General features: G+C 41.9%; 1 pseudogene; it reads left to right on the top strand.

The window, feature by feature from the left end:
* Window positions 1-20,910: 20,910 nt before the first annotated feature.
* LOC127658655 (epithelial-stromal interaction protein 1-like) lies at window positions 20,911-51,371 on the top strand (annotated as a pseudogene).
* Window positions 51,372-69,330: the final 17,959 nt, after the last annotated feature.

Raw genomic sequence — 69,330 nt, 5'->3', positions numbered from 1 at the left:
CCTCGTCGGAGGGTTCTCATAATCAAATTATGTATCTTTCAACGAAGGGACTGCACGCAACGTCGCCATTATCGTATGGCTTTACACACGTTGTCCACCTTCGGCAATGATACCTCAAGCATCTATTCCCTGGTCGGAGGGTTTTCATATCAAATGTCATCTTTCAACGAAGGGACTGCACGCAACGTCGCCATTATCGTATGGCTTACACACATTGCCCACCTTCGGCAAAGATATCTCAAACTACTCTTCTCTCGTCGGAGGGTTTCCATATTAAATGTCTTTCAGCAAAGGGATTGCACGCAACGTCGCCTTTATCGTATGGCTTTACGCACGTCGCCCACATTTCAGCAAAGATACCCAAACAATTCTTCCCTCGTCGGAGGGTTCTCATAATCAAATTATGTATCTTTCAACGAAGGGACTGCACGCAACGTCGCCATTATCGTATGGCTTTACACACGTTGTCCACCTTCGGCAATGATACCTCAAGCATCTATTCCCTGGTCGGAGGGTTTTCATATCAAATGTCTTTCAAAGAAGGGACTGCACGCAACTTTGCCATTAACGTATGGCTTTACACACATTGTCCACCTTCGGCAAAGATACCTCAAAACAACTCTTCCCTCGTCGGAGGGTTTTCATATCAAATGTCTTTCAACTAAAGGAACTGCACGCAACGTCGCCATTATCGTATGGCTTTACACACGTTGTCCACCTTCGGCAATGATACCTCAAGCATCTCTTCCCACATCGGAGGGTTTTCATATCAAATGTCATCTTTCAACGAAGGGACTGCACGCAACGTCGCCATTATCATATGGCTTACACACATTGCCCACCTTCGGCAAAGATATCTCAAACTACTCTTCTCTCGTCGGAGGGTTTCCATATTAAATGTCTTTCAGCAAAGGGATTGCACGCAACGTCACCTTTATCGTATGGCTTTACGCACGTCGCCCACATTTCAGCAAAGATACCCAAACAATTCTTCCCTCGTCGGATGGTTTTCATATCAAATGTCTTTGAACGAAGGGACTGCACGCAACGTTGCCATTATCGTATGGCTTTACGCACGTTGCCCACCTTCGGCAAAGATACCTCAAACAACTCTTCCCTCGTCGGAGGGTTTTCATATCAAATGTCTTTCAACGAAGGGACTGCACGCAACTTTGCCATTAACGTATGGCTTTACACACGTTGTCCACCTTCGGCAAAGATACCTCAAAACAACTCTTCCCTCGTCGGAGGGTTTTCATATCAAATGTCTTTCAACGAAGGGACTGCACGCAACTTTGCCATTAACGTATGGCTTTACACACGTTGTCCACCTTCGGCAAAGATACCTCAAAACAACTCTTCCCTCGTCGGAGGGTTTTCATATCAAATGTCTTTCAACGAAGGGACTGCACGCAACGTCGCCATTATCGTACGGCTTTACGCACGTTGCCCACCTTCGGCAAAGATATCTCAAACAACTCTTCCCTCGGCGGAGGGTTTTCATATCAAATGTCTTTCAACGAAGGGACTGCATGCAACGTTGCCATTATCGTATGGCTTTACACACATTGTCCACCTTCGGCAAAGATACCTCAAACAACTCTTGCCTCGTCGGAGGGTTTTCATATCAAATGATGTCTTTCAACAAAGATACTGCACAGCAACGTATCTGGGCCACGTAGTTCAAAACTTTTATTACAAACTCAAGGTCCAAATCTATATACTACTTTCTCTCTTTTTGGGGGTAGTCTCCTCGCCCCTGCCTCCTATCTCCGGCAGGACATGACGGTTCCGGGTACAACTCCCTCGGACCGCCGGACGGGGCCTACGCCAAAGAGAGAGACATTACTCTGTTTTACATTTATCAAATAAATGGCATCTTAAACTTCACTCAAGCCTGCGTGTCTTCCCGATAGAAATGTATTTACAGCTGTACTGTTTTAGGGAGTGGCATGAATTCAATGTATTCAATTCAATACCACTACAATTCAATGTATATATATATATATATATATATATATATATATATATATATATATATATATATATATATGTTGTATTTTTTCTTTGTAATATGTCTGTGAATCAATAAAAAATTTTAATTGCAAAAAATATAAAAAATGTGTGAAAGCGGGGTATATATGCAGTCCTTGATTAGCCACTAATGATATGCAGGTGCGTGTAATCAGAACTCAGGGGATAGTGAGCGCTGTGACGGCAGTGAGGGATAAAGAGAGAGAGAGACCGGTGGATTGAGACGATTGAGATATATTACTATTTTAATATATATTATTATTTTTATCATCATTTGTTTACAAATTACAATAATATTTAAGTTGTATGGGTTCCAAAAAATCACTGTGTGAATGAAAAGTGAGCTGAAATGTGAGAACTAAATTGAACAAATAAGAGATCTGAATCCTCTAAAGTCCAAATACAAGTAAAAAACAAAATTGAAAACAAAATTGCAAAAAAAAAAAAAAAGGGTTCTTTTCTACTGATACTGGAATTCATGTTAATTTTGCTGCTACATTATACAGTACACTACTTAACAATAAAGTTTTTCCTAATAAGATACATTTACATTAAAATAATTTGTAGTTAGAGGTTTGTGTTTCTTTACATATTAAAGAGCACACCCAATTAGTTCCACAAAATAATGTAAAGATATTCGAAACTGATTATGCAAAAAAACAATAGTTATCGGATCAGGATCCGTATCGGCCTATACTGAGATTTCCAATACCGGTATAGGAAGAGAAAAAGTGTATCGGTGTATCTCTAGTTAGTACCTACCAAAAGTGGTCCAAGGAAAGATAGCCAGTGAACCGGCGACAGGATGATGGGCGCCCAATGCTCACTGAGGTGCGTGGGGAGCGAACTGTACCATGGAGCAATGAAAGAAGGTGGCCCAGTCTGATGAATCACGTTTTGTTTTAGATTATGTGGCTGGCCAGGTGCGTGTGCGCTGTTTACCTGGGGACGAGATGGCAGCAGGATGCACCATGGGAAGAAGGCAGGCCAGCGGAGGCAGTGTGATACTCCTGGCAATGTTTTGTTGGGAAACCATGGGTCCTGGCATTTATGGGGATGTTACTTTGACACGTGCCATCTACCTAAAAATTGCAGACCATGTACACCCATTCATGGCAACAGTATTCCCTGATGGCAGTGGGCTCTTTCAGCAGGATAATGTGCCCTGCCACACTGCAAAAATTGTTCAGGAATGGTTTGAGGAACATGGCCTCCAATGAGTTTAATATGTTGACATGGCCTCCAAATTTCCCAGATCTCAATCCATGGACCAACAAGTCCAATCCATGGAGGCTCCACCTTGCAACTTACAGGACTGCTAACGTCTTGGTGCCAGATACCACAGGACACCTTTAGAGGTCTTGTGGAGTCCATACCTTAATGAGTCAGAGCTGTTTTGGCAGCACAAGTGGGACCAACACGATATTAGGCAGTTGGTTTTAATGTTGTGGGTGATGAAGCATTGCACTCTTTTCTGAGGTTGTTTTAGACTTGCCTTCTCACTGTATTCTTATAGAAAGATGAATCCTTTTTTCCAGTCAACAGTTTTCTTTTAAGCAGGGCTTGAGTCTGAGTCACAGCTGAACACCCAGAAGTGATGATTAAAAGATACACATTAGAGCTGCTTACACACACAACCCTTTAGCCCTAAAAATCCTTTAAAGTCTTAACTCATCTGCAAGAGTGAGCATCTGAGTGGGGCCAGAGCGACTAATTAAAACTGTGCGGTGTGGATGATCCCAGAATGTGATGATGAAGCTATCTTTGTCTGAAAGGTCATTATCTACATCAGATGTGTGCTGGCTGAGAGTCTTAACTTCATTAAATGTTGTGTGAAGACCCCTTTTACAGAAAATTACAGAAATAGTTCACACAAAAATAAAAAAGGTTGTCATTAATTGCTGAACCTCCTTTAGAAAGTAGTTATAAATTGTGTTGTCACGGTACCAAAATTTCAGTATTCCAATACAATTGAAATTTCACGGTACTCGATACCATTTTCGGTACCAAAGCAAAACACAAATACAGGTTACTGAACAACACTCTTTTATTAACAAAGTTAACAAAACATTAGCAGCAGAACTAAGAACAGAAATTTGCCATTGAGCAACACTTTAATTTAAATATATTATTTTTGAATTATAACAAAATTGTGCAATGTATGCTTAAAGTATTTTTGAACACTTATATAAGATTTGCTTCAACTTTTGCAACTTTTACTTTAAGTTTTTACCAAGTACTAAAAAAAACTAAATAAACAAGCATACAATAGAATTAATAAAAAACAATTTCCAAACTAATGTGCAAATTGCTCTCATATTAATAAAGCTGCATATTGGCATTTTTCTTCACCATAAGAAATGCACAGTGACAAATATTATGATTAAATAAGTTGCAAGCCTAGTCTAGCTGCAAATTAAGTGTCCGCGCTCGAGGGATGAGCGTCCCCGAGGCAGAGTCTCTCTCAGCCGGGTGCAGTTTCAATCTCTCCCCCTTAGATTGGGACATTCGCGCAACTCATAGAAGAGGCACCGACCACACAGAGAAATGCCAGTTTCTGAGTTTATAGTTATTAACATGATCTGCTTCTGTATTATTTGAACTTTAATAAATCTATAACACATTAAATATAACTGCATTTGTAACACCGGGATGTTTCCTTTAAAGAGCTCTGGCTCTGCTTATTCCACAACGAGACTGCTTCTGAATTCACTTTTTTTTATAATTCCCTAATACTTTGGGATCTACATAAAATGAAGCTGTGAATTGAAGCTGAGTGCATCTGGACTGTGATCTGTGTAATTCTTTCTCTTCTCAGTCAGGCGTGAACTGCAGTGCTGCTCTTGCGCATCATCATTACAGTTTAATATGATTTCATTTAATGTTAAATGAGATCAAACGACTATTCGACAACGAAGGTTTTTCTCGTAAATTTTTTATTTTCGACGTTGTTGATAATGTCGACTAATCATTTCAGCCCTAATGCAAATGATAGTATGCTTTATTTGCTTGAATAAATCCGGGTGTTTGTCTTTCAGGTGCTTTATTAAATTTTTTCGTCAAATATTTGCAGTTTACGGTTATTGCTGATCTATGATGTTTCCCTTTTCATCAGCCTCAAATACAAAGAATTTCCAAACCTGGCTTTTTCCACTTTTCTTTTCGACAAGATTCAGTTGAGACTCCGCAGCAGCTTTGCTTGTCACCATCTTTTGCTTGTTGTGAGCGTTCGAACCAGTTTTATAAAAGCTTGTCAAGCTTCAAAAAAGACACAAATATACGGAGACAAACATACCAGTTCGAAAATGTTGAATGGAGAACTACATTTGAGAGCTGGATCGTTGACTAAAATGAGTAAGTAATAATTCAAATTTCAGTCAGTTTATACAGAGCTATCGTATGGCCTCAGAAGACTGAAATTGTAGCACAGGAGTTGTTTAGATTACTACAATGGGATTTTTTTAATATATCATTGTAAAGAAAGAGCTGTGTAAAGATTCTTCAAAAATTGTGTTCCACACAAATGTTAGGAAAAATGACAGTTTATTTTAGGGTGAACTATTCCTTTAAAAGAGTTACGAATGAGCCTACGAATTACTTGCAAATGTAACATAGGTGTTAAAAGATCAAACTTCATAAAGTCAAACAATTACACTGCTGAGACCAGTTATTTCAGCTGTGAGTGAAAGACACCAAAGTTAAGCTTAAGACATAGGAGAAGAGGATAATAAAAACGGTACATTTTAAAGCATTTTATGAGCATGCATGTGGTTGACCAAGTTCATGCTGGTCACATCCGAGGAAAATTGGTTAGTTTGGATCAGTTCTATGAAAACATTAGTCCAGTTTGATTGACAATAGAAAGTAATGAGCCATATGGGTATGACGTGAGCTCTACCACACAGGATGTGATGATTGCACGGCTTGAGTCACACCTGGTGTTGGACCATGTGAACTTGTGTCGCAGTAAGGGAAATTTTTAGAGCAATATGCCATCCCCGGTAGGGTGGTCATCCAGATTACAATGTATGAGATGTGGCTTTTTATCATTAGATGGTACAGATCAAAGCTGTGACGACGGGAGATGATGACTGACTTCAAATCAAAAGCATTGCCCTCAGACTTAACCGCATGCTCTTCTGGGAAGTTTAGTGATGCAGTGTGTATATACTGTAAAACACCTTTGTTTTCTTGCCTAACAACTCATACTGAGAGAATTCACACAGAGACAGATTGCTGTGATTTATGGCATTTTTTAAGCCCACGGCCTACAATTACCTGATCCCAAGGCTTCCCAAGGCTAAGACTAGCTTCCCGTTTGGTCATCTTCTGCTCAAATCCACCTTTGTAGTATGCAGAGAATGACTGGAAAAGAAAACACACACATTACTCAACTACTTGAAGAAATTTCATTCAGTAAAAGGAATGTTCTGGGTTCAATACAAGTTAAGCTCTATCAAAAGCATAATGTGATTTCTACAGAAATCTATTTTAATTTGTCCCTCAGTTTTAAAAATTTAAGTAATAATAATTGATCCAGTAATGCACTGGCCATACACATTAAAATATATTTAATGTAAAAGTAGATCCACAGGACTTAAAGACAAGTTCAACATTTCCTCACCCTCTTGTTTTTTCCAAACACATATTACTTTCTTCTGAGGAACACAAAAGGAGTTTTACCCAAGTTAACTCTAACTATAAAAGTCAAACTATAAACCAGGTTTTACTAAGTAGTTCATGCAAATGATTCAACCAAAATTCAAGCTTTACAGTTCTGCTTTTAAACCCTACAGAAAGCTTTTGGGAATTTTCCATTTTCAGTTCAACCAGTTCCACCTTAAAACATATTTAATATTTTCAGCGCATAGATGTAAAAGAATAGATCACTCAACAATGAAAATTTTTTCATTACTTACTCACCCTCATGTTGTTCCAACCTCAGTGATTTTTTTTTATTTTAGACTTGCACTGACACCTAGTGGTTTGGATGCAGCATGATTCAAATGCAATAGCTTTCAGTAACAGAGCTAATGTAGAAATGTACTATTCACTGTCAATCATGACTACTTTAATCCATGAGAGAAGGTGTCCAATAACAGGGTGGTTACTGAGATTAAGCAAGTAGTATTAAGCTGGTCATGTGATCCTATCATGGCTGCTCCCATGAGGGGACCCTCTCCTTGTAGAATTTTTTACCTTGTATGGTGCCTTCATCTCATGCGATCAAACTTTACTCAAGGAAAAAAAACTGAGTGCACCTTTAAGTAGTACACAAAGGAGATATGTTGAAGAACGTATAGCCTGCTCTTCCGTATAATGAACGTTAACAGACTGATCTCACTATGAAATCAGCAACTCTTCTTCAGCTAAACTGCTGACCGTAATTCAAACTACTAAAGTGGAAAGTGTCGTTGGGTTTATGGCCACGTATGATCGACGTGGGATGCGAGGTCTGTGATGCTGCTGACGCAACGAGCAACCAATCACACCACATGAGAAGGAAAACAAACTGTTGCACTTATATTGCAAGGAAAAGAGTGGTCATTAAATTTTTGTGCTTCGTAGAAGAAAGAAAGTCTTATGAGTTTAGAATGACACAAGGGTAAATAAAGGATGATAGAATTTCCATTTTTGGGTGAACTATCCCTTTAATTAAACTGCCATAAAGGGATAATATCGTTCTATAGCTCCCTCAAAAATCATAAATAAGATTAAGTTTGGATGGAATTGCCAGTAGAATGTTCATGGTTAAACTTCAGAATTAAAACATTCATTCTCAGCCCACATCGTGTCACTTGCTCACACTCATCCGTTAGGGGATTCACAGAATGACAAAATAATTCAGATTAATAACTCATGACACTGTATATCACACTAGTGCTCAGTCATGAACCCTGGTTTAGGTGAAGGCTGCTGAAATTATGGAAGTTTCACAATGTGCACAGGTAGACCTGATGGGTCAAAGCTCTGACCTGCTCTCACAACTCATAGCTTTGGATGAACCTGAACAAGACATGTTTACAAACTTCAAAAACAACCAGGAACTGAGCGTGAACTACAGCTAGGGCCAGTAAGATGGCGATGAATCAGTCTTTCATCCCCACAGTGGAAGCTTTAACATGCCAACACCACATGCAACCAAGCATCACAAGATGTGGAAATGAACATGGAAAAATACAAACTTCATTCCCATAAAACATAGTGTTCCAAAGCAGAACCTGCATATGATAAATGGTCACGATGATAAAAAGGAACTTTCCAGAATCACAACGTTCACAAAATCCTTCAGATATGCATCCTTAAAAATGTGTTTATGGGGGGTTGTTTTGATGTTTCAGTGACACTTACCGCAGAGGACATTTTCTTAGCAGCTTATACCGTAATAACCTGACCCTAAGGTCTCCAAAAATGGAAAGCGTACCGACCTAGAAATTAATGTAATAAGGGGAAAAAGAGGGATGATTGGTTGAAAAGTGTGCCACTGGACAGCTGACAATTTACAGATTTAAATTCCAGGGTTAACAAAGTTGGTTTAAGGGTGAAACCGAGGACAAAACCACATTTAGTCTCATGCGATATGTGTTAAAGGTAAGGACTTCTTTCAACTTCCCTTGGTATTTTTCTGGTCAGGGTGTTGGAATACTGCCAGAGGTTGTGGTTCAACTCACTGCAACACACTGAAAGTCAGCAACTCAGCACTCAATGAAATGAACATGCAGTGGACCTGCACTTTCAAATATGTGAATGTCCATGCTTCATAACAAAATATCAAACCCAGTGGATTTTCAATAAAACATAGCACATGTTAAGCAAAATGCTTAAAAAAAAGAAGATAAAAATTAAGTAAACAGATATGTTTTTCTTCAACTTTGGCAATTTCATGTCACAGGTTGACAACAAACCAATTTCACACAATCACAGTTGACGTCATTTCCACAACATTAAGGATTTTTGTACCTATAAAGTTATTTTTTGTTTTTTTTGCAATTTTGATGCAATTTTGTCACATTACACAAAAAGTGTACAAATATTATATAATTGTGTGTGTTTAGGACAGATAAAATCTCTGCAATGAACTTATCCTTAACTGGACAAACTAGTCAGCCATTTTATTTAAAAAAAACTTTAAAATGCTATTTCCATCACTGTCGTTTCTACCAATAAATTCTATTAAACACAATACAGAATTTGAGATGCGCTGGAAATTATGTTGTGGTGGGAGTTTTCACGACTTTCCGAAAGAAAAAAAAAATCCTGTTATGCATGAACATACACTGCTGGACATTGTTAATAGATAAATTGTAAAAAAAAAAATATTGTGTGATAGTGTGAAACTAATTTTAACAAGAATTTATTCTTTCTAGAGGTCCACAGAGCTTAAAAATAAGTTAAAAAACACCCATATATTATTCAAATTAAATAAAAAATAAAAAACTTTGTGGCAGGGCGGAGGGCGGTGTCGGGTCATGATCATACACACCCGGTCCTTATCAGGCTAATTAAGCCTCCGAGAGGGATAAAGGCCGATGACAGATGGTGGTGCGATGAGAGAGAGATAGTTTACGGACATGTCCGTCATGTGTGTGTATGATCACGACCCGGCCCCGCCCTCCGCCCTGCCACAAACTTAGACACTCTAGTGTCAAAAATCATGACATTAGCTATTTGTGTAAACCTGAGATTTTATTAAATCCTCTAAAAATAACCTTGGGACAACAACACCAAAAAAAAGAGTCTTAGAAATATGAAGTTAAAGTTATAACATCATTTGTTTGCAGATGCCACTTGGTATTATATTTCATGTCTAATTCAATCAGATATTTTTTTAAGTATGGCTTGAGTGTCCAAATACTTCTTGTGGTCTCCAATATATAGCATTCAATAAAAAGCTGTAAAGCGACTCATTAAAAGTAACCAAATTGTAGGTGAAGAATTTATAGAAATCGTTAGAGTAATACGTTATGGGAACTTTTTTTTTTTTTTTTTTTTCAATTGTGAAAGGCATTCTGTTGAGAGGTAAACTTTATTTTGCTTTTCAGCTAAAAAAAAGTTGGAGGCCCTCACATCTGTAATCTAAAGCCCTGCCTCAGAGCAGCGCAGACCACACACTGCCTCAGTTTTTGGCAGGAGAGCTGCCCCCTCTGTGTACTGAAATGGGAATTAGCTGCCTTCCTCAAAGCGACCACAAGTGCTATTCCATCTTGACCTGACACAGCTATGGGTGGAAGACTTGGAGATTAACAATGATGAACTACAACACAGCTGTGGGGAGGAGGGCAGAGACACCTGCCAGAAAAGAATCAAACGTAACCAGCCTGATGAAAAAGTCGGCCTGAATTATTAAGCCGCATGCAGCCCCTTAAATGTCTCTTTGATTTTTCTGATGCTAGAGGCCACGTTGACCTCATTAACCAGGCAGAGGATCATCTGGGGGCTTGAACAAGCACTCACAGTAAGAGGGTTTAAACCATCTCTCTCATAAACACCGCCATCATCTCAAGTGCTTCCGGCCGTTTAGAGTCACATCACAAATAGTTGTGGCCAGCATTAACATACGCAAGGAAAGTTGAGCTAAATGTTTTCAGAGGACAAATGAGGAAAAAAATTGAAAGCTGTTTCTTTTTAGCTCTTTTTGACCTAATATTGACCTTAAGACATGCCAGTGTATTGCATACTGTGGCAACTCAAAAACAAACACAAAGACGATGTTAAGAATTATTTATCTAACCAAATAGCTTTCAGCAGTGTTTGATATAATGGCCAGTGATTTTCTAGTACCAAATTAGCAATTTAACATGATTATTCAAGGATAGGTTGTTGGAGGTGCCCCTGGGTGCTTCGACAGTGCAGAAACTCAAACTCTCAGAGAGTTGTTTAAAAGAGTGATTTTCTCTAAAAGAGCAATACACAGCGGCGTTGAACGTCCTTTTCAGGACACGTCTTTTTAAAGACGTGTTTCCACCTCTGTGTAGTTTATGGATGCGATTGATTTCTCCCCACCTCCGACGGTCATAAAAGCTGCCTGGCGTACCTGGGCTGCGATTACACGCAGGCAGCGTTTTTATGAATGGTCTATGTTTTCAGGGCGAGAACACAGCCATGACAGCATTGCGGTCGCAGGCTTTCTTTTGTCGTGAGAGAAAGCCACTTCAGCCGCCCCCCAAGCCTCGCCTCTTTCCCACGGGATTGGGGCAGGTGCCGCGGGCGATGAAGGCGATTTGGGGACAATGACGGGCTGTGCTCGCCGGGTAAATACCCGCAAACCACCCGCCTGCCCGGCACGCTTGCTGGCTTCCGTCCGAGCTCGGGATGAGCGATTTCTCTCCAATGGGTTATGTTCTCAGTGCGAGAACATAGCTGAGGCAGCATTGCGGTTGCGGCTTCTTTTGTCATGAGAGAAAGCCACTTCAGCTGCCCCCCGTGCCTCGCCTCTTTCCTACGGGATTGAGGCAGGCTCCGTAGGCGATGGAGGCGATTTGGGGAAAATTACGGGCTTTGTTCGCCGGGTAAATCCCCGCGAACCACCTGGCTCCACGGCAAGCTTGCTTGCTCCCATCTGAGCTCGGGATGAGTGCGGCCCACTTCACGGCCGGCCTGCCGGTCCCTTGAGCTCCCGGAATTGGATGACGATAATCACCGCTGCATCAGAGAGCGTTACAGCAGCGTCTGATGTTGATGGCTTGTCTGTGCCGCCACCTTTGGGTCTGCGTGCCCAGTCTGAGCCTGATGCACAGAGGTCCACTATGCTTCCCCGGGTACTGCGAGCGTGAAGTTGGACCGGAAAATCCCGTCCCCCTCCCCCTCACGGCTACTTGGCACCACGGGCATGTGCGCCGCTCACAGCCTATGCAAAGACGTGATAGGGCCTGTCCCCCCAACCGAAATGGAGAAGGGTCTCTACAGCCCTTACTTCGTTGTACCCAAGAAAGGCGACGGATTACGACCAATCTTGGACTTGCGAGTTTTCAACCGACATTTTTTAACATGCGTCCGGCACCTAGATTGGTTCGCAGCGGTAGACCTGAAGGACGCGTACTTCCACGTCTCAATTCTGCCACGACACCGACTCTTCCTACGGTTCACGTTCAACGGCCAGGCGTTTCAGTACTAAGTCCTCCCCTTTGGCATGTCTCTGTCCCCTCGCGTCTTCACGAAAGTCGCAGAGGCAGACCTTGTCCCGCTCCGAGAAGCCGGCATCCGCATACTCAACTACCTCGACAACTGGCTCAGACTGGCCCACTCCCGAGAGTTACTATGCACTCACAGAGACCAGATGCTCATACACCTCAGCCGCTTGGGGCTTCAGGAGCATCTCAGGAGCATCTCCTTTCTTGGCATGGAGTTAGACTCAGTCTCTATGTCTGCACATCTCACCAACGAGAGTGCACAGTCGGTGCTGAAATGCCTCGCAAAGTTCCAGCCAGGCACAACGGTCCCTCTAAAACTCTTCGGAAGGCTCCTGTGGCATATAGCATCCTCCGCCGCAGTCACGCCGCTGGGGTTGATGCATATGAGACCGCTTCAGCACTGGCTTCAGACTCGAGTCCCGAGACGAGCATGGCGCCACAGCATGCACTGTGTGACAATCATCCCCACATGCCACCAAACACTCAAACCCTGGACAGACCTCTGCTTTTTACGGGCAGGAGTGCCCCTGCAGCAGGTGTCCCGACGCGTCCTGGTCACTACAATTGGGTTGGGGCGCCGTTTGCAAAGGGCACGCAGCTGCGGACCTTTGGAGAGGGGCCCCGCTGCGCTGGCATATCAATTGCCTAGAGTTGTTGACTGTTTTCTTTGCCCTGCGGAATTTACTCCCATTAATTCGAGACAAACATGTCCTAATCAGGTCAGACAGCACCACTGCGTTAGCGTACATAAAATGCCAAGGCAGCGTACGCTCGATCCTCACGTAAAAATGTTGCTGGTATTTTTTTTTATAGTGATTTTATCATTTATTTAGCCTGAAACTAATGTGTATCATATGGCCTACTGCATGATTTCTCGAACAACATTATTTGCACTATTGTATATTTCTCTTTTTATTTATCTGTTACATCTTATTTTTAAGTCACTATATTTATATATGTTTAAATGTATATGTTTGTATATGTGTATTTGGTTGCATTTTCTTTGCACTGAAAGCTTCTGTAACCATGACAAATTCCTTGTGTGTGTGTGTGAGCATAATAGGCAATAAAGCCCATTCTGATTCAATGTTAGTCAATGGTATTTTCAAGTTTGAACTTGGAATTTCTTAAAAAGTGTAAGGTTTACATAAAACCCCTGAAAATACATATGCAATAGAATGAAATGTCTACAAAGTTTGAATGGAGTCTGTAAGTTAAGCATTTCGAGTATAATTAAATTAATAATAATTACGTTAGATGACCATTAATTCGGTGTATGCCACTGTAATAATAGTAATGCATAATACTAAATTTTATAATAATAATGACAATAATAATTGTAACACGTCTTCAGATAAATGCTTGATAGTAAGATCTGAACATAATGACAGACATTCTCGTGCAACACTTATGAAACAAACTCAGCTCATTAAATAATCAAACAGTTCTTTTTAAATCATTGAAATGGACCAAACTGTCCAGGGCGAGCTTTAATCACAAAGCGTTTGTCAATATCTGTCTCACTCAGCATGTTTGATTTCGGTGGCATTTCGCACAGAGGATGCATCATCATTAACTGACTGGAGCTCGCCATGCCAGTACAAGAGTAGAAACTACGTTTGGATATTGATTATTCCTGTGATTTTTGCTCAACAGAAAAATAATCTATTGTCCATCTTTGTAATTGTGTATAGGCCTACTCTAAACAATTTTGGGTGGATATGAAAAATTGAATCAGAAGGAAAACCAAAACAATATTCAAGCTAAATAATTTTGATATATGTATATATTATTCCAATGAAAATAATAATAATTGTATTTTTCTTGTTCCACATACATGAGAAGAAATTGTCAGGGTCCAAGCCAAATTTCATTAATTTTCTCTAGAAGATCAAGAACTACAGCACCTGTTTGGAGAATATTGTCAACAAAAAGAGCAAAAAAAACTTGTAGTATTTTTCATGGTAACCTTTTTGATTAAGGAGTTAATGTTCTGTACACTCTGGTATATTTCTGTACATCTCATACTGTTGTATATTATGTCCTGTTAATAAAAATAAATAAATAAATAAATAAATAAAAATAAACTACGAGTCGAAACTACGGCCAGTCAAAAGGGACAAACTGAACGCTGCTGCAAAAGGTCTCGCGATTTCAAAACAGAGCAGCGTGAATTCTGAGACGCTGGGCTTTAATGTAATAAATTGTTAAACATTGCCATAATCCTTTCACACAAAATATCCTTTTTACCATTATGAGCTTAAAGATATCGAATGTGTAATCATACATATATGTGTAATCATGTATTTAGTATGCGCATGAAAATGTGATATTCAGATATCACTGTTTTATTAAGCCACGTTAAGCGTTTGTCACGCAAAGCGTTTTAGAATGTCCCATCATATAGCCTACCGTGTTGCACACGCATACAGGATTTTACTCATACACACACAGATATGGAGGACGAGGACTGCCATTATTAAAAATAAAAATAGATGTATTTACAAATAAAGGTAAAAAATGAAAAACTTGTACATATAAATAAATTCTGACAAACATAAGTATTTACACTTTTATGTCCGTATGTATAATTTTATTCATTTTTTTCAATTCCCTTATTTATTCCCTTATTTATTTCTAAATGTATTTATTTTTACATGTATTTATTTGTTCATTTATATATTTCCATATATTTTTTTTTCCATATTTATATATTTCCAAATGTATTTATAGAAAAAAATATATATTTCCACATTTATTTATTTCTACATTTCCTTGTCCATATGGTAATGAGGGGGGCGTGCTTTATCCCTGAGGCATAGCAGTCGAACTCAGAGTGGTGCTTGGAGGCCACAGTGACATCTTGTAGTTGATCAAATTAAATACAATTGAAACAGATTGTTAAATGTACCTGGCTGTGAATTCAGTGAGTTTAATGGAAAATGAATATCTGTATTGAATGAATGACTTAATGGTCAAAATCTTTTATCACTATTGTTTATAAAAAATTATATTTCTTGCCCTGCAGGAATATCTAAAATGTCCAGGACTCCAGGATTTGTGGCCAACAATCTAAACAAAAACTGTGACTCCAACAGATCTGATAACAGACACTTTTTACATTGTCAAAAGCAGGGTGTGCACGTGAAATGATCCAGTATCTTATTTAATGCAAGTGTGCGGATGTTGGCGATTGGAGCTTGCTGAATATGTATAGCCGAACTAGGCAGCTCGGCTCAGTGAGGTGTGGGAAGGTGGGGTGTGTGTGTGTGTGTGTGTGGGGGGGTGGGGGGTGATGATGCACATCTTTTCATTTGGAACTATCACAGCCAGATCAACATATTACTAACCTGTTGCAATGAAAATACTCTCCTTCCACTCTACAGTAGGTGTCCACTGGTGAGAGAACATCCACTCAATGCCCATGCACAACGCTACACAGCTGCTGCTTTGGGGTGCGTCTGTAACATGTACAGCAAGTGTGTATTAGTATTGTCTACCACATTGCTTTCTGTATATACTACACGGTCAATAAAATGATCATGTATATGCACAATTATGGGAAAGAATATAAATATATTTACAGGGGAATTAAATGAATTAACGGATCACTCGCTGTAATATTGCGCACAACTGATATTCAACAAGATGCGCAATGAACCCGCCAAGGACACACAACGTTAAGGGAATTTTACATGGCACACAGTAATTTAGAGTCCCAATTCTTGATTGGAGAGAGGCTATAGGAGGCAAAACAACTTACAAGCTTAAAATTCAATGCTTATTTGTATTTGCCAATATTCTTTTTGTATATACTGGATTCTGGGATACTGATTACTAGAGTGTCTTTCAATCAAACATATCTCAAGCATTCATCTGTATTATCCATACAGTAGGCTGGTGAAACACTAGTATGAGAGGTTGTGTTTGTGTTTCACTGGATACTGTAGGTCTACATGTTACAGACGCACCCCAAAGCAGCAGTGGTGTAGTGTTGTGCATGGGCATTGAGAGGATTTTCTCTTCCACGCCAGTGGACACCTACTGTAGAGTGGAGGGAGAGGGCAGGTAGACCGAAGGAGAGTAGTTTGGTTACAAAAGGTCAATAATATGTTGATCCAAATGAAAAGCCGTGCATCACTCTCTCCCCCTCCCCCGCCCTTTTGCGACCCTCGCTGCCTAGTTCCATAACTATTCAGCAAGCGCCTATCGCCAACATTCGCGCGTTTGCATTAAATTAGATACTGTATCATTTCACGTGCACACCCTACTTTTGACAATGTAAAAAGTGTCTGTTATCAGATCTGTTAGAGTTGCAGTTTTTGTTTAGATTGTCAGCCAATATTTTCAGTAGTGTCCCGGGCATTTTAATCCTTGCAGAGACTTTCAAAAGAGTCTGTAAAGAAATACACATTTAGTTAAACAGTAGTGATAAAGATTTTGACCTCATTCATTCAATACAGATATTCATTTTCAGTTAAACTCACTGAATTCACAGCCAGGTCACCCTGAAGGACTGTTTATTGTCGCCGGAGATTTCAACCATGCAAATCTCAAGACAGTGCTCCCTAAATTCCATCAGTATGTGGACTTAGCAACGAGAGGGGCGAACGTGCTTGATCTTGTTTACACAAACATCCCAGGCGCATCTTCAAGACTGTTTTGAGTGCACTGACTGGCACATGTTCAGGGAGGCTGCAACATATGGGTACTCTACCAACTTGGAGGAATACACAGCTTCAGTGACCAGCTACATCAGCAAGTGCATTGATGATGTCACTTTTTCCAAGACCATCACCACACGCTCCAACCAGAAGCTGTGGATGATTGCGGAGGTGCGTGCACTGCTGAGGACCCGAGACTTCGCCATCAGAGCAGGCGACAAGGCAGCCCTAAGAACAGTGAGGGCCAAACTATCCTGGGTCATCAGAGAGGCAAAGCGCGCACATGCCCAGAGAATCCACAGTCACTTCCAGGACAGCTGTGACACACGGCGCATGTGGCAGGGCATCCAGGCATCACCAACTACAGGACAACATCAGTTGCCTGTGACAAAGATGCCTCCCTTCCAGATGCGCTGACTTCTATGCTCGGTTTGAAGTGCAGAACGACGTGGTGGCGAGGAAGACCACCCCTCCTCCCAACAACCAGGTGCTCTGTCTTACCACGGCTGATGTGAGGAAAACTCTACATAGAGTCAACCCACGGAAGGCTGCTGGACCAGACAACATTCCTGGCAGAGTGCTCAGAGGATGTGCAAACCAGCTGGCAGATGTTCTTACCGACATCTTCAACATCTCTCTGAGCAGCGCCATCATTCCAACGTGCTTCAAGGCCACCACCATCGTCCCCATGCCAAATAAATCTGCAGTGTCCTGCCTCAACGACTACCGTTCCGTCGCACTGACACCCATCATCATGAAGTGCTTCAAGAGGCTCGTCATGAGGCACATTAAGACCCAGCTGCCCCCCTCACTAGACCCACTGCAGTTTGCGTATCGTCCAAACCGTTCAACAGACGATGCCATCACCACCACCCTCCATCTGGCACTCACCCACCTAGATAAAAAGGACTCATACGTTTGAATGCTGTTCATAGACTTCAGCTCAGTTTTCAACACAATTGTGTGCACTTTATATAGGTATGTTATTTAGTCTGTGTAGTCTCATGTGGTTCTGGGTTTGTCCTATGTTGTTATATGTAGTACCATGGTCCTGGAGGAACGTTGTCTCGTTTCGCTGTGTACTGTACTAACTGTATATGGTTGAAACGACAATAAAAGCCACTTGACTTGAGGTACATTTAACAATCTCTTAATACACACCCACACCCATCTGCGTAAATCCATACATTTGGAAATATATAAATATGGAAATAAAAATATATGGAAATATATATATGAATAAATAAATACATGTAGAAATAAATATATGTCAAAATAAATACATTTAGAAATAAATAATGAAGGGAATAAATAAATAAATGTGGAGTTAAATTAATGTGGATATAAATAAATACAATTATACTTAAATAAGGAAATAAAATTAGAAATATTTTTGTATGTGAGATTGTAACATTTATTTATGTATTTATATGTAAATTGTATTTATTTATTTGCAATTACATTTACATATTTATTTTTAATAACGGCAGTCCTCGTTCTCCATACACAGACTGCCACAGATCATGATCCAGCAGCAGATCAGCAGAGCAGACACACGAAAGCACTAATGAATTACAATGAATCGATCTCCAAATATCGATTCTGTTGGGGCATACGGAGGAAATTAAATAAACCAAAGTAGTAATATAACTGACATTGAGCAAACCAGTATGAACAGAAGACAAACTCATCATTCACGTCAAACATTCAAGCTCAAAATCAGCACACACAGAGTAGAACTGAATCATTTTCCAGAAGAAAACATTTTTATTGTACAAATGTAACGATCTGATAGTATTTGGATAAGATCGACGTAAAAAAGGAAATTGTTTACATAAAAAAACTAATTGACATTTTAAACGTTTCAAAAACGATAAATAATTGTCAACTTTCTTGTTATATTGGTGTGTTTTGTTCTATCAGTCAGTAATTTCCGTTTGAGGACTACATTATATTTTCTACAGTGTCCCTGTTTATAAACAACCATATTGTAGTTTCACTTTCGTTTCTCTTAAAGCGAAATCGTTGCGATTTCACATAGATATCATAGAATAGAATAGAAGATTGTTATTGAAATTGAAACACCTTATTGTATAATAATAACGCTAATGAAAAATATATCAGAGTAAAAAATAAAAATCATAAAAACAACAACTCAGTTAAGCACTCTGTAAAACAAAATACAGTAGAAAATCTTCATCTGAACTGTATTATTTTGCATTTTACAGGAATAGATTTCTTAAAGGGATATTTCGCCCCAAAAATGACAAATGATCTCATCATTTACTCACCCTTGTGCCATCTCATATTTGTATGGCTTTTATTATTCTGCAGTACACAAATTAATATTTTTAGAAGAATATTTTAGCTCTGTAGGTCCATACAATGCAAATGAATGGTGACCAGAACTTTGAAGACCTAAAAAGCACATAAAGTAATCTATATGACTCCAGTGGTTAAATCCATGACTTCAGAAGCGATATGATAGGTGTGAGTGAGAAATAGATCAATATTTAAGTCATTTTTTACTATAAATCTCCTCTTTCACTTTCATAATGTGAGGAGGATGACAACTCATATATTATGAATGTAGAGTATGAGATGCATCTGATAATATAATTTGTGCTTCCCTGATATCAGACTTCTTATACAAATACCCATCTAATTCTAGTGCAAGTAACCTTTCCAATCACCTTTACACAGTGTGAGAAGCTTTTTGTTATTTTGTTAATTTCTTCCTTGATGACAGTTGTGACTAATATCGAGTTACCAAAGTTTTATTGTTGGAACTTTGCCTGTACTATTTATGTTATTTTGGCTGAAAATATTTGGCAGTTACTATGGTAAATATTTGTGAGTTTCACAAAAAAAATCTAATTATTCACATTAATTGCATTGGTTTGTTTATTCATTTATGATCAGCATATTCACTGTAATGATCCAGAACTATTGCAGAACCCTAAGGACACTTTCTTGTCTATTGGTGTCCTGATTATTTAAAGATCATCAAGCCTTTGGTTGGAGAACAAAAGCCCTTTAAGGTTTTTCATATGTTAGGGCCTAGGGGTAATGTGTTAACCTATGTCAGGGGATCAGATGTCATACAGATGTGTTTGTAGTGTGCATTATGACAGCTGTGTTATTGGGGGTGGCGTATTTTCATCATCAAATATGGAGGAAATAGAGGGGGAGTTCCCAAGGGATGTTTTTGAAAATACCGTATATTTTGAGTTTACGAAAGAAAGGATTACTCCTGCCCCACCTTGGTTTTGAGACATTGTTGGCACATGAGACATGCAAGTTTATAAGTTCACAACATGGATGAGTTTGAAACCAAATGTACCTAATGTGTCAATTTGTGCCATTGCCCACACAGTACTGATGGATACAGCAGGATACCACCAAAATGAATCAAGATGGACCAAACTGCAGAGGAGTAAGCGATGACATGACTGTTGTTGTGTTTTCCATCTCCATGTGATCCAGATGTTTCTCCTCCATAATTGTTTCCATCAGGCATAATTTCAACATGCTTATTAACGACTGTAGAATACTTTTTTGTTTTTGTTGTTGTTTTGTCAAAGTAGTTCAATATTATCTGAGTCTATATACATGTCTGTATCTCGCAGGGTTTGAACCAGCTACCTTCCAGTTACCACCCCTAAACTTCGGTCACTGTCACCCCATTTTGTATATATGAATGAAAAGTATTTATGTTTCTCCTGTCTCTGCAGTTGCTCAGAATGATGAGGAATATCTGAGGAGATGGAAGGAGGAGAATTGTCCTGGCCCCATTCAACTGGCTCCAGAAAGACTAGGTAATATGGAGACACACAAAAATGAAGAAAACAGACACACAATCAAAAGAAAGGAAGTTCATAACCTGCAAATGTATTCTTTCTCACAGGTGGTGCAGTATCTTTAGCTGAAGTTAGACTGAGGCAGCAGGAGGAAGCATGCCAGTCAAAACTAAGAAAAAAAGGTTTAGAAGTACCTGTTTGCAGTTTCTGGTTCACTTCCTGAATACCTGTGGTGTGTTGCATACTGAAATATGAATAACTTTACAGCTCTGAAAAGTGGAAATGGACAGAATGGAGAGACAGGCAGAAGAAGAGGAGAATGAGAGGATGAAGGCCAATCAGCGAGAGAAAGTATATTAACAGAAAAAATCAAGGAATTTTACATTTATGATTTCCAGGCCTGGAAAAGTCATGGAAATTAATCAAATGTTCAAAAGTCCAAGAAATTCGTATAGTCAACATATTGTATATTTTTCTAGGTCAGCTCTAAAATATTTCATTGGCCACCCCCCCTCTTTGAAACTAAATAGATTTGACAATAAGAGAATTTTAAAATGTAAAAATAGTTTAATTCTAGTTTTAAGCATAAATAATAATAATAATAATAATAATAATAATAAAAAGGTTTATGCTTAAAAAATTTGCCAGTGGAATAAAATGAATAAACTGAATTCAGAATATGATGAAGTCTTCTAATTTTCCATCTCAGATAAATTTATCTACAACACAATAAGGATGTATTTGTTAACATAAGGTAATGCAATAGTTAACATGATCTAACGATGAACAAAACTTTTACTGCTTTATTAATCCTCTTTAATGCTAACCTATGTATATAATTCTATATTAGAATTAGTTTATTATATTGTAAAGTATTCAATGGAAAGGAGGAGGCGAGAACCAGCTTGACAATATAAATAATAGTTTATTTATATTGGTTTCCCTGGGGGAGGGCGTGATTTAAGCCTAGTCTGCCGGCAGGTCATCCCCATCTACCTGGACGAGGGAAGGGACAAGGGGATGGAAACAGAAATAATTAAAATGGGGGGGTATTTCCTGTAACAGTGTAGTACCCCCAAAAAACACTACAATTTAAACGAGAGGGAAAAGGCCAACACAGAGCGGCAGTGAGAGAGAGAGAGGAGAGAGAGATGAAAAAGAAAGAAAGAAAAAAGACAAACACACACGACGAACTATCTCTCTCTCGTCGCACCACTGTCTGTCATCGGCCTTTATCCCTCTCTGAGGCTTAATTTGCCTGATAAGGGACCGGGTGTGTATGATCACGACCCGGCCCCGCCCTCTGCCCTGCCACATATATATAAACTAAAATGAACAAATGATCAACAGTAGTATTTTGATAAATTAACAATAACGCAAATTAATAAATGCTTTAAAAATCAATGTTGAAACTTATTTCATGATACCTCATGCATTAAAGGGTTAGTTCACCTAAAAATTTAAATTATCCCATATCCCCTCAAGCCATCCTAGGTGTATATGACTTTCTTCTTTCAACCAAACACAATCTGAGTTATAAAAAAAAAAATATATCTTCTAATCTTTATAATCAGAATGAATGGTACCTTAGATTTTGATGCCCAAAAAAGCGCATCTATCCATCAAAAAAGTAATCCATAAGGCTCCAGGGGGTTAATAAAGGCCTTCTGAAGCGAAGGGATGCATTTTGTAAGACAAATATCCACATTTTGTAAGACAAATATCCATATTTATAACTTTTTAAACTATAATCACTTGCTTCCAGTAACGGCCATCCACATGTTCACAAGAGAGTCAAGTTCCAGAGTATGACGTAAGCTCTGGTGAGAAGAAGACGAGCACAATTTCAGTTTTCAGCGTTGTAAGAATTTAGATCATTAGTTCTGTACAGCAGTACCGCCACTCTCTAAATGCAGAGAACGCAGCCTACGTAGGGCACCAACCCAGATCGTGGAACACTCGCTGTGCCTGAAACCACCCCCTATCCAGTATTTAGTGCACTATTTAGAGTTTTCACTATTTTGTAGGAGTGTCTGAATTCTGAGTGAGCCACTTGTTCCCTACTTTTGTTCTCTCATTCTTACCCACAATGCACTGTAATTTCAAGTGTAAATTTCAAGTACACTCGATGACGGTTAATTTCACACAGTCCACCACGGGGAAGACATACAAAGCTAGGAGATTACTGCTTGCTTCACTTCTGCAATGTTTTATTTGACAAATCATTACTGGATTCAAATAACATAACACATAGAGAGACAAAACATACAGATACATTTTAAAATGTACTCTTTATTTGTTAAAATGTGTGTACTCTTTATATTAACACACAGTATATATTAAAAATGTCAAAAAGAATGAATATTTATTGTATTAATACTTTATAAGAATAACACGTAAGGCCCAAGTATTTATAATTTTCACATCTGACGTTTCTGCACCAGCCCCAGAGCTCCGACACTCTCGTCCGAATTCCCTCATTTCGTTCACTTACTGCTGAGATATAGTGCACTAACTGCCATTCACTGTATAGGAATTAGTGAATGAGTGAACGATTGCGGACATAGCCACTCTCGTCACCACGATCGCCTCGCACCCGCACATCTCAATGCTGTCTGTTCGCACTCCAGTTGTCGATCACGCGAATGGCAGTGATTTATACTAAACTTGGATGTTTACATGGATTTATACAGTTAATCTTCCTTAAGAAGCTGCTATCGTTTCCAGTACCCCCGTGAGGGCGTGGAGTAAATGCATAAATACTGCTTATGTCATGCGGGACAAAGCGCAGATATATTGCCGCACTGATTTAAAAATGTACACTTAAAAACTGATGTCATAAGAACCCAGTTACAGAATCGCCCTGAAAATGACAATCTCATTACACAGAAAAGCCCGCGTTAGAATTAGAGCCAAAACTTACCTCAGCGTGCTGCCATAAATTGGACCTGTGACTTTAATCTTGAAATATCCGCTTGTCTTGGTGTTATATTAAGGTATAGCATGACGAAACTATTATTTTTTCACTGTGTGGAGCGAAGAAAGTGTTTCACTTTGAAGAGCTTTACGCTGCAGCTCTGATTGAGTGACAATTTGTGAAAGTATCTCATCACACGTAGCTGTGAACTTCCACTCTCGTAAAAGTCCCATTCAATAATCTCTCAATAAATTACACATTAATTCAAATTAAACCCAGTAATGTAATGACAGTAACGCCGCACATTGTAAAGAAGTGAAAGTAAAAATATTTAATTAGAAATTTACTTGAGTGAGAGTAAAGAGTCTGCGATGGACTGGCGACCTGTCCAGGGTGTCCCCCGCCTTTCGCCCAATGTTAGCTGGGATAGGCTCCAGCCCCCCGCGACCCTGTACACAGGATAAGCGGTTGACGATGGATGGATGGATGGAGAGTAAAGAGTACCCACTTTTAAACCTACTCTAAATGTAAATTTTCCCCCAAAAAGTTACTCAAGTAAATGTAACGGAGTAAATGTAACGTGTCACTACACACCTCTGTTTTTTAATATAACTCCGATTGTGTTTGGCTGAAAATAGAAAGTCATATACACCTAGGATGGCTTGAGGGTGAGTAAATTATGGGATAACTTTCATTTTTGGGTTAATGAACCCTTTAACTACAGTCAACAATTAGAAACCTCGTTGAAAACCATTTAATCTTGTTTAAAGGATGTTTTGATATTTTTACTGAAAAGCAAGACTAACATACTGATTAAGAAAATTATTTTCCTCTTTCTGTAATTACGGATGACAGAAAAGTCATTGAAAAGTCATGGAAATTAATTGCTCAAAAGATGTGGGAATCCTCAGTTAAGACGTTTGTAACCCAAGAGTTTGTTTGCATTTTTGACGTTTTACTGCATGTCTGAAGGATAATACCTTACTCTCCTTCAAAAGCAAAACATGGTCATCTGGGTTGTGTTTTCATTCACTGCTTTCCTTTTTTATGAAGCCTTTGTAATTCAAACTTTATAACTCCAGATGTCACTGCAGGCAACTGGCACATACAAGTCATCAACTGTTACGCAATTCAATGAGAAATCAGAGCTCAAACTTCAATGCTGCTGCACTTAGGTTTGCTTGATTGATGAGACTAATTATTCCAGCAGCCACAGGGAGCAAAGTTCATTTGCTAAAACATGCTCCGGTCATTGCTTTGCTGTTCTCGTAGTAATAATGGTTAACAATAGGGATCTCAGGATTGTAGATTAGCTTGAAATACTGGAAATGAAAAATATTAAAAGGGCGTTTTGTTAGGCTACTTTAAGAGAATCAGGGAAATGGACACAGCAATAGGACAAGAACATGAACACTATGAATTTGCATTGCAGGCCAATAAACTCGAGATGAAGAGAAGGCAATAAGAGGAGAAGAGACAAGAGCTGTACCTACATGATCAGCAAAATGTACGTCCACATTCTTTACCCTACACCATGCCAAATGTGTGCTTCATTTTGAGGAAGTATAGTATATGAGGAAGTTGGTTGTTAGGTGTCGCTGGCATTTATCCAAAAAAAGCAACAGACCTGGAGGCACAGGTTTGCCTTTTGGCCTAAGTTTAGTAGAAATCATGGGAACTAAAGAGAGTGGCATATGTCTGTAGTTCTTATCAAGAGATGATTTAAAACAAATGCAAGGAATCCTCTTTTCTGTTCTGTCCTAATTTCACCCCTGGTATTAGGGGGAGGGACATTTTCATTCTAGAGGGCATTTGATTGGACAGAAATCTCTGTAGTGCAAGATTAGTCATCAATATTTTGGTCAGTGTTCCCAGATGCATTTATTTAGGAGTACATTTACATACAGATGGCTTTAAAGCTCATAGACATGGATTAAAAGTCATAAAAGTTTCTTTAAGGTGAGATTTCCCCCAAAAAAAAGAAATCATCATTTATTCACTCATGTCATTTCAAACCTGCATTTATTCCATGGAGCACAAGAAGATACATTCTGAAGAATGTTGATGTTGTTCTTTTTTACATACAATTAAAGTGAATTGTGACTGTGACGTTCTGGCTAACATCTCTTTTTGTGTTCCATGGTAGAAAATATATATAGGTTAGTCATATAGGTTTGGAACAATGCCTTGGTGAGTTAATGATGAAAGAATTTTCAGTTTTGGTTAAATTATCCGTTTATAATTACAATTCCTCTTGCAGGATGACTGTGGAGTTTCTTTAAATAATTGAGAGGTCCAGCAGGACAGTTTCCATGGCAGCAAGCAAATCCACACAAGCATCATCCTGGGTAAGACAGCGGCCAAAGAATCCACTGAGTGCTCTATGAGCCTGAGTTCAAGTCTTTTCTGCATAGCTGTGGCACTGAGGTTAGAGCCCAAGGAACTGGAATAATTCACACCAATTGATCTGTCTTTGACACATGTTTTCAAAGCAAACAGGCCTCACTCTGGAGCTGTCATCAACATGGCACATTTGACTGCAGCACAGAGTCGGCCTACTGCCAGGCTCGGTCCTCCCCCAATTATCTCCTCATTACCCTCACACCAGAGAGGGCTATCTGACTCCATGATGGAGCTTTCTCAGTCGTAAACCTACTGCACAGCCTTTGTCTTCACGGGCAGCCAGTGCGAAGACATGAGCGTTGCTTCTGAATGGCGAGGCAAGCAGAGTTTAGGGGACTTCCCAGGGTTCACAGCAACTACGCCTCTCAGAGAGCACAGAGGGGTCTTTGAGAATGCTGGTGTGGAATAACCTGTATTGTTTGAGTGAAAGTACCTGGAAAGAAGCCAGAGTCTCAGTCTATGACACAAGCGATCTAACAGGATGTGTTTATAGGTTTTAATTAACATTTTGCCTGCAGGATTTCACTTGAATTTTAAGCAACTTTGGTATGCATCAGTATGCTGTTGTGGTTGCCAAAACAGATATTTATCATGCTGTGCTTTTAGGTTTTGCCATTATTGCTTTTCATCTTTTCAGGAAAGTCTGATTGAAAAATCACTAATCGTACAGTATATATTTTGGTTGCTTTTCTTTCCTTGTTTATGCCTTAGTTGGCTGGTGGAAGTTTTGGAAATTAATTTGGTACTTTTGGGGTAATATGTGCCCCCAAGAATTGATTTTCTAAACCACATTAAAAACACAGCATGTCACCCATTTGTGGCATGAATAATTCAATTAACTGAACCAAATTCTCAATTGGAGTAATTATTCCTGGTCAAAGATCAAATAAAATAAAAGTAGATGTAAAAATATGCAAGCTATAATAGCACAGAAAACTCTCGGCTAGAATAGATTAAAAGATTTTGAAGTGGTGGGGAGTTGTTGGAGATGATTTAGATTTTATAATTAAAAAAAAACAGTACATAGCTACACATTCAACAACACTCATACAGTAAATAAATTACTGATACATTTCAGCTATTGTTCTATACAGTCAGACACTGTATAGGAAGGGATATTTATAAATAGGAGAAATCTTAATGCTGAATATGGCGGCTGTAAGAATGGAAGAAAACAGTTCACATTATTGATTTTTATTGTTACATTATTGATTGTTATTGTGACATGGCCTGGTCAGTTTTAATCGAGAACGCATGTGTGCTTTAGCTGGACCAGCCTGATCATTTGCATTTACAGTATAGCATGATCAGAGCTAAATAAAATATATAAAAATAATAATAAAAAAAAATTTGCACATAAAATGAAGCGTTGTTGTCAGATTGTATTACTGATTTGTTATTTGGTCATGATCTTGGCCATCTGTTTTGGAGATTTCAGCCTTTCCCCATTCAAGTAGACAAGTAAGAGACTTCCTGATTAAGGGACTGTGCTGAAGTGTCTGCAGAGGCACTTAGGCTTAGACTATTCAGAAAAATAGCTTATGTTAGATTTTTTTTTCTTTTGGCAATTTGCCCTTAGCCCTGGTTACTTTCATCCCCTGACTTGTGGTAATGCTGCAGACTGGAGACTAGGCTGACCGTGAGAAGTTTGAGGGCTGCCTCACTCACTAATAGTGACAATTGAGTGTTAAAACTGCATTGTCCACTGTCAATCATTGAATTTTTTTTTGTCTGGCTTTCTAAGTTGGTTCACCAATTGTTCCCTGTTCGAGACTTTCAGTCATGCAGAACCCAAGGACTTCCTTCTGGATGACTTACTGGGAAAATCCCTCTAATAGACAGATCATTCATTAAGACTGCAGGGCTGTGCTGGAGTACAGCTTAAGCAACTGCATTATTGTTTAGAGCACCAGTTCTTCCAGCTTACTGGGAGAGGAGGCTGTTTGATTGTGCTTTTCCTTGGGTGTATTGACTTAAGTGGCTGGAGGGCCTCCAGGCCAAGTAACGAAACGCTCCAACCTAAATGTCATAGGCCCACCGATCAAAGTGTTTGTGGAAAGATGGGTTCTTGATGTGGTTTTGTGGCCACCGAGAATTGTTATCCTTTCAGTGATGCTTCCACAAGACAAATTAATCTCCTGTATATCCTCTGTTTGTCCAAAGGATCCTTTGTATTGGCTTCCCAGGATGCCAGGCCCAGGTCGTCCCACCTATTCCGCTTACTCTCTGGCCATTCCAAACAGAGCAGCCCCTGCATGCTGTCCCCGGGCCTTCTGACCAAACACACAAAGGATCTCATCTCGCCCCTCCTTACATTGTGTTTCTATACAGTACCAAGAGAATCTCAGAGTAACACCACTAAAGTACATCTAACACCCATTTCAGAGGTAATTTTATTTTTTTATATTTTTTTTGCTGAAGTGTGTGGTGGGCTCACCCTCAGTGAGGCTAGAACTGTAACGACAATGGCTGGGTTCCAAAACAGAATTGGTTCTCCACTGGTGGGTTTGTCTTGACCCAAAAATGGGTTGTAGGTCTGTTATTATACTGTAGGTTTTATGTAAAACAGGGGTAAATACAATACTAAATGCAAATAATAAAGTGCAACTAACCATATAATCATGCACAGTTAGGACAGAAAAGGAAATAAACTTATTAACTGTTAAAAAGGGAGGGGAAATTTCTTACCATATCTTTTAATGTTGACATCAATATCTCTGCTGCCAATCAAACTCTACAGTATTTTGGCACAAATTCATCTGTCACTTGGTAGAAGCTTTCAGCCAAATTTGGCAGATGCCAGTATAAACAGAAACCAAGATGGAATGTTGCAATGCTGCTTGTTATACAAAAGTTAGTTCCAGTCCACGAATGTGATTGGACAAGAGATGTTCTAAGACTGCTGATGCCTCTGAACAGCAGATCTCTGACTCTTTACTGTTTGCATCACTTCAGTTTTGTTTGTGGCATTCTAAACTAAAGTGTAAGACCAGTGCATATGTGTAAATTAGTGGTGGTGGCGTAGTGGCTAAAGCACAGGGCTGTTAATCAGAAGGTCACTGGTTTGAACCCCATGGCCACCACCATTGTGCCCTTGAGCAAGGCACTTAACTCCAGGTTGCTCTGGGGGGATTGTCCCTGTAATAATTGCACTGTATGTTGCTTTGGATAAAAGTGTCTGCCAAATGCATAAATGTAAATTAGTTTTTTTATTCTTACCTGTCACATTAAAGATTTTAGCCAGCAGATGGAGACAAAAGAAAAATTGTATTTGTTATGAAAGAGTTTGGTTGATGTTTGTTGAGTCAGCAAGTGGGATTCTTTCAAGTCATTGGCATTATCTCTCACTCCATGATTGCTTAAATTACTACTACACTATAGCTGGGAACGTCTAGGTTACGTATGTAACCTCCGTTCCCCGATGGAGGGAACGAGACGTTGTGTCAGAGAAGCGACACTAGGGGTCTCTCTTGAGCACCGATATTCAGCTCTGAACTATGAAAAAAGGCCAATGAGAGTTGGCAACCAGTATTTGCATGTCCCGCCCCCGGACATACGGGTATTTAAGCGGCGCAAATACGGGAGTTCATTCAGGATATTTCTGAGGAGCTGGAAATGGTCCGGCTACAACAGTGGCTCAGCTCAGCGACGTGGCAGGGGAGACACAACGTCTCCTTCCCTCCATCGGGGAACGGAGGTTACATACGTAACCTAGACGTTCCCCTTCTGTCGCTCTCTCCACGTTGTGTCAGAGAAGCGACACTAGGGGTCCACTTATAAAGTGCCATGCGCTGAGCCGTGTACGTGAACTGCTGATGCAGGAGCGAGCAGGTATACCTACGTGCAAAACGACCAACTGCATCAGGCTGCACGTACCCTTCCCCAATGCCCCATTTAAGCCATCAGACTCCTTATCGTTACCCTGGAGGGGGGAACAAGGTGATGGCCGCCAACATGGGAACGGGCCAGCCTGGCTGGGCCTCTTTTCTCTCTATGTTTCTCGCATAGAGCAACTACGGCCGGGGCCCTTACACGCATTGAGGGAAGGGGGTCTTAGCCCTTATTCAGGGTGGAGAAGACCCTGCAGAGGCCACGCCTACCCGGGAGGGGAGGCAAATTTTAGTGGCAAACACATCAGAGGCCTGCTTAGGGCCTAAGTGGAAAAGTTGGTGCGGTGGTAGATCCAGCCTCGTAGAGGGGGAAGCATACAACACGGCGACCGAGGCAGCTGTGACTGCCTAAGGGAAAGGGGGGTCCGCTCGAGAGGGGACAGTACCGTGGCATTACACACAGGGGGAGTCTGAACAGGAGGCCTTACCTGTGGAGCACCTATACCAGTACAGGGTAGCTTGCGGTACCCGCAGTGGCTTGGGTCGGCGAGTTCCTCCGCTGAACTGTGACCCACGAGGGCTAGGGAGGAATCAACCAGTGTCCCAAACATGGGATCTCCTGGGAACGAAGGCGCACTGTTTTCCCTTGGTTAGGGAAGCGGTTCACCCGGTCAGACCGTCAGCGTGCTACCGAGTTCTACGGGCTCGGACCTGAGAAAACACGGGACTTCTATAAACTCGGAGATTATAGAATCTCGCAAAAGTGTTAGGTGTTGCCCAGCCCGCTGCTCTACAGATGTCTGCTAGGGCAGTGCCCCTAGCCAGTGCCCATGAGGACGCAACACTCCTGGTGGAGTGAGCTCGGACCCGCAAGGGGGGGGGCACGGCCTGGGTGTGATAAGCCAGGGAAATGGCGTCGACAACCCAGTGGGCGAGTCTCTGCTTGGAGACAGCGTTCCCTTTCTGCTGTCCCCCAAAGCATACGAAGAGCTGCTCAGAGCGTCTAGTGCTCTGTGTGCGATCCAGATAAATACGTAAAGCACGTACTGGACACAGCAGTGAAAGGACTGGGTCTGCCTCCTGGGTCTGACATACACCTTGAGGGTCGAGGGGGTCAGCCTCCTCTCCAGCCTCTCCTGTAGGAACACGAGCACTGACCTAACTGCGCACTTCTGTGGGTCTTCGGCTCGGGAAGAACACCAGTCTGCGAACAGACGCCATTTTAAGGCGTAAAGTTGCCTGGTCGAAGGGGCTCTGGCTTGGTTAATAGTGTCTATGATGGCCGAAGGTAGGCCGGCTAGATCTTCCGCGTCCCGTCCAGGGGCCAGACGTGGAGATTCCAGAGGTCTGGGTGTGGATGCCAGAGCATGCCCTGTCCCTGAGAAAGAAGGTCCTTCCTCAGGGGAATTCGACAGGGAGGGGCTGTCATGAGGAGCGTGAGATCGGAGAACCACGTCCGGTTGGGCCAGTAGGGGGCCACCAGAGTGACTTGCTCCTCGTCCTCCCTGACCTTGCATAGCACCTGTGCAAGAAGGCTCACTGGGGGAAAAGCGTACTTGTGCAGCCACGTGGGCCAGCTGAACCTGGGGACAGAGCATCTGTCCCAAGGGGGGCCTCTGTGAGGGCATACCAGAGTGGGCAGTGGGAGGTTTCCTGGGAGGCAAACAGGTCTACCTGGGCCTTGCCGAACCTGTCCCAAATCAGCTGAACCGACTGGGGGTGGAGCCTCTACTCTCCGCCGGGCAAGTTTTGTCTTGACAGCGCATCCGCTATCATATTGAGGTTGCCAGGGATGTGAGTGGCGCGCAGCGACTTGAGTCGCTGCTGTCTCCAAAGGAGGAGACGACGGGCGAGCTGTGACATGTGGAGGGAGCGTACTCCGCCTTGGCGGTTTATGTAAACGTGGCAAGCATGTCCTGACTAGGACATGCTTGCCACGAATTAACGGAAGAAACTTCTTCAGGGCAAGAGAAACAGCCAGCAGCTCTAGGCAGTTGATGTGCCAGCGCAGCGGGCCTCGGTTCCACTGGCCTGCGGCTGCACGCCCGTTGCACACGGCACCCCAACCCAGTTTGGAGGCGTCGGTCGTAACCAGAACACGTCAGGACACCTGCTGCAAGGGTACTCCTGCCCTTAGAAAGTGGAGGTCTGTCCAGGGTCTGAAGGCTTGGCGGCAGGCAGTGGTAACTTTCACCTCGTGCATGCCGCAGCACCATGCTCGTCTCGGGACTCGAGTCTTGAGCCAGTGCTGAAGTGGTCTCATATGCATCAACCCCAGCTGCGCGACCGCCGCAGAGGATGCCATATGCCCCAGGAGCTGTTGGAAACGTTTTAAAGGGACCACGGCGCCTGGCTTGAAAGAAGCGAGGCATTCCAGCACTGACTGAGCACGCTCGTTGGAGTGCCGTGCTGTCATTGAGACTGAGTCTAACTCCAAACTGAGAAAAGAGATGCTCTGGACCGGGGTGAGCTTGCTCTTTTCCCAGCTGACCTGAAACCCTAAACGGCCAAGGTGTTTGAGCACCTGGTCTCTGTGTGTGCATAGTAATTCCTTCGAGGGGGCCAGAATGAACCAATCGTCGAGGTAATTGAGTATGCGTATGCCCGCTCCTCGGAGCGTGGCCAAAGCCGCCTCTGCGACCTTCGTGAAGACGCGAGGGGACAGAGACAGGCCGAAGGGGAGGACTTTGTACTGATACGCCTGGCCGTCGAACGCGGACCGCAGAAAGGGTCAGTGTCGAGGGACAATCAAGACGTGAAAGTACGCGTCCTTCAGGTCTACCGCTGCGAACCAATCTAGATGCCGGACGCCAGATAGGATTTGCTTCTGGGTGAGCATTTTGAACGGGAGTTTGGACAAGGTCCGATTGAAAACTCGCAGGTCCAAGATCGGTCGTAAGCCGCCGCCTTTCTTGGGTACAACGAAGGGCTGTAGAAACCCTTCTTCGTTTCGGTTGGAGGGACAGGCTCTATCGCGTCCTTGATCAAAAGGGAGGCGATTTCTTCGCGCATGGACTGAACGTGTCTGTTGTGTAATGCGGAGAAACAAACGCCCACGAAGGGGGGTGGAGGCCTGGCAAACTGAATTGCGTAACCGAGTCGAATGGTCCGGTGCAGCCATCGCAATGGGTTGGGCAGTGAAAGCCACGCCTCTAAGCACCGTGCAAGGGGCACCATGGAGACGGGTTTTTTGGACGTACCCAGCGGGGCTTCGCAGCGGTGCGGAACAGGTAACGCGGCGTTGGGGAGCAATGTGGCACCCTGACGCTCTGGTGCTGAGAACAAACTCAAAGCACTTACCTTGCTCCACGCACCTGGCAGAGGGCGGGTTCGTGACTGAGGAGGAGGTACGACGTTGGCTTCCTCTGGACTCGTCTGAACCAGCCCGACGGGGAACAGTCGTGGGGCTGAGGGCGGGTGCACCGCATCCAGGGAGCCGTGACTGTTGAGGCCTGAAAGCAGATTGCCGTGAGAACGGCATTTGCGGGCCATGTGACCCAGAGGTAAAGGAAATAGCTCTTTTATTGAGAATTTGGGTACCGCAGCCCCTGTTGAGGGGTGCGGCAAATGAAAAAACAAAAGATTCTCCTCCTGGCCCTCCACCGGGGGACGGAGCGGTCTTACCACCTCCGGAGCTAACTTCTCGCACTCTGGGTCCAGTGTCTCAGGAGCGCCTGGGAGCCTTCCGGCGTACGGAGACAGGGGGCGTACGCTTCCCGCGGTTTGCTCAACGCCGGGGCTGAGAGCTGGGCCCGGGTTGAGGCGGAGCAGAAGGTCTTGTGGCCGTGGCAGGATGCCCTCGGCAAGCAGATGGAGCCTGGGCCGTGGCGGCAGGCTTGCGGCGAGGCATGATGTGCGAGATGGCCTCCGTCTGCTTCTTCACCAGGGAGAACTGCTGGGAAAAGTCCTCAACGGTGTCGCCGAAGAGGCCGAACTGGGAGACAGGGGCGTTGAGAAAGCGAGTCTTGTCGGTTTCACGCATCTCAACCAAATTCAGCCATTGCTGACGTTCCTGGACCACCAGTGTGGCCATCGCCTGCCCGAGCGCCTGCGCTGTGACCTTCATTGCTCTTAGGGCGAGGTCGGTCGCTGAGCACAGTTCCTGCGCTGTAGGCCTTTGTGGTGAGCGAGGATGTTGCTCTACAGGACCGGGAAGGGAGTACAGGGCGACCCCGCCAGGTGGTAGTGCTTCCGGGGCATAGATGGAGCGCAACAGCTCTATCCACCTGGGGGATCGGCGTGTATCCGTGGCGCGTTCCGCCGTCGAGGGTGGCGAGGGCGGATGAGCAGGTGGCGGTGCGACGAGTGGAGAGGGGTGCTCTCCACGAAGCTGTGAGCGGCGCCCAGCACCCAAGAACCAGTCGTCTAGCCGTGATGGCTGTGGGGAGGATGGAGGGTTCCAATCCAAGCCCACACTGTTGGCTGCCCAGGAAAGCATATCGGACATCTGCACGTCGGCCTCTTCCTGGACATGCAAGCCCGAAGGAGGCAGCCCAGAGGAGTCCTCGGCGTCAGATCCCACGCCCTCCGATGTCGCGGCGAACTCGTCTGCTTCCATCGCAAGAGGGTAGGCAGACTGGCTGTGAGGTGAGTCGCCGTCACCTTGAGCGGGGACGGGAGTCAATGAGCGTGTCGGGGCGCGGGTGGTCCGAGGGGGCGTACCCGGCGGAGCTGCACCCGCTGCCATCCCCGAATCGCCTCCATCGCCAGCCGCATCGTCCTCAATCCCGTGGGAAGAAGGAGCAACACGGGGGGGCGGCTGGAGTGGCTTGCTTACGGTTGTAAGCAAGCCGCGACTGCAACGTTGTCATGGTCATGTTCTCGCAATGAGAACATGAACCATCCACAAACGCAGCCTCGGTGTGATCGCTGCCCAGACACACGAGACAACGCCTGTGGCCGTCGGAAGCGGAGAGTACTGTACCGCATCCAGGAACAACACAGGGGCAGAAGGGCATCTTGAAAAAGACACGTCCTTAAAAGGACGTTCAATGCCACTGTGTTTTGCTCTTTTAGAGGAAATTACTCTTTTAAAATAAAATCACTCTTTTAAGAAAAAATAACTCGAAAGAGATCTTTAATATTCTGCACTGTCGAAGCGCTCAGGGGCAGGAAATGCACAGCCGTGCAAACAGGAGAAAGCCGCTGTTGTGCGCCATAAGATCCAACAGCATGCAGCAGAGGATAGCAGGAACTCGGTGTGTACACGCAGCAGTTGCAGACACGACCATCGGCTCTGAAGAAATTTTCTGAATGAACTCCCGTATTTGCGCCGCTTAAATACCCGTATGTCTGGGGGCGGGACATGCAAATACTGGTTGCCAACTCTCATTGGCCTTTTTTCATAGTTCAGAGGTGAATATCGGCGCTCAAGAGAGACCCGTAGTGTCGCTTCTCTGACACAACGTGGAGAGAGCGACAGAAGGGGAAATACAGTTAAACTTAACAGCTTCAGCATTAAAGGCTTGCAATAGCTTAGACACAACAGACATAGTAATCAAACATACTAAAGGTGCTTACCTTTTAACAGAGTTACCTCATTGGGAGGAGATGTAAACTTTCAATAAGGTGGAGGAGAGAACGAACCAGCTTCCGCAAAATACTTAGGGTGGACCCCGCTCAGACGGCTATTTTTAGAAATAGTATGTATTTGACCAATATTACATTACCTTCAGCAAGCTGACTAACAATATAGCTGAGGAATAGAGATAAAGAGATAGTTCACCCAAAAATTTGAATTCTCTCATCATTTACTCGCAGTCATGCCATCCAAGATGTGTATGACTTTCTTTCTTCTGAAGAACACAAACAAAGATTTTTCGAAGAAAATCTCAGCTCTGCAGGTCCATACAATGCAAGTGAATGGTGATCAGACCTTTGTAGCTCCAAAAATCACATAAAGGGAACATAGAAGTAATCCATAAGACCCCATTGGACTCCATAAGTCTCCACATCTCCACTTTCCCTTTTACATCTGAAAGTCACATGTGGTGCCTGTTTAGTTTCACTTACACATCTGAAAGTGAAAGTGGAGATTTTGAGTAAAAAAAAAGACTTACATTTTTATCTGTTTCTCACCCGCACCTAGGGATGGGCATCGTTAAGAAATTATCGATATCGATGCCATTGTCGAGTCTGCTTATCGATGCGATTCCTTATCGATTCCCATATCGATTCCTGTACCATTTTCTGAACACTTACAGGGTGGCTTTGAGAGTTGTTGGCTTTGAATGTCTAATTTAAAGTGGTTTTAGAGAATGAAAACCAAGTGTGCAATATCAATACAGAAGTTGAATGCATTGAAATTTCTAAAAAAAAAAGTAAACATTTCTAAAACAAAGTTTTGTATCGTAATCACACTTAGTCGACTCGTGTGTGCTAAACCGATTTTTTTCAGGACGTACTGGTCACCCGTACAGACTACTTGATAACAATATTGTAAGCATTTCTCCCACCTACTGAAATTCGACCTGCTCTACTGTCATGAAAGGGTGCAAACCTTTCACAACGAACCTCACAACCTTGCGATGACATTCGTTCACCCTTTCCTCTGTCATCTTGGCTCCCTGAGCAGCTAGCGTGAAAGGGGTCTCTCTCTCGCTACTCTCACCAGGCTGTCTGTCACTGTCACCATCTACAATGAATTAAACGAGTGAATATTTGCACATAATTTGACTATTTAGTTAGAAAAGATCATTGGTTACTTATCTAGAATTAATGTTTTGATATAACTTATAAGCCTACCTACCATTGTTTGTGGAGCGCAGGCTGTCAAATATAGTGCACTCCTGGTATTTAATGCCATGTATGTTATTTAAGTGTTTGAGCATATTTGTTGTGCTCCCCCCCTTACAAGCGAGAACCGCTTTGCAAAGATTACACTCTGAATATTGCTGATCGTCTTTTTTTGTAAAATTAAGCCACACTCTCGATCGTTTACGTCTCGTAGCCATCGCGCTTTTGGGGGATTTAAAAATCCAGTCGCATACTGTAACGTCATGCCGCGACGCGGGAATGGATCCAGTCGCATACTGTGACCGACGTCATGCCGCGACGCGGGAATGGATGGAACGGAACATTAGGAATCGTTAGTGGAATCGTTCACGTGTGGACGTGTACGATTCCGATGGATCGGAAAGTTTGGAACCGGTTCCAAACCGGAACCTGGAACCGATTCTCAAGCCTACCCGCACCTATAATATTGCTTCTGAATATATGGATTTAAACACCAGAGTCACATGTATTACTGTTTTTCTAAACATCTTTGTTTGTTTTCTTCAGAAGAAAGAAAGTCATACACATCTGGGATGGCATGTGGTTAGTAAATGATAAGAGAATTTTCATTTTTGGGTGAACCACCCCTTTAAACAGCTATAGTTTTATTGTTCATTAGTGCTCGGGAGTTGTGCCAGACCCAGGTAATCGCACATGGTCAATCGCTCTCTCTCTCTCTCTCTCTCACACACTCTCTCTGAAACACACACACACATCCTTGTTTCTCTAATAACTTGTTAGAAACAGCCCAAGACATCGTTACTAGTTCTAAAGTGATGTTTTTGTATTCCTAACGGAAGCTTTGGCGCATCTTTTGAACTAGCAATTGCAGATCCTGATCGATAGAAAGTAGCTCCAAGCTCAAGTGCATTTTAAGAGAGTGTTTAGATTTATTTACTTGTTCATTGAACTGTTGTTTAAAAGCAATATCACTCTCGCAATATTGCTGTATGTTTCTATATCAGTACAGCTGCTGATATAGGGCCATACAGTACTCTTGCTCATGTGATATTGCTTTAACAATCCTTCCTCTTCAAAACCAAAAGTACACAACAATAAAACCCTGAACACATTAAATATAGGTTCTCTTGCAAGATAAATATGGTTTCTGCTGACCACAATGTGTTTTGTGTGGTAAATTATTGAATAAATAAATCAATAAATTCCAATGATTTACTTTAACGTAAGGATAACTGTAATGATAATTATATATGCATCCACACCAAGGGACGATAACGTCCTGCTTATTCTAAGAGCGCGCTGCAGTTATGTACACAGTCAAGAAAATGGATTTGGATGAACAGACGTATGCAACTTCAAAAGAGACAAGACAATGTTGTCGACATTAGCTCTGGATACCTGAGGTAAATTTATGCCTTAATTCCTTTCATTCATTTATGTTACTACTGAAGAAAATGCAGAAAAAACATTGCCAGTTCTTGGGCAGAAGTTTCCATTTCATTCGTGTGTGTAATTTTGAGTACACATTGCAGTTCGAGCCCTTAAGTTGGATTCATTTTGATTGGCTGTCAATGTTTTTATCTTTCATCAGCTGGAAAAAAGTCCCTCTGAAAGTGATCCCAATGATATCGTTCCTCAGTATCATTATAGTTATACTGTAGTTGTGGTGTGGACTCTGCTATTCGCTTACAGTTAGAACGATTTTTATCGGTTAACGTTAAAGTTATCATTCTTGGTTTGAACGGGTCTTTACAGTAAGCCACTTACAATACAATAAAAGTGAATAGGACCAGTTCAAAAATGTTAAAATGCACACTATTTCAAAAGGTATAACCACAACAAGTAAAAATGATATATGTTTACATGATTTTAGTTTAATTGTACCCAGAACAATTTTGTATGATCACCACAATTTTGGTACTGCGTTGGGTCAGCACTTGATGTTGAAAGTAAAATTTTAATCACAACCAGTTGAGAACCACTGCAATACAGTTTCATCACAGTGTGGCCACTGTCTCTTCTCAGGCTCAATGTCATGAGGACAGAGAATCCAGATGAGAGGAGGAGAACGCAGCTCTGCTGAAGAACAAAGAGGACCAGAGGAGAAAGGTAGATAATAAAGGAAGTAAAACACATGGCCTGAACTTATGAACATTACCTCCACTTTCGGTTCACAACAACAGCAGAGCTAAATGTCTGGGCTTTACCAAGAAAAATAACTAACTCAGCCTAGCATATGCTCTTCGTTAAAATGTTCTATGTCATAGGATGTTGTGACGAGGAGGAGGGCGTGGCAGGGCAGTGATGGAGCACAGCCTGCGCTGAATCAGCTGATCAGCGGGAGAGTGAGACAAGGGGCAGCCGAGAGAGAGACGCATGCGGCCGCACTGCATGTTTGTTTATGTTTATTTTAAAGGGGACCTATTGTGCAAAATTCACTTTTACATGGTGTTTGTACATAAATGTGAGTCAGCGGTCTGTGTACACAAACAACCACCCTACAAAGTTAAAAGTCCAATCACTCCTCTTTCTTTTATTTCTATTAATCAAAAACAGTGTGTCAAAATTAATGGTTTTCGTTTCTGCTCTAAAGTGACATCACGTTAGAGCTGGCCTCGCCCGTGACTGGTGACAGACTCCACCCTATTATCATAGATCCTCCCCTGAGTGATCTACACACAGTCTGCCATTTAAAATCAAATCAAAACTTTATTTGTCACACGACCATATGCACAAGTGCAGCAGTGGGTGAAAGTCTTGTGTGCAGTTCCAAGCAACATAGCAGTCATGACAGTGACGAGACATATACCAATTTACAATAAACATCAGATTTACACAACACAATTTACATATCAGATGTACACATACTTACACAACACAATAATAATATACAATGTACAGTAAACAATATACACAATATAGAATACACATACACATAATATAGAATACACATAAAATAAAAAAAGTATATAATGTGTATAAAAAAATATAAAGTAGGTTGTATTGTAAAGAGAATATAATTTATGACAGTCCAGTGTAAGAATAATAAAGTGCAGTGCTGATGTATACTGATCATGAGAGTTCAAGTGTTCAAAAGTCTGATTGCTTGGGGGAAGAAGCTGTCATGTAGTCGGCTGGTGCGGGTCCTGATGCTGTGATATCGCCTGCCTGATGGTAGCAGTGAGAGCAACAGACAGGAAGTCCAGGATCCAGCTGCACAGCGAGCTGTTTAGGCCCAGAGCCCGGAGTTTCACATTAAGCTTGGAGGGCACTATGGTGTTGAATGCTGAGCTGTAGTCTACAAACAGCATTCTCACATATGTGTTCTTTTTTTCCAGGTGGGAGAGAGCAGTGTGTTGTGTAGATGCAATATCATCATCAGTGGAGCATTTGTTGCGGTATGCAAACTGCAATGGGTCCAGTGAGGTGGGCAGCACAGAGCAGATGTAATCTCTGATTAGCCTCTCAAAGCATTTGCTGATGATGGGGGTCAGAGCAACAGGACGCCAGTCATTTAAGCAAGTGATTGTAGCTTGCTTCGGTACAGGCACAATGGTGGACATTTTGAAGCATGTGGGGACTACAGACAGGGAGAGGGACAGGTTGAAAATGTCCATAAAAACACCAACCAGTTTGTTCACGCACGCTCTGATGACGCAGCCCGGAATGCCGTCTGAACCCGCGGCTTTACGGATGTTCACCTACCGGAATAATCAGGTTACATCCACAACAGAGACGGAGAGTGAACCAACCTCTTTAGCTTCAGCCGCGAGTGCTCTCTCCGCGAGGGTGGTGTTACTTCCCTCGAAACGAGTATAAAAGGTATTTAGCTCATCCGGGAGAGAGGCAGTGGTGTTCACGGCAGAGTTTTTATTCCCTTTGTAGCCTGTGATGATGTTAATTCCCTGCCACATGCTTCTAGCGTTGCTGGTGTTGAACTGTCCTTCAATCTTGTGCCTGTACTGGCGTTTTGGTGCTCTGATAGAGTTACGGAGGGCATAACGGACTTGTTTATGCTCCTTCGCGTTCCCGTAATTAAAAGCGGAGGTCCGCGCATTAAGTGCCACGCGAACATCGCTATTAACCCATGGTTTCCGTAAACCTCGATGTCGTCATCAGAGACGGACCAGAACATCTCCCAGTCCACGTGATCAAAACAGCTTTGTAGTATAGAGTCTGATTGGTCTGACCAGCACTGGATCATTCTGAGGTTGGGGGCTTCCTGTTTCAGTTTCTGCCTGTAAGAAGCAGAACAGAAGAGTAGTCTGATTTGCCAAATGGTGGGCGGGGGAGGGATTTGTAGCCATCCCGGAAAGGAGAATAGCAATGGTCCAAAACCTCTTGTGTTGAAGCTGATATGTTGGTGGTATTTTGGTGCGATTGATTTCAAATTGGCTTAGTTAAAGTCCCCGTTCACAATGAATGCGGCCTCAGGATGCGCGGTTTCCTGCTCACTTATACTCCCATACAGTTCCTTGAGTGTCCGGTCTGTGTCGGCTTGTGGGGGGATGTACACGGCAGTGATAATGACCGCTGTGAATTCCCTCAGTAGCCAGAATGTCAACACAGAAGCATGAGAAATTCCAGATCAGGAGAGCAGAAAGACCTGATAAAATATATGTTCCTCTAATCACACCAGGATTTGTTGATCATAAAACATACACCACCACCTCTGCTTTTACCTGAGAGGTCTTTCACTCTGTCCACTCGGTGCTCGGAGAACCCCGCGGGTTCGATGTCTGAGTCTGGAATCTCTGCAGACATCCAGGTTTCTGTAAGGCAGATAATGCAGCAGTCACTCATCTCTCGTTGGAAAGAGATCCGCACTCTCAGCTTGCAGAGCTTGTTGTCCAGAGACTGAATATTTGCCAATAGAGTACTAGGTAGCGCGGGTCGATTTGCACAACGTCTTACTATGATGAGAACGCCGGCTATTCATTCTGCGTTTCCGTGGCTGGGCAGCCCAGACAAAGGGCTCCGCTGGCGTGTTTGTAAACAGCGGGTCGGCATTGAGAAAATTGAAGTTTTCGGTGTGCAATTGCAGAACCAATGTCCAAAAGCATTTGTCTGTCATACACAATAAGGCAGACAACATCCAAGACAAAAAACAAACAAAAAAAAATAAAAAATCTGCAATGTTGTGTCGGAGCGCACAACGCAGCAGCCATACTCAGCGCCATCTTGACTTTATTTTTTTCCACACTGGAGCAGATACAGTGAGAAGAATAATGTCTCAGCTTCGTAAGCATCATAAGTGTTTGGTTGTTGGCTATAAAAGCAAACATAAAAGTCTTCATGTACTCTTGGCATCAGAGCCATTGAAAACGCAGTGGACAAGTTGCCCCAATGCACCCCAAAACATAAAAAGGATTTAAAAAAATTATTCTCAAGCATGGATCAGTACCAACTGTTCATGTTCCAGCTTTATATCCTGAAGATGCAAGTTGCACTTTATATTTTGTGAAAGGCAAATGGCCTTTCTGAATGTGCTTGTTAGTTGATTCCACAGCTAATGCAGCTAAAGTTACCATTGTCTCTGACTGTATTCACGGAGACCAGAGCTATGTCGGGGCGGGGAGCAGCAGCTCATTTGCATTTAAATAGACACACGAAAACAGCATGTTTTTGATTCAACACAAAAAGAGGCATTTATAATAAATTGCCTCCTCCTGCCCAAACATTACCTCTTACAGACGTAGTCATGGATGGGATAGTGTTAGTGTTTTCTAGCTGGCTGTATAATGGTATTTTTGTCGCTTTGAATGCTTTTCTGTCTGTCAAAAATGAACTTAACTTTGCTGATAATTATCAAGAACAGAGAGGTCAATGTGTCCTATCATCTTGATGTTGTTGTTTATTTTAATATGCAATTAAACTGTTAAAGCAACAGACCTCGAATCACATTGCATGCAGTAGGGTTCAAAAGTCTCCCTGTGTCCACTTTTTGTTTTACATGATCAAAATATATGATCAGCATGACAATTTTATTGAATAGTTTGGTACGTCCCTCTTTTGATTTAATGACAGCATGAACTCGAACTGACATGGTCTTCCCAAGTTTGTGCAAAACCCGATGAGCCGTGTTATCTCAGCATGCTCTGAGAATTGGTACATGGAAGAGAACTGGACTGGTATTTTACAAAACCGCAAAGGCTTTGCATATGAACATTAATTAGGTTTTTCCACAAAAATTTCAAAGAATCTTTACTATTTTAATAAATAAGCTGTGATTAGTGTGATATATTGATCCTGAGATCAGGTGTGTACTAACAGTATTTCATTTGATCAAAATATTCCTACATCTGACACTGTCATTCAAAGGATTTTGTAGGTAATTTTTCGTAGGTGGATAATATTTAGATCAGCTCGATAATATGACTTAATGGTCAAGTGGAAAAGCATTCACTTTGTGATTGCGATAGGTTCATGGAATTAATCAGCCCTATTACAATTAATTACAGCTGTACTTTGTCAGTGGACAGTGTTGGGTAAATTAATTTAAAAGTAATCCAATACAAATTCCTAATTACTTCTCTTTTCTGCACCGCGATATGCAGAAAAGGACAGCGAACATGCCCCCCTCCCCCCCGCTTAACAGTTGGGCCAGTTGCCATGTAAAATCCTGGGCCGATTTCTCTTTCCAGTCCATTCCTGTGTGTAACCCCATGAACTTAAAAGTAATTAATTTAGGCCTCTCATCCACACTAGAATGGTTTTTGTCCTTTTTGGAAATGCTCTCCACATTGTAAATTTCACAAATGTGCTTATTTGATTATTGATCTAGTAAAAGTGCAGAATCTTAAATATTTCTTCATTTTAAGTAATAACATTTCTTTCTTTTACATTTTTAAAAGTCCTCTAAACTTCAGGTTTAAATTCGATTTATAATTCCAGATTTTCTATGTGGACATTAGAACCACTCTGAAAGTAGAAGAATGATTTATTTATTTTAGAGGATAATTCTTTATTAACTTGTTATTTCCAGAGCTAAATTTTGGAGGCAAAACAACAGGAGGAGGACAGGAAGAAGAGCTGACCGCTGGTGGTATGGACACCTAATCCTAAAAGACCGCATAGAAATCCATGACTGTCAGAGTTAATCAGCTGCCCAGAGAAATATGTACTAAGCAAGAAGTATTCCATTGCTTTGCATGAGAACAAGTCATGAAATGTTCTGATAATGTAAAGCTCTCTTCAGGGTGAACTTGGCCTTCCTAGACCATCTGCAGGCGAGTGGCTCAGGTGGGGTTTCTGAACCCGTGTCACAAACACTAGAGAGAAATAACTTCTGGCTGGATTATCAAGAAACTCAGAGTCCAGACTTATCACCAGTACCCAACCCATCGCAGCTCCATACAGACAGTGCAGAGGAGGAGGATGGTGAGTCTTAACCAAGATTTATATGCACCAGCCACGACACTCTGTGTGTTTAGGTCTGTTATATTTCACAACACCTCCCAAAATTTCTCCATTGCGTAGACTTCTTGAGTTACAAAACCTCCACGTGCATATAATATTGCACAGATCTCTCACCCATGCTTCTTTTCATAGTCGGACAGCATAGCACATTGTGTAAATAAAACTGTCCCAGCATGCCAGACATGTGATGCACTTAGATACCTTTGTATATACAAACTGCCTGCTCTATGAGAAGTTAATGTTGATTATGTGCCAGTAAGAGGCAAATTCACTCGCAGCGAAATGCACGCTTGACATGTTTTCAGCTTTAGATTGTTTTGAGGTCCAAATTGCCTGCTGCAGAGTGGGTATGTGGTAACCCATGTGGTCTTGGATATGTTTGAATTATTGGCATTCCTCTCTGTCAACGGTCAGATTAATCTCATGTCTGAATGTTTCTAGGAGTAACTGCTACAAAAACACTGGTTTGCTCGTTGAGATCCAGCCTGGATCATTACTTGGATACACACCATGCTGTCTTCAAAATTGCACTGCTTCAGTGTGGATTAATGATCGACACACTAATTAGACTACAATAAAAAAAAAAAAATAAACATAAAAATAATGCCGTCCTAAGCTAAATTAATGTAGTATTTAAGAATAACAGTGGCCAGAATAGCACGCTACTATACTACTATTTCTGAAGAATTCAGTATGTGTCCTGTGCAAGTTTCTCCTGATACATTTCCCAAATTGGACAGAATACAACAGAGCACATTGTGTGTAATACTGCATCCAGTAATGCAATGTACTAAACTTGATTTTCCATGGCTGGGTTCCGAATGGCATACTACCATACTATATGGCAGTACACTATGCTACGGTATACTTCTATGGTAGAATGCCATTCTAAACTCTATCCTAAATTTCTTGTGTAACAAATGAACCTCGATTATCAGCATTGTCTTATATCGTCATGTCATGAGGTCATGTCAACAATGAACAACATGACAACAATGAATTAAATACTTTTTATTGTGTAAAGCCAAATTTCGCATTCTATTACTAATAGTAGGCAGTAGTATACAGTAGATAATACACAGTATGCTGTAAGTAGTAGACTAGTGTTCCATTCCAAATATTGCCAGTGTATCAGGAACCATTTTTTATTCTGACAAACAGGCATGAAACTAGCATGATTCATACATATTGTTTTAGACTCCTTAATGGGATTTGTAAATGATGTGTAGTGTGATTCAGACTGAATGCTCCATATGTGGAGTTCTTCACATTTTTTTTTCGCCAAGAGGTGTTGCTGTATCATCCATTTTTTCCATCTGTGTGCAGAGCCCGTGGACTGATGTGTGATGGTGTGGGACTAATGTGACACACCTCGAAAGCGTCTGCATATCTTCTCAGATGCCTAATGACACATTTTGTTTGTGTGTTCAGCATCACTTGTGTCTGAATCACTGCAAGTGTTTCATTCTCCGCTGAGGTTTGGGGTCAGCCTGGTCCTCCAATTCTCAAACTCACTGCTCTGTCTCTGATTACCACAAATGCTAGACGTATTTGTTTCAGAACCAAAAGCAGTCTCAGAATGTCCCTTGCCCAGCTGCGGTTCGGCTTACTCATGGCAGAGAAAGGACCTGCCCTGGCTAATGATGCTGTATGAACACAAAGTGTGTACACGGTCTTAATCGGAGTTACTGGAAGGGATCTCTGTTTAACTATACCATCAAATCTAGCAATATCAGATTCAACATTATATATACACTCACCTAAAGGATTATTAGGAACACCTGTTCAATTTCTCATTAATGCAATTATCTAATCAACCAATCACATGGCAGTTGCTTCAATGCATTTAGGGGTGTGGTCCTGGTCAAGACAATCTCCTGAACTCCAAACTGAATGTCAGAATGGGAAAGAAAGGTGATTTAAGCAATTTTGAGCGTGGCATGGTTGTTGGTGCCAGACGGGCCGGTCTGAGTATTTCACAATCTGCTCAGTAACTGGGATTTTCACGCACAACCATTTCTAGGGTTTACAAAGAATGGTGTGAAAAGGGAAAAACTTCCAGTATGCGGCAGTCCTGTGGGCGAAAATGCCTTGTTGATGCTAGAGGTCAGAGGAGAACGGGCCGACTGATTCAAGCTGATAGAAGAGCAACTTTGCCTGAAATAACCACTCGTTACAACCGAGGTATGCAGCAAAGCATTTGTGAAGCCACAACACGCACAACCTTGAGGCGGATGGGCTACAACAGCAGAAGACCCCACCGGGTACCACTCATCTCCACTACAAATAGGAAAAGAGGCTACAATTTGCAAGAGCTCACCAAAATTGGACAGTTGAAGACTGGAAAAATGTTGCCTGGTCTGATGAGTCTTGATTTCTGTTGAGACATTCAGATGGTAGAGTCAGAATTTGGCATAAACAGAATGAGAACATGGATCCATCATGCCTTGTTACCACTGTGCAGGCTGGTGGTGGTGGTGTAATGGTGTGGGGGATGTTTTCTTGGCACACTTTAGGCCCCTTAGTGCCAATCGGGCATCGTTTATATGCCACGGCCTACCTGAGCATTGTTTCTGACCATGTCCATCCCTTTATGGCCACCATGTACCCATCCTCTGATGGCTACTTCCAGCAGGACAATGCACCATGTCACAAAGCTCGAATCATTTCAAATTGGTTTCTTGAACATGACAATGAGTTCACTGTACTAAAATGGCCCCCACAGTCAACAGATCTCAACCCAACAGAGCATCTTTGGGATGTGGTGGAACGGGAGCTTCGTGCCCTGGATGTGCATCCCACAAATCTCCATCAACTGCAAGATGCTATCCTATCAATATGGGCCAACATTTCTAAAGAATGCTTTCAGCACCTTGTTGAATCAATGCCACGTAGAATTAAGGCAGTTCTGAAAGCGAAAGGGGGTCAAACACAGTATTAGTATGGTGTTCCTAATAATCCTTTAGGTGAGTGTATATATATATATATACACTGGCGGCCAAAAGTTTGGAACAATGTAGAGATTTTGCTGTTTCGGAAGGAAATTGGTACTTTAATTCACCAAAGTGGCATTCAAATTATCACAAAGTATAGTCAGGACATTACTGATGTAAAAAGAAAATCTAGAGAGGCTTCATTTCCAGCAGCCATCACTCCAACACCTTATCCTTGAGTAATCATGCTATATTGCTAATTTGATACTATAAAATCAATTGGGGAAGTTGTTATATAGTTATAAACAATTATATCACATTATAATAAAACACAGTTGAAAGATATTTGGTTCATTTAATTAAGCTTAACATTGTCTTTGTATTTGTTTTTGAGTTGCCACAGTATGCAATAGACCTGCAAGTCTTAAGGTCAAAATTATGTCAAACAACTTTCTCTAGAAACTAATCAGTCAATCATTCTTTTGAGGAATGAAGGCTATACAATGATTGAAATTGTCAAAAAAAAAAACTGGTACAAAACTGAAGATTTCATACAAAGGTGTACACTACACTACAGTCATCAAAGACAAAGGACAACTGGCTCTAACAAGGACAGAAAGAGATGTGGAAGGTCCAGATTTACAACTAAACAAGAGGATAAGTACACAAGAGTCTCTAGTTTGAGAAATAGACGCCTCACATGTCCTCAGCTGACAGCTTCATTGAATTCTACCCGCTCAACACCAGTTTCATGTACAACAGTAAAGAGAAGACTCGGGGGTGCAGACCTTATGGGAAGAATTGCAAAGAAAAAGGCACTTTTGAAACAGAAAAACTAAAATAAAAGGTTAGATTGGGCAAAGAAACAGACATTGGACAACAGATAATTGGAAAAGAGTGTTATGGATCTTAAACCCATTGAGCTTTTGTGGGATCAGCTAGACTGTAAGGTGCGTGTGAAGTGACTGACAAGACAGACACATCTATGGCAAGTGCTACAGGAAGCGTGGCGTGAAATATCATCCGAGTATCAGGACAAACTGACAGCTAGAATGCCAAGAATCTGCAAAACTCTTTGAAGTAGTTTAAGAATATTTTTTTTTTTTTTTTTCAAATTGTTTTTCATGTTATTAATGTCCTTACTGTACATTGTGATCAGTTGAATGCCACTTTGGTGATTAATAGTACTAATTTCTTTCCATAAGGGCAAAATCTGTACATTATTCAAAACCTTTGGCCGCCAGTGTATATATAACCCTTATGTTGCTTTGGGGTCAAAAGTGACCCTTTATTAATTTGCTTATATAAAAAACATGGTTTCCTTCATCTCAGTGGCATGAGTTTTGGTGACTTTCCTATTAAATTCTGTTTATTGCTGTTGGTTTTATTAAAATGTTTATTAATTTGTGGCAGGGTGGAGGCGGGGCCGGGTCGTGATCCTACACACCCGGTCCCGTATTAGGCTAATTAAGCCTCCTAGAGGGATAAAGGTCGACTGCAGAGCATCACGACCCGGCCCCGCCCTCCGCCCTGCCACATTATTTATTCTTTTCATTTATTTAATTGGTATGTTTGAAATAAATGATAGGTAACATAGATTTTACTCTAAGTCTTCTCTTTGTAACATGGTTTGTAATCATAATGTGGCATCATTGCAAAAACTACCCTTCAAAACACCTCAAACCAAAAAAAAATTTAAATCAGTTTGCTACAACCAGGCAAATGAGTGGATCTCTGCAGCAATCTACTGGTTATAATTGTATCATTTCAGGTCATTTTAAATGAAAAGTTGGAAGCAATCTGCCCTAATGCATGACAGCTTTTTCATATTTTCTCCCTAAATTAAACTGAGAAATGTAGATCTTCAATGAAGTGAATGTGACATAAATGTGTCATAAATGTGTTCTTATTTTATGTGTAGTTTGTAATTTAGAAGTAAATAAGCTTATAAAATATAATAATACCACATCCCCTCAAAAAACTGACAACTTTAGAGTTTTTAAATGAGTGAAATTAGTGTTATTACATTTGTTTAAAAAATAATCCATGATTATGGTACAAAATTACAGTTATTGTTATTATCAAATTTGACCCCAAAGGCCTCAAGAATGCACCTGTATCAAAGGGTGCACAGGTATATTAAGTATATCACATGAGCAAGAGTGCAATTTGGCCCTATACCAGCACTGCTGTTATTCAGCCGAGGCTGAGTGCAGTAGGTAATCACAGCAGTGCTGATTTTGGATGACTGCGAGTGTGATATTACTTATGTACAACAATTCAGTGGATGAGCGCATTTTAAAAAATTAGGTAAAACTTAGTGCAGTCACAAAAGTTTTTGGGCATGGAACTACTTTCTTACGTGACAGATCAGAATCTGAAGCTGCTGGTTCAAACCAAATGATGCATCCAGACCTCTTAAAAACTTCACTTTAGAACTCATATCACGGCTTGGACTGTTTCTAACAAGATATTGAAGAAACAAGGGCATGTGTGTGTGTGTGTGAGAGTGAGTGAGAGAGAGAGAGAGAGAGAGAGAGCGAGAGAGAGAGAGAGAGAGGTTGAGCGCGTGTGATCACCTGTTGTAGATAATGCAATTTTGGTCAAATGCATCCTATTTTCTCTGTGGAAAAAGCTGTCTGTGCAGGGGTGTTCCTCCCTATTTCGCAGAAGCTGGTGAACAATAGTCTTTTACTACAGAAACCGCAATCTTCTCCGCCATTTTGAACAGTATGTTTTCTACAATGGGGAAACTGCGGTAAGAGGTAAGCGTCTTGAGTTTGTGTTATTAATTCGTCTGTTTTTGTCTCTCAGCTGTGATGAGCCTTAATGCTGAAATTGTTTGTTTAAAGCTATTTCCCAGCTTTAGTATTGAAGTAGCAATCCCAGAAATCCGATGAATGAAAATACTGACTGGTGAAGCAGGTCACCTCAGCTGAATAATTTACAAAAAAAAAATTATTTTGCTGCCACCTGCTGGCTAAAATCTGCAATGTCACATTTAAAAAAAAAAAGAGACACACATAGCTTTTCACAAATCTGCACTGCCCTTACACCATACCCGTCAGCATTTGGGAACCAAAATCCAGGAGACCTCTGAGCAGTGGGGATGTGCTGGATGGCAGAGTCAGGCTAAATACATACAAATTGTGCTGTTTTGATTTAATGTGCTGAGTAACGGCATTTTCCCCACCGTGTCCGATATTAAAACCATTGCGACACACATTGCAAAAGGTGTGGGCATTGTCAAAATGGCTTCGAGATATGAAATTAAATTCTTCCATCCAGATGTTGTTAAATTTACATGTATATTTAGTTTTTCACCTGAGCACCACCTGAGTCTTCTCCTCACATCTACCAGCGATGCTTGATTCAACTTCTCACGTCTACTACCTGCGCAGATATCAACAGCACAAATGGGTTGTAGGTTGCCAGGTTGAGGTCACAAATGGGTTGAAATGTGTATGCTGTGTCGATTGTGTGAGTAGGATGCATTTCATACAAGAGCTAGCAACTGTACAAGCTTGGAATAATATATTGATGTGATTATTCATATAACGAGGTTTGGGCATACAAACCATACAAATTACGGGAGTTTCCCGGGAGAAATAACAAAATGGGAGGGGGGCGGGTGATGGGTGTGAATATAGGAGACTCCCATGAAAAACGGGAGTGTTGACAGGTATGTCTTACACTTTATTTTAGAATGGCACAAACACAAGCAGAGTGATGGAAACAGTGACGTGTACGAGAGCTGATGTTCTGAAACATTGCTCATGGAACATTTCTCGTCCAATCAGATTTGAGGACTGGAGCTAACTGTTGTATATATAAATATATACAGTATATATATGGGCTGTAGTCTTTTTTTTTTTTTGTCATATGCATACAGTAAATACATTGAAAGACACATTTATTTTCTAAGGCAATCTTTGGGGCTTTTGTGTTTAAAGACGGCCTTCCCAATTGTCCAGCATTCCTGGGATTTGTGTATATGGGACATCTGTCCATTAGCGTGTGGTTTAGTGTGGGATCAGGATGGTTCTCTTTGCGGAACAGGCTGGCAGAAGCACTGCGGTGGAGACAACTTCTCCCACCCTGTCTCTCCTGCTCCATGAACCAGATGAACCAGTAGGGAGGTCAATTCTGCACTGCATAGCTGCACAGACTCAGGATTTCAATTCTCTAGGAACGAATTACCACATACCTCTCTAGGAAGAAATTACCACTGTCCTCATAATTTTTTGACAGCCTCCTACTTGTTTTTAGCGTTCTGATCATGGAAACACTAATGTAAAATGATTGTGCTGTAGTGTAATGTAGATATTAACTAAATTGATGAGCATTTACAATTTCTTTGTGTTTTTTATTGTAGATTGTGACCACATGTGGGTCGTGATGAAACTGCAGCACAACTTTCCATACTATTAGCGAGATATGCTGGAGGACACCATCAAACAGTGTAATGGCAACTACCAACAAGTGTACGAGCTGCTTGATGTGTAACGGAGCACATTTTTATTGAGATCTTCCTGTGTAGTGAAGGCTTAAATGCTTAATATAATTACAATTATAAAAGGGAAAGGGTACTGGATCTTTCAAGGTTCAAAATGACCAAACAAACAAATAAAATTAAAATAAATATATATAAAATCAAACGTAACAGTCAGAATCTTGTGTAGCCACCAGCTGCATTAAGTACTGCAGTGCATCTCCTCCTCATGGACTGCACCAGATTTGCCAGTTCTTGCTGTGAGATGTTACCACACTCTTCCACCAAGCACTTGCAAGTTCCTGGACATTGGCATTGGAATGGCCCTAGCCCTCACTTTCCGATCCAACAGGTCCCAAACGTACACAATGGGATTGAGATCCGGGCTCTTTGCTGGCCATGGCTGAACATTGAAATTTCTGTCTTGCAGGAAATCATGCACAGAATTAGCAGTATGGCTGGTGGCATTGTCATGCTGGAGGGTCTTGTCAGGATGAGCCTGCTGGAAGGGTACCACATGAGGGAGGAGGATGTCTTCCCTGTAATGCACAGCATTGAGATTGCCTGCAATGACAACAAGCTCAGTCCAATGATGCTCTGACACACCGCCCCAGACCATGACGGACCTTCCACTTCCAAATCAATCCCGCTCCAGAGTACAGGCTTCAGTGTAGCCCTCATTCCTTCGACGATATACACAATTCCGACCATCACCACTGGTGAGACAAAACCGTAACGTACACAACCCGACTTTACAACCTTCCGGAGCAATCGCATTAATTCTTGCGCTATTTATCATTATAACACATAAAGCCAGATGAGGACATTACTTTAATTCCTCGTAGCTTCTGATTTTAAAATAAAATAGAAGACTGGTATGGGGGCTACATTAGCTGAAAAGACATCTGCTGATTTAAAAAAAAAAAAAAGGATGCTTATTACAAATGCTGTCCAATATTTGACAGAGGAGGTTGTGTAATTTCATGACTGCATGCATCATTCATAACATCAGTGTTTTGCTGCCAGTTACTGCATGATAATAAAATGCACAAAATGTACAAGATTAAAAAGAAAGTGTGGAAAATGTGCGCACCGTTTCTGTGGGTTTTACTTGGATTTAAACTTAGTGCAAACATGACATTTAGTGCAGAATTATGTAGATATTACATAGAGTTATTTTAGTGTAGTAGGCTACCTGTTTTATTCAGCTTCAGATTCTTGCTTTATATCTGTTTCCATGCTTGCATATTGATAGCACACATTCTGAAGAAGATCTGTGAGGTCTTGTCGATGTGAATGCACTTGAAAGCCACACAGCAAAGTTTAAAATCTTGTTTTAGCACAGCGGTTGATTGATAGGTAGAACTTTCAACCTAGAAGTCCATGGTTTCATCAGACTCGCACTTGGAGTGTAAAAAAAAAATCTTCTATCACATATCCACTATCGTGTGTTTACAGTATACAATTATAACAGATGCAATACCTCCCTAAATGTCACCCTAGAACTTAAACGAATGCAAGTATGACGAATAAAAATAGATCATGATGGACATTTTATAACTCTTTCCATAAGAGTGCTAAAGATTGTTTTCTAGCGCAACCTGTATAGCAAATTATTTGTTTGAAGAGCAGAGAACAGCCACTCTGTAGAATCCTTCCCAGTGATGTGTTTGTGAATAATATGTGAAAAACTTAGTCCATTAATACGATAACATGACCATTTTCTCCAACACTCAGTTTTAATGGATCCTGTGAGTTGTAACACTTTCAGCTTCGGGTAGATTGCCAAATCAGCCCAAAATTATTCATATTTATGTATTTTTTAATTATTGGGAAGTCATGAGCTGCTTGTAAGCTGCTTGACTCCGCTTGTAATTCCACTTACACGATGCGAGCCACGGCCACACGAGCACCCACGATTTCCACGCGATCTCTCCCGACTGGAAAAATCGGTCGGGAACTCGCACGACAGCAGAAAATCGCACCGTGTACACCCGCCTTAAGCTAAAGGAAAAATCAACACATTAAAACAATAGTGGAGTCTGCTGTGGGGAAAGTTTATGGATTTCACAAGCACAGTTCACAGGGTAATGATGCGTGTTCACAAAATCCAAAGGCTATCTTATAATGAGGTAAATGACTGGCAGAATACAGCATCCTCCATTGGGAGAGACAGTGAAAAACCAAACCATCGTACAGATCATTAGCCTTCTGAATGCTGTATAGGTTTCTCTTGAAGCTTTGCATGAATTTAAAAAGGCTGCCTCAATTTCCTTTGTGTGGGGCGTAGAGGTTGTTGTGGAAAGGGCAGTTCCCTGGGTAACCCAAACTCAAAGGAAATTGAAACACGATACAAATAAATGTTTCCTATAGGTGTTGTTCTGGGTCACTGAAACTAAGAGGGATCATACTAGAGAGTCATATCGCACAACCCTGGCAATCCACAAATCAGATATGTCGGTAGGCCCGCAAGACCCCTAATACCTCAGCAACAGTCGGGGATTTCCTGTGGGTGGTTCCCCCTCTGAATCAGGTCACAGCATTACCCATATCACCCATATGGGTGAGAAAATAATAAAATCTACAGACAGCAATGAACCACAGCATACACCCAACAGATCTGGGGTCCATTATCCATTGGTGTTGAAAAGACAAATATATTGATTCTCGATGAAATTACCCTCTTTGTTTTTCTGTTGGACCATTTTCCAAACCTTTTGAGCAGAAACGGTTTTAGTTCAAGACTCTAATGAGTTACACTTTTACTGTTTTATTATTCCAAAGTCTGAAAGAATGAGTCATAATACAGCCTAGCTGTACTGAAAAAATAGACTACACACAGTTCAGGGTGTAACATCTGATTGTGTGTTGATTGAAATATTAGCCATCTCATCCGTTGGAAGGGAAATATACTTCAGGACAGCAGCGGACCTCAAAGTGAACTAGGAAAACATGCCACTCGCAGGGCTGTAACATGCAGAGATCTCCACAGTCAACCACAACTGAGTCACTGCACTTCCTGGGGAAAATCAGCTCCACAAGATGGGACATTGAGGCACGCCTTGGCTGCCATGGCCAGCCTTCCTTATTCACTCTCACACACGCAGACACAAACAAACAAATAAACTAGACAGCACAAAAATATGTTTGCATGTTAGAGTTGCACAGAGATTTTGGTGCCTTGTACATTTGGTCCATCTACAGCACATGTCCTTTGATTAATTGGAAATTTATGCCAAAGGGGGATTCACTTTTAGTGAATGAAGATAACTTGTTCTAGAAAATGTTCTAGAAAACACCATGTATTTGTCAATTAATGCCTCCTTTTCTAAACCCTGTGTGAGGGTATAATTTTATAATTGTTAAACAGATAAAAATTACATATTGAACTAGTTTTACTTTAGCTCTATTTTTTATTATTATTTTTTACTATTTTTTTATTTTATTATTATATGAATTTGTGAAAAATCACAAATGAGATCTTTAAAATATATTAATAGTTTTTTCTTGACAGCAGTGAGATTAAATGGAGCATCTCCTGCATCTCAGATTTTCTCTTAAAAAAAACATTAATCTCTTCTAGAGATTTCAGGAGCTGCTCAGACTTGACAAGATATCAAAGTCTGAAATCAAAAGTCAGAAATCTCATTATGACCTTAAATTATTTCTCATCAAATTCTTCCAAGATCAATTTATCTGAGCTATGTTATCAACATTAATTTTATTATTAAATTAATACATATTCTGTATGTCACATCTCCATTATCCTTTTAGGACAAATATTTAACCCTGCTAAAAGACCAGCTAGACTAACATGCTTTTCCATGGTTGTTCAAACAGTTTTGTTTTTGCAAGCGTTGCATAAAGCTTTGCATAGCTAGTAGTACTGGTGGACCAACCAGTCTCTGGTGGACTGATCTCAAAGTGAAATCGGAAACAGCAGATTGACTTTTCTTTAGATAAAATCAGTCAGTGTTTACCGAAATGTAAAACACATCCCACAGTAGCCAAATAATAAGTGTTGTTGGGGGTATGAGCTCTATTTACTGGTTGTAATTTCCACAGAGGGGCGTCAAAAGTGAGTTGTGAAGCAAGTTGTTTTCTGCTGTACAGGCAGTAATACAGTAAAGAGGAATGCATATTTTATAAACTGTACCCCCAACCCAAAACCTAAACCTAACCATCAGTAGAGTAAAAATGGAATGTTAGATGGAAAAATGCAACCTTTGAATCACGCTCGTCACTGATTATTCCTATATATATAACGCGATTACTTCCTAGTTTAAATGGGGGATCTGAACCCGGGTCTCCCACACTTCTAACGCTATGGGCTTCCGGTCATGCCACGAGGGTTGGTAAACATACTGGAACCTAAGCAAAAATGTCTGATTGGAGATGCCGCTTGTCGGTGCGTCAGCATAATGTGGCCGAACCTTGGGCACCGGAGCTCTCAGAAAACAACTTGTTGACTTCCTGTGTGATCATGTTGGATCAGCATCAACATTGAGAACTCCTTTGAGTCCCCTAAGCTATGTAAGACCAACCTGTGAGCAACTAAATTGACAAAGCAGTTAATCTATCAAAAAAGCAGGTAAGCAATGTCAACAGCAGTAATGTACAGGTCCTATTCCACATGGTTAAGATGTCACGTGGATGTGAGTCCAAAATACAGCGGACTGGTTGGCCTAATTGCCCTGAAACTGAGGAAACACTGAGTAGCGGTGTCCCTCTGTCCTAACAGGACCTTAAATAAGGGAGAGACCAGGGAGCTTACGCCACTCAAAGTCCTCACACTCTGTGTAATTTAACACTCTAATTATGGACAATATTGATTTGCTGGAGTGTTTTTATCATCACTGTTTCCCCGCTGAGGCTTGGCTCTTCTCCAGTCTTAAGTCATTCTACATGGAACCTGCACAGCTGCAAGACTTGCAAAATATTTGCTTTCTCTGGTCTGGCACTGGCACAAAACCCAAGACTATAGCAAAACCCATCTTACAAACTCTGCTAATACCCACAGATTGGCATTCTGACAGCCCACTCTGGAAAAACGTCCTCCTCTGACTCTTTTTCTCTGGCTTCTCATGGGTAAGCCAAGATTTAAACCACACCATGCCCTGATGAACTTCCTCTGCCCCAGGCCTTCGTGTCACTCGAACTTGACTGACCTCCTTTGCCAAGAGATTTGAGGTGACATTCGCTCCTCCCACACGTAGAGCAGAAACCTATGCTGAAAACCACCAACACGCTGTTTTGCTCTGTTGGGGGCAGAACAAACTGCTTACTGCCTAATTAAAGGCCACAACAAAGCAGATGAAGAATCAACACAAAATGTTGGATCTAAGCAGTGCTTTCAGTGGCCGTCTGTGATTTGGTGGATGATGTGTCTGAGAATTATTGTTTTGGTTGGGAACATAACATCCAGGTCATGGAAGAATGTAAGAGAATTTTCTTTGAAAAGTATCTGGCTCTGCCCTACTCATTGTACCCTGTTTCCGACTCTACCATTGGTGGTAGATCTTTTGCTGTTATGGCTCCCAAACTATGGAATTTACTCCCAAAGTCAAATCACCTCTATCTCTTCATTCAAAACTCAGCTCAAAACTCACCTTTTCTCTCAATACTACTTCTCTAAAAGTTAACTTTCTCTCAGTTAACTGGCTGTTATACTGACTTGTATGGACTTTTTCTATATCCATTTCATTGATTGTAAAGTGTCTTTGAGCTTTGGAAAAGCACAATATAAATAAAATGTATAATAATTATCATTATTATTATTACCTAGCAACACCATAGCAACCACCTAAAAACCCTTGTCAATGCTATAATGTCTAACAACTATATAGCAACATGCTAACCACCACTCATCTTACATCTTAACCAGCATGCATTTCTCACGCTTGTCTAGTTTTAGTGTTGGTAGCTGGTGGTCCAGCATAGCCATGTTGTTCTTGTTTGATCAAGTTGGTTGACTGGCATGTTTTTTCTGGAAATGTTGGTTAACCAAGGAAGTCTTGCTTGGTTAAACTATTTAAAAAGCCAGCACACCAGCATTGTGTGTTGTAGACCAGCATTCTATACACAATGCTATGGAAGACCACGTAATAAAGAAAATAAAAAAGAGGTAATTTTGACTTTTATCTCACAATTAATACTTTTTTCTCACGATTGCGAGATATAAAGTCACAATTGCATGATAAAAACTCAGAATTGTGACTTTATTTCTTGCAATTTCTACTTTATGACTCACAATTGCATGAATTGCATCTCAATTAAGAGATTTAAAGTCGCAACTGTGAGTTTATGTCACACATTTGCAGTGGCATTTCTCATCATTGTTGTGTTCTCTCAATACGACAATCTTACAAATATGCCATTAGAACAATTAAGGTAATGAGTATATAAAAATTCTATACTGGCATAAAAAAAAGAAAAAACTAAAAATAAAGCTACAAAAAAGCTGACTGTTTTAATTCAAATGTTTTATGCCTGTATAGTTTAGTTATATACTCTTTAACTTAACTATGCTAATGATATATCTGTAAAATTGTCGCATCGGGAGAACATGACACAATGACAAGAAATGCCACTGCAAATGTAAAAATAAAGTTGCAATTGCATGATAAAAACTCACAACTGTGATTTAATCTCGCATTTGCAAATTATCCAAATTTAGATAAAGTCGCATTTGCGAGTTTCTATCACGCAGTTGCAAGTTTATATAATGCAATTGTGACTTTAATTCTCGCAATTGTAAGTTCATTTCCTGAAATTGTGACTTTAGATCTCACAATTGCGAGAAAAAAAGACATAATTGTGTGACAATAAGTCAGAATTACCTCTTTAATTTTTTATTACATGGTGGGATCCGTCTTCCATAATATGCTGGTGACAAGCAATGCCATCTTTTTTTTTTTCAACAGTTCCTAGCATTGCACAGGAATGCACTCACATTTTATTTAACATTTTAAAAAATCTATTCATATTTGTATTCTTTGTTATGAGAAATGGCAACATTACGAGATGTGCGTAGATTATAACAAAACAACTGAAATATTACACTAAAACATGTAGGTTTCTGAAATTGTTGCAGCTAAGATGAAAATAATAACCATACTAGATTGAACCTGAAAACAGAGGTCTCTTCGGTTTTCCGAAAACATTCCACAAAATAAACTCAGTGACTTTATTTAGAAGTTGCACAGGACAAAGCCCTGACCATGCTGTGGTCTTCTGTCTCGGTAATATCCTCAATGATGCATCTAAAATCCCAACAATATCCCAGTTTATTCAGAGTGTAATCAGTTGTGGAGCCGAGGGGAGGCCTTTGACCAGCAGACAGTCAGGCCTCTTTCACAGTCCAGTGTTGTCGTATTGCTTGAGCTATTGCGTAAAACCCAGTTTGAAGCAATTGTGGTATTTTACCAGAGAAAGTCTCTGAAGACCAAAATGGTCTCTCTACTGTACAAAGAATACAATATTTTTCCACTGAACAGCCACCATAAATGTAATATAATCCAAAAGTCTAACAAAATATGCATATATATTTCAACAGTGCAACAATATAGTGGTGACCTTATCTTAAACTACATAAAGTGTGTAATTTTTCTCTGTATTAAAACACTTTCTGAAAACTCTGTTTTCACTTAATATGCAGAGATGACTAAAAGTAAACCATTTATAGATTAATTTCTCCAAAAAGTGTAAACGATTTGGCTCTGTGGTGCTTTAGAAAACATTCCTCTGCATACCAACCAGCTTGAAACATCAGCAACATTGATCGACCAAGAGTTAATCTGACTGGTACTATATGTTTTCCAACCAATGGCTGATGGAGGGAGTTTCTAGAAACCTGCTTGAAAACAGTAATTATTTTTGTCCCATTTGAGGGAAGAAATGACACTCCAGCATTAACTTGAAATGGAAAAAGTACTCTTTGTCCCAGAGGCTTTAAAATGGTGCATTCCCTCAGCTGTGTGTTGGGCACTGAGGGGTGCCCAAAATCAAACTCAAAATCATCTAAACAAATCAACCTATTTTATTCAGTCAAATAGAACTTTCACAGAGTACCCAGCAGGGGTCAAATTCAGTCCCGGCGCCATGGGCGGGCATTGGGGGGCCTGGCCCGCCCTGTGAGTCACTAGTGCCCGCCCTGGACGATCCTGTCTCCCTTCATCAACTCTACGTCACGTCTCACATCTCATTTCATCGCGATCTCACAAACCTCTTGTATTATGCAGCATGCAGAATTCAGCACTGAACAAAAACTCCAACGTTTTGAGCGGTGAGTGGATTTTATCTGAAATGCATCTGATTGGCCATTGCGTTTTAGAAATCAACACATATGTCTGTGATTGGCTACATTGCACAACGCTGCAAAAACACGTTATAATGAGAACATCTACTTATGCTTGCGACTGTAAATCCTTATTTTGTTTAGATGTTCTTATTGCTTTTGTGCAATAGATGAATAACAATGTATTTGTTTTTGGATGTTTTATTTAGATAGGGAGTCCCACGAATCGTTTTATTCTCCCGCAACCCATTACCGCCCGCGCCCGCACTCGACCATCAAATCTAGTCGTGAATGTTAGTAGTCCCGCGGGAGTCGACCAACCACCAGTCCTTGCTTGTTTGCACTTTTATTTATATTTGTGTATCAATAGGCTACTGTAACTTTCGTTACAAGTTGGTAAGTTGTCGTTTTGTATATACATGATGAATAAACTCCTGAATAAAAATAAAAATGTGTTTGGTCTGATTTAAAAAAGAATATTTTTAAATGGATTTGATTGGTTTGTCGATAGTGAGCGCTGGAATGTTTGTTTGTGTCCTAAGCATAGTAGCGCTTAATAACGATAGCTGTTTTTTTTTTTTTTAAACAACTATGCTGAGCTATTTCGTGTGACAGTTATCATGGATATACGGCGTTTCTTTAATCAAAGACCACCAAAGTTGGCAGAAGAGAGCAGCGAGGTAAGGGGAGAAGACCCAGGGTGTAGCAGTTCACATGAGGTCGATCCAACTCCCAACACTGCAGAGGCTAGCCATTCCAGCGATACTAGTTGGTCTAACGTTACTTGCCAAAGCCATAGCCTCAAGCAAGGGACGTCACGGCCACAGGTGGGTAAGGGATAAGAGGCTGCGGTGTTAAGCGAGTCACTGAGTCATTTGTTCAAACGATTCGTTAAAACAGCTGATTTATCAAGAATAAAGTAGTCGTTCATGAATGGGTCATTGAATCTTTGACTCAACCGATTCGTTTAAAACACTGAATCATTTAGTAATGAAAACACGGTTGACTGTGAGATGCGTTCTGTTTCTGCTGGGATCTTTGTTTTAAAATAGAACAAAAAGTCAATATTGCATCTAAAATGTAAGTGACTTAATATGAATTACTTGTTTATTGAACTGTCGAAATCAGTGTTACATTTTCAATAGTGATGGTATTCAGCACTTGGTTGTATGGTGTTGCTTCATGTTATATAAAAACTAACTTACACATTTAGAATTTTTTACCGCAGTATGCTAACTGAGTTTCTTTGTGTGAGCTGCAGTTAGGCCTATTTGTTTCATCAAGAGGCTGCGCGAGCCTAAACAGCACAAATCTTTAGCGTCAGTTATGAATTTGAATAGCGTCAGTACATTATGTAACAGGCTACTATCGATCATTATCATTGTATCATACATATTCAATTCATAATCGGTCATATCATTTAATGTTATTATGCAATTAGGGAATTAGGTTTATCTCAGTTGTGCCCCCCTGAAAAAAAATGTAATGCCCGTCCGTGAATTTGTGTCTGGTGCCGGGTCTGGACAAATTGTCAAGTAAAGCATTTTATTTTCATGCAGGTTTCATGCAGCTCTGATCTACCTAAACATTTAAAATGACAAAAATGACATTAATTGTGTGGAGACATTGGTGGTATGTAAACAAACAGTTTACTGTTTCCACTGCCCTATATTTTGAGGTTTTATAGGTGAATCATGGTTCTGTTTTACTCCTCCTGACCACCTGAGATGGTGTTGCAGTTGTGTTACAGTATCACTTGCCAAGTGGATTGAAAATATACACCAACCAAGTCACGTAGTGACGTAAGTCAATCTAAGGGAAATATAAGCCATTGCAACTTGGCACTGAGCCTCTTTTCTCTTTCTCGCCTTCAGATTAGGTCATAAAATAATTATCGCATCGTCAAGTGTAGGATTTTTCTGAGCAGTGAAGCCTCATCTTCACAAGCTGTGACGATATGTTTTTGCATTTGGATTGGATTATTTCTTTCTTCATCATGACTTTAATTTGCACGTTTATTTTTCGTATGGAGCTCATATTTATGTCGATGAGGGTGGGAAGCCCATGAGCTTTTCTCCATCCGTCCTTAGTTGGAGGGCCGATGAGTGTTCCTTCATCTGGGCAAGAGTACTGCCATCACAGATAGGGCTGGGTATTGACACATATTTCCTGATTCCGATTCACAAGCTCTCAATTTGATTTGATTTGATATCGATTCATATGGGTTTATTTCAGTTATAAAATTCCTTTTGCTGACACATCTCCTAGCTAATGCTGTTAATTAAACAGGGGACCTCTTAACTAGGTACATTTCGAAAATATTAATTTTATTATATTTTATTGGCTTTTAAAAATGAACAAATACATGTATTCAATCAATAAATAATTATAGATTATTATATTTCAAATATAATTTTTTATTACATGTTTATAGATTAATTGCATAATTTGTACTATTTAAAAGTGAAGGGGCTGGTCTATTGATGAGTTGAATATATTCACTTTTTAATCAAAAGGTAATCAAAGCTTTTTTTTGATCATGTCTGTTTATTCAGGTTATGTGGTAATCATGAATGTTACAGGTCATTTGTGTATTTGACCTCTGAGGTGTGACTGAGGGTCTGACCCATGTCAGGACTGCAGTAACAATGATTCCTCATTTAGCTGGCACCCAGTGAATGGATATACATGTGAGTTATAATTAATTTATTGATCATTGATCAAGTTAATCAAATATACATGAATTAATATACCAAATGAATGTACTGACATACTGTATATTCCTAACATTCGTAAATATCTATAACAAACTATACATTCGTAATTATATTTGCGTTCGGACATATTGTTCGATCGTCATGTTTGTTTCAGCTGGATAAGACTTGTGTCCCAGTGAGGCCTGACTCAGCCTTGAGGGAAAAATAGTCCTCTGTTTTGTTTTGCTTAATGATGTCATTGCAGGGATTATTTTGAATTTTGAGATTCATGTGACTGAGTCAGAGGAACTGGTTGCCAGTGTATCTAAAGAGAAGACTCAACTCTGACCCATTTCTGTTCACCAACATGACTTACTGTTTTAAAAATATAATCTTATAATAATTGCACTTATGTAGTTTAACCAAACACCATGTTTGTATGTTTCTAGAATTATCTGTACTATTCACCTTTCAGAACTCTGTACTCATAAGAGATTATGTCAAATAATTTGTATATGCCTATAATTAATGTTGTTTCTGTATTCTAATTTAGTTCGAGGTTAGATCCTTATTTTCTCTTTCTGTCTTTTACCAATGGAAATGTGTTGAAATTTGACTACAGTAAACACTCTCTCAAATGGTTGAAATGTCTAGGTTACTATTGAAACCTCCATTCCCTGATGGAGGGAACGAGAGGTTCTGTTGAAGAAGCGACACTAGGGGTCTCTCTTGAGAGCCTCGCACAACTTGAGAAAAGGCCAATGAGAAATTGGCAGACAGAATTTGCATGTCCCGCCCCCAGAGATACAGGTATAAAGGGAGGGAAATGAGTCTGTCAATTCAGGTTTTTGCCCTGAGGAGCCGAGAATGAGGTTCAGCCATAACAGTGGCTCGGTTCAGCTTTGTGGCCAGGAGGACACAACGTCTCGTTCCCTCCATCACCTAGACGCTCCTCGTCTGTCGCTCACTTCGACGTTGTGTTGAAGAAGCGACACTAGGTGTCCATATTTAATCACGCCATGCGCTGAACCGTGTACGTGCGCTGCTGACGCAGGTGCTGGCAGGAAGTTGCGTGCCAAAGAGGCAGGTCCGCATCAGACTGCACGTACCCTTCCCCAACGCCCCATAAAATCGTCATAACCTTCTGATTCCAGGCACCCAGAAGGGGGGAACAAGGCAACGTGCCAAGCATGGTAGCAAGCCACGCTAGCTGTGCCTTTTCCCTCTCTATGTTCCTCGCATAGAGTTAAAGCGGATGGGGCCATCTTAACGCTATCACACACATTGGGGAAGACCCCGTGGAGACCACACCTGTCAGGCTAGGGGAGGTAACGAGTGGTGAAATACATCACATGGGTTTTCAGGCCACATGTGGAAAAGTGGTAGATCCTACCTGCTGAGAGGGAGGAGTTGCTACAACACGGTGACCAGGGGACAGCGGGGACCCAAGGGAAATGTGGGTCCGCTCGCAAGGGGACCGTACTGTGGAAAATACACACAGGGGGATTAATCCACACAGGGGCCCGTCCTGTGGAGCACCTATTCCAGTACAGAGTAGTTTCAGTACTCGTAGTGGGTCTGGTCAGGAAATTCCTCCGCTAAATTCGAGGACCAGAGGGCTGGGGAAGAGTCATCAAGGGAGCCGAGTTAGTGGGGTCTCCTGGGATAAGAGCGCACGTGATCACCTCAGTGGAGGGGAAAGGCACTAGATGCAAGCGGTACACCCAGCCAGTTGTTTCCACTTTACCGAGTTCTACTGGCTCGGACCTGAGAGAACACGGGATGAAACTGACTCAACCCTGAGATTGTAAAATCTCATAAAGGTATTGGGTGCCTAACCCGCTGCTCTGCATATGTCTGCTAGGGAGGTGCTGTTGGCCAGTGCCCACGAGGATGCCACACTTCTCGTCGAGTGTGCTCGTACACGCAAGGGTGCAGGCACGGCCTGGGTGTGATAGGCCAATGCTATGGTGTCAACCACCCAGTGGGAAAGCCTCTGTTTGGAGACAGTGTTCCCTTTCCGCTGTCCACCAAAGCAGACAAAGAGCTGCTCAGAACGTCTAAAGCGTTGCGTGCGGTCCACATAAGTACGGATGGCACGTACTGGACACAGCAACGGAAGGGCTGGGTCTGCCTCCTCCTGGGGCAGCGTTTTCAGGTTCACTACCTGGTCTCTGAAGGGAGTCATCGGAACCTTGGGCATGTAGCACGGTCGCGGTCTTAGGACGACGTGAGTGTCTGCCAGACCGAACTCCAGGCAAGTGTCGCTGACAGAAAACGATTGCAGTTCCTCAACCCTCTTGCTGAAGCGAGCGTGATCAGGAGGGCTGTCTTCAGGGAGAGGGCCTTGAGATTGACTAATTCTAGCGGCTCGAAGGGGGGTCTCTGGAGCCCCGAGAGGACCACTGAGAGATCCCAGGAGGGGAACAGGCTTGGCCGGGGAGGGTTCAACCTCAGGGCACCTCTAAGGAACCTGATAATCAAGTTGTGCTTACCCAAGGACTTGCCGTCCACTGCGTCATGGTGGGCCGTGATAGACAGCGCAACTCTGCGGGTCTTCAGACCGGGAAGAGCACCAATTCGCAAACAAGTGCCACTTGACTGATTGGAACACATGCAGGAACATGTTAGCTCTGTGGCTGCTGGCTTGATCATCTGGAGAACATGCCAGCTGGGTCCAAGTTGGCTAGTGGATCTGGTGAGGGCTTACTCCACTCTTTCAAGGGCTGTCCCACCTCACCTTCGGTGGATGATATGTTGGCAGTGCTTGAGATAGCAGTGGCTTATCTCGGCTCACCTTGGATGAGCGTCCTGCCCATAATGTTCAGTTCATTGTGTTCTTTCACAAGTCTTTATCTACGGATGCCTTTGCTATGCCTGTGTGAAAGGACTTTGTGGCAGAATTCTTTAAGGGATCCCTAAAGGGATCAGGGATGGCCAGGATCAAGGTCTGCACACACTTTTGTTGATTTAAGTAGAACAGCATGTCACCCCTCTGGTTGTGACATCAGATGAAGTACTGCGAGGGAACATCTGATGCCCTAGTGCCCAGTGCGGCCACACAGATTCCTTTTTTAAAAAGCTGACAAGTCGGTCGCATATATTACTCATTCTGAGAACGCTATCTGCCAAATTATTCTTGTTGCAACTAGCTATTTTGAGTCAGTGGATGTGGAACCTTCTGTTCCACAGTTGTTACTGACTGCCTTGCTTGCCTTCAGACACATGACACAAGAACTGGGCTCTTTCACAGTCTCACTCTTTTGACAAATCGACAGTTGGCCAAAATTTGCAACCGAAATGCACCGCTTCAAATCAGTCATCAATCAGTCTACACATATTTTGATAATTTCATTATATAGCCAGATTAGTTCTGGTTTTAGGATGTCAAATGAAATGCAAAAACTATTCACAGTTTTTCATTTGCATGTTGTTTAAAATGTCAAGATATTTGGCCAAAAAATTTTTTTCCTGTCACTCACTCGATGTTGTGTCAATGAAGTGACATTAGGGGTCACTCTGGCTCCCACCCTGACATACCTCTGATTTTTGAAAAAAGGCCAATGGGAATTGGCGAGTGGTATTTTCATGCCACTCCCCCGCACATACGGGTATAAAGGATCTGGCATGCAAACCGCTCATTCAGATTTTCTCTTCGGAGCCAGACGGTCAATGTTCACACAGCTGAATTTCCCAAGGCTTCCATTTCATTTCACCTCTGCTGGATCCTTGCGGCACATTACAGCGACTTTCTCCCCTCTCTGCACTGGTGCACTGCAGAGATCGCCCCTGGGCACTTCGGCAGAACAGCAACTAGAGTATATTCTAAAAGAGCGGCAAAGGAACGTCTTTTTAAAAACACGTGTTTTAAAAGATGCCCTTCCGTTTGTGTTATTCCTGGATGCAGTCGTTATCTCTCGCCTTCAGATGGCCACGATCGCTGTCTTTCGTGCTTGGGTGCTGCCCACACGGAGACATCCTTTGTGGATATGTCATGTCCTCGTTGCAACGTTGTGGTCGCGGCTTGCTTTCGCTTTCCCGTAAACCCTCGCAGCTTGATGATTGGTTTCTGGGCTCACGGCGCTGCTCACAGGATAAGTATGCCCGCAGAGTGCCGCCACCTGGTGCGGGTGCCCGAAGCTCCCATCCAGGGCCTGTAGGTTTACGGCGTCCCTGACAGCCAAGGCTTACAGTGCCGCTGGACAAGCCGCCTCCGCCCTCCACGCCATGGCTGTCCTGCAAGTACACCAAGCCAAGGCACTGAAAGAACTGCACAAGGGTAGTTCCGCCCTGGGATTGATGCAGGAGCTGCGCTCTGCGACCGACCTCACCTTCTGGGCGATGAAGGTCACGGCGCGGTCTCTCGGGCAGACGATGTCCACTTTGTTGGTCCAGGAGCACCACCTATGGTTCAACCTGGTTGAGATGCGAGAGGCTAACAAGGCACAATACCTGAATGCCCCCATTTCCACAGACAACACAACAACGGTAGCATGCATCAACTGTCAAGGCGGTTTATGCTCCCATCATATGCCACAACTCGCTCGTTGTCTCCTCCTCTGGAGTCAGCAGCACCTCATGTCGCGGCGAGCCACTCACATCCCGGGCAACAAAAATTCTACAGCGGACGCGCTGTCATGACAGGTTACCCACAAGGGAGAGTGGAGATTCCACCCTCAGGTGGTCCAGCTGATCTGGAGTTGATTCTGGCGGCCACAGGTAGACCTGTTTGCCTCCCCAGAATCCTCCCACTACCCTCTTTGGTATGCCCTGACCGAGGAAGAAGAAGAAGGGTAGAAGAAGTTCTTGCCAATTTTCATTTTCCATTATATTTTGTTTATTTTATTACACAGCTGGCCCCCTGGACTGCGCAAATATACATTTTCCCAGTGAGCCTACTTGCACAGACCCTGTTCAAGTTCATGGAGGAGGAGGAACAGGTCATCCTAGTAGCAACCTACTGGCCCACCCAGACTTGGTTCTTGGACCTCACGCTCCTCGCATCAGACCTGGCAAATTCCCCTGAGGAAGGACCTTCTTTCTCAAGGACGGGGCACCATCTGGCACCTGAGACCAGACCTCTGGAACCTCCACGTCTGGCCCCTGGACAGGACGCGGAAGATCTAAGTGGCCTACCACGTGCCATGGTAGACACAATCACTCAGTCTAGGCCCCCCTCTACGAGGCGCCTGTATGCCTTGAAGTGGTGTCTGTTTGCCAAGTGGTGTTCTTCCCAACGCGAAGACCCCCAGAGATGTGCAGTCAGGTTGGTACTTTCCATCCTGCAGGAGAGGTTGGACGGACGGCTGTCCCCCTCCACCTTGAAGGTGTATGTAGCCGCTGTAGCTGCATATCACGACACAGTGGACTGTAAGTCCTTAGGAAAGCACGACCTGATCATCAGGTTCCTGAGAGGTGCCAGGATGTCTACGAGGATCTACCCATAAAGAGAGTAGGTTCTCTGTCAGCGAATCATGCCTGGAGTTCGGTCCGGGCTACTCTCACGTGATCCTGAGACCCCGACTGGGCTATGCGCCCAAGGTTCCCATGACCCCATTCAGGGATTAGGTGGTGAACCTGCAAGCACTGCCCCAGGAGGAGGCAGACACAGTCCTTACATTGCTGTGTCCGGTGCGCATTTTACGCATCTATATGGACGGCACGCAGAGCATCAGAGCCTCTGAGCAGCTCTTTGTTTGCTTTGGCGGACCATCAGCAGAGGATCGCCTACTGGATCATTAACGCCACAGCTATGGCAAACCACGCTCAGCATGTGTAGCCTCCTGCAGGTCTACAAGCCCATTCTACCAGGAGTGTGACGGCTTCCTGGGCCCTGACCAGTAGCACCTCTCTAACAGACATTTGCAGAGCAGAGGGCTGGGGAAACACCCAACACCTTTGCAAGGATCTACAATCTCTGGGTTGAGCCGGTTTTGTCTTGTGTCTTAGCAGGAACGAACAGGTAACTCCGGGACAGTATCGCTTGCGTATAGCGCCTTTCACCTCACTGAGCTGAAGACGTGCACTCTTGACACCCAGTAGTGTTCACAAAATGTGTTCCCTGGACGATTTCCTCATAGCACTGTGGCAGTCAAATTTACTGAGAAGCTCGCTGCCGGCTCATTACACATGCTATCTAAGCCCTGTACTGTTTCCCTGTAGGTAACCCCTTGCAATGTATGTCTTTTGCTAAAACGTTGCCCTGTTGGTAAACTGCATCTTCCTCTAGTGTAACTTCATCGACACAACGTTGAGTGAGTGACAGATAGGGAACGTCCTGGTTACTTCCGGAACCTCCATTCCCTGATGGAGGGAATGAGACATTGTGTCCCTCCTGCCACAATGCTGGACTACCCACTGAAATGACAGGGACCTTCTCTCTCGGCTTCTCAGCACAAAACCTGAATGAGCAGTTCGCACACCAGCTCCTTTATACCCGTATGTGCGAGGGAGTGGCATGCAAATACCACTCGCCAATTCCCATTGGACTTTTATCAAAAGGGCTGGGAAACAAAGCTTTTCAAAAAACATAAAACCAACATGAATACAAAATTACATTTCTAAGAACTTGGACACGTGTTTTAAAAGTATGTAAAGTTTGCACCACTAGAGTAACCAGAACGGCAATAATAATTACTCTTTTTTTTTTTTTTTTTTAACAGGTTCATTGAACACTTATCTGAATTTCTTTTCTTTCTTTTTTTTTGTAAAAAATAGATTTTTCAAGATTTCTCGTTTTTATAATCTCTGGCTCTGGATAAATAGAGATGACATTCATACCACACAACAGCCTCTCAACAGTCACTGAGTGGAGTTACCCAATCCACTGAGATCTTGCTAAACCCTCATGCTTGAGACTGATTGAGGAAAAATTGTCTGTGTTTACTGTCTGTCTGCTAATTCCTGATATAATTATGTGACTTCCGAGACTAATATCTAATGATCTTCTCAGAAGTCATAAGTCTTGAGCGCCTACAGTTT

Source organism: Xyrauchen texanus, chromosome 18 (genome assembly GCF_025860055.1).
Source record: "Xyrauchen texanus isolate HMW12.3.18 chromosome 18, RBS_HiC_50CHRs, whole genome shotgun sequence".
NCBI classification, from domain to species: Eukaryota; Metazoa; Chordata; class Actinopteri; order Cypriniformes; family Catostomidae; genus Xyrauchen; species Xyrauchen texanus.
This window is presented reverse-complemented; position numbering and strand designations above follow the sequence as displayed.